At 54.7% G+C, this 68,701-nt stretch overlaps 3 protein-coding genes across 7 annotated transcripts in view; 2 read left to right on the forward strand and 1 right to left on the reverse strand.

The window, feature by feature from the left end:
* The window catches only part of TLE5 (TLE family member 5, transcriptional modulator), an 8,135-nt gene extending 529 nt beyond the window's left edge, over positions 1–7,606 (forward strand). Inside the window, exons 2-7 of the mRNA XM_029216498.1 lie at positions 748–845; positions 3,208–3,271; positions 4,689–4,733; positions 5,408–5,470; positions 6,848–6,922; positions 7,012–7,606. Of these exons, the coding sequence (XP_029072331.1) occupies positions 748–845; positions 3,208–3,271; positions 4,689–4,733; positions 5,408–5,470; positions 6,848–6,922; positions 7,012–7,233 (567 nt within the window). The 3' untranslated portion in view covers positions 7,234–7,606. The remainder of the gene's footprint in view (positions 1–747; positions 846–3,207; positions 3,272–4,688; positions 4,734–5,407; positions 5,471–6,847; positions 6,923–7,011) is intronic.
* A 15,401-nt stretch (positions 7,607–23,007) lies between these two features.
* TLE2 (TLE family member 2, transcriptional corepressor) lies at positions 23,008–42,975 on the forward strand. Of its 5 annotated transcripts, none has more exons than XM_029216493.1 (20): positions 23,008–23,313; positions 23,391–23,488; positions 23,872–23,935; positions 24,290–24,463; positions 26,906–26,968; positions 29,314–29,388; positions 29,606–29,789; positions 30,124–30,143; positions 31,720–31,827; positions 32,176–32,220; positions 32,799–32,948; positions 34,468–34,606; positions 35,441–35,601; positions 36,658–36,734; positions 37,468–37,717; positions 38,147–38,394; positions 38,524–38,671; positions 40,252–40,402; positions 41,201–41,277; positions 42,685–42,975. In XM_029216493.1, the coding sequence occupies exons 1-20, from the start codon at positions 23,290–23,292 to the stop codon at positions 42,790–42,792; spliced, it is 2,364 nt and encodes a 787-aa protein (XP_029072326.1). In that variant the 5' UTR covers positions 23,008–23,289; the 3' UTR covers positions 42,793–42,975. The 5 variants fall into 5 exon arrangements, with proteins under 5 accessions (XP_029072326.1, XP_029072327.1, XP_029072328.1 ...); XM_029216494.1 differs by having other exon boundaries at positions 29,609–29,789; XM_029216495.1 differs by having other exon boundaries at positions 24,419–24,463.
* A 1,795-nt stretch (positions 42,976–44,770) lies between these two features.
* TLE6 (TLE family member 6, subcortical maternal complex member) lies at positions 44,771–48,332 on the reverse strand. The gene is made up of 10 exons (XM_029216862.1): positions 48,158–48,332; positions 47,765–48,055; positions 47,495–47,598; positions 47,371–47,408; positions 46,768–47,026; positions 46,425–46,675; positions 45,991–46,132; positions 45,424–45,574; positions 45,085–45,161; positions 44,771–44,924 (listed from the first exon to the last, which is right to left on the reverse strand). Exons 1-10 carry the CDS (start codon positions 48,324–48,326, stop codon positions 44,820–44,822), a joined length of 1,587 nt encoding a protein of 528 aa, XP_029072695.1. The 5' UTR covers positions 48,327–48,332; the 3' UTR covers positions 44,771–44,819.
* Between the last annotated feature and the right edge of the window lie 20,369 nt (positions 48,333–68,701).

A 68,701-nucleotide genomic window follows, 5' to 3' on the forward strand; every position in this document is an offset into this window, starting at 1 on the left:
CCCACTAGCTCCCAAGCCAGGTCTCCTCCAGATCCCAGCTCAGATCCCCCCAGCCCCGGCCCCAGCTCCTGGGCCCTGTGCCCCCGCCCCCATCAAGCCAGCCAAGGCCTCGGCGGCCTTTGCCTCGGGCCTGGGGCGCACCGGGAGCCCCACCAGGCACCTCTAACGCCGGGGCTGCTTTCGGGGCTTGGGAGTGGGGGGAGACCGGAGGCGCACCCCTCCCGGAAGAGCGCGGCCCGGAGGAAGGGTGCTAGGAATCTGGGGTGCGCCCCCCGGAAGATTTCGGGTGCTTAGAGAGGCCCCTCCCCCAAGGGGAGTTTGCGAGGAAGCCTCATCCCCCCCCCCACACCGCCAGCTTGGGGAGGGGGACCCTCTAGGACGCGTTCTCCCCCCTCCCAGAGGCAGTTGGGGCGCTCAGATGTGCACCCCCTCTCGGCGCTTTGGAGGCGCGGTAGAGGGCGCACCCTGCCCCCCACCAAGGGCGGGCCTTCAAACGCACCTCCACAGCCTGGGGGGGGCGGGGGACGAGAGCCTCCGGGCGCGCCCACCCCCCTCGGCTTCGGGCGGAGAGGCGGGGGCAGGAAGTGCGGGCGGGGGCCGCTCCGGGGGCTGTAAACACGGGCCCGGGAAGTAGGGCGGGGGGGGGGGGGAACACTGCAGCTGCGCCGGCCGCTGCCTCGGGGCAGCGGGGGAGAGAGGTGGGTGGCGGCCCCACCCGATCCTGACCCGGGCCGCCCCTCCCCACAGGGCTCGTCGCACCTCCCCCAGCAACTGAAATTCACCACCTCGGACTCCTGCGACCGCATCAAAGATGAGTTTCAGCTGCTGCAGGCTCAGTACCACAGGTGAGCTGGGGCTGGTGGTACCCGCCCCGGGAGAAGCTGGAGCCCCCTGCTCAGATGGCAAGACTGAAGCCTGCAGCGGAGGTTGTGGCCCCTGCTATATATCTAGGCTCCGAAAAAGTAGAGGCGTTGAACGTCTTAGGCGGCAGGCACTGCCTTTAGCACTTTGCCGATATGAAATTCATTTAGTCTTTAAGACAGTCCCATTTTGTAGATGAGAAAACTGAGGCACAAAAAATTTCAATAATTTGCCCAAAGCCTCAGCTGTCTGGTGTCAGAGCCCCTCTCCCCACCCCCACCTCAATCTGCATTGGATAAAAGACCTCCCAACAGCTGGAGTTGGGGATGGGCCCTCCACCTCCCCACCCCCCCACCAAAATCTGTAGCATGTTATCTCTCTCTGCCTAGTTTTGGAGAAAGGGTTCCTGCCAGCCCGCAGAAAGGCGATTCTCTTTCCAGAACTGAATCTAACGTTTCTGAAGGGCTTGCCAATGTGCCAAATCTAAAGAGAAAGGAACTATTATTGTCTTCATTTTACACTTAGGGAAACTTAAGCCCAGAGAGGATAGGAATTTCCTGGGGTTGCACAGCAAAGAAGTGGCAGAACTGAGATTTGTACCCAGTCTCTGGGTTGAAGAATGCAGATTCTCAAGGTTTTGCTGCGGAGGGGGGCTTTGAACTAGGAATCAAAAGGGGGTCCATGGCCACGAATACCTGTGGGGTCTTAGGCCCTCTCTGGACCTTAGTTTACCCACACAAAAGTATTCTTTGAAGGATCCCGAGTTGTCTCCAAGAAGAAATTGGGAACAGTGATATATTTGTTCTTTGGAGGTACTTCCCGTTCTCCCCATTTGCTGAAGATGGAACATACATCCTTTTGTTTAATCTTTACTGCTGCCCTATCATTGTGCTCATTTCAAAGATGAGGAAACTGAGGCACAGATGGTTGAAGGGCAGGCCTAGGAACTTTGTTCTGGTCCTGTGATGTGGAGGGTTTAGGGGCTTTGCCTGGCAGGCCTGGCCTTTCTGAGCCTCCCCGGGGGATCCACCCCCACCCCCACCCCAGCCTGGCCCATGCCCATGTCACAGTGAGAGCACTGGGGCTGATCCAATTCCAGAGACCGAGCAATCTGACGATTGCTGCCACAGTGCTATGTGACCTCGGGTAGGCCACACCCCCTCTCTGAGCTTTAGAGTCTCCATCCGTTGGGCCTGGGCTTCCTGCTTTACACTGAGGGGTCCTACCATGTTGGGGGCTCACACAGGATCCACCAGTCCTTCAGGAAGGGCCAGAAATGCAGAGTTTGGAATGAAATTGCGTGATTTTGTTTTTAATGGTGGCAACAAATGCATATTTTTAAAGAAAGTTGGAGAAACCAACTGTGGCTGTCCTCCCAACTGGGGTATACAAGTCGTGGTCAGTCTGGCGAAGTGAAACTCCAGTCTCCTGGGGTGACTACAAGAGCAGCTAAGTTTTTATTGGGTACTTGCTGAATACCAGCATTAAGAGTGTTTCTGGTCTTAATTCATTTCATCCTCACCACCTCACCCTCGGAGGTTGGAACTCAACAGACTTGGAGACCAAGACCCAGAGAGGTAGAGGGGTTTGCCCAGAGTCACACAGCATCAAAACAGCAGGGTTGAACTTTGGACCCAGTCTATGTGGCTTGAGTTTGTGCTCTCAGCTCTTTACCTGTCATCCTGACACCCTCGTGAGGGGCCTTTGAGAAATACCCAAAGCTTATCCTTGCTGGGGGAGCTTGAGAGAGGCGGGGGCGGTCACCATCTCTATTACCCAATGCTGGAAATTTATGCCCCACTGCTAGGGAAATCAGGACCCACAAGAGGGGCTTGGGTGCCTTTGAAGATTCCTTGGTAAATCCAATCCAGAGCCCTACCAGCCAACTCGGCTCTCGCAGCCTCTCCACCGTGTCTGTTTGTTCCTCCTTTGCTGGAGAGTTTTCCTCAGTGCTTGAGAGTATGGCCTCTGAAGCCAGCTTCCTGGCTGTGTGACCTTGAGCCCGTTCACTCAACCTCTCTGGGCGTCCATTGCATCATCTGTAAAAACAGAGTGATGTTAACAGCCCTGACCTCTTTGGGTTTCAGGAGAGGTAAAAGTTTCTTTGAATCCCTGTCTCAGCTACAGTCAGGGCATTTGCTCTGACTTTTGTTATTTTTATTATTTTCATTGCTTTCTCTGCCCCCAGATCTGCAAGGTTGGTTTCATAATCCACATTTTCTAGCTAGGGCACCTGAAGCTCCCCCTGCCCCATTTTCTGCCTGTCCCCCACCAAAGTTAGGGGCTCCCCTGCACAATGGGGGGGACCTCAGCCCAGCCCCCGCCCCACCCCGTGTTCTTTTTCAGTCTGAAACTCGAATGTGACAAGCTGGCCAGCGAGAAGTCAGAGATGCAGCGTCATTACGTGATGGTAAGCCAGCCCTGGGGTCCAGTGGGCAGGGATGGGGGACCCCTGGATCCCCCTCCAGCACCAGCAGCTGTTGTCCGAACCCTGGCCGCCACCTCTGGGATGTATGAGGAGTCAGGGTCAGCTCTCCATTCAGCCTGCCCCTGGGCCGGGCTGAGTCCGTCTTGCTGGCCTGGCTGCCGGCCCAGGCAGTGGCCGAGGTGCCAAACCACCGGGTTGCAGCCTGGGCCTGCCAGGTCCCCCGGCTGTCCTTGGCAGGAAAGGAGCCAATGGCTGGGAAAGCCAGGATCTGACTGAGGGAGCAGCCAGATCCCTCCCCACCCCCATGGTCCAGGCATCCCAGGCTTAACCCCTCCTTGCCCAAGCCTGGGAGGAGGACTCTCTGACGTGGGTGGGAGGGAAGGGGTGTCACTGTGTTCTTGGGCCTGACATTTGAGACCCTGCCTGAGCGCACACTGCCAGAATCACTTGCTAGGTTTCCTACCCACCAGGTGGCGATTTCTGCATCAACCCCACCCCACCCCCGCGCCCCACTGCGCCACCTCCGTCCAGCCCAGAGCCCACTTCTCCCAGGCTGTGGGGGAAGCAGAGCCAGACACTGAACCTCTGGCCTCAGAGGGAGGGATGGGGCTGGGGCAGAGAGAGGGACCCGGGACTGGGGGACTCCAGAAGGGGGTGCTCCCGGTTTGAGAAAAACTGCATGGAGGATGGGGCATTGCAGCTGGGGTCTTGAAGAATGAGTAGGAGCTTGCTGGGCAGAGAATGGGAGACCACACAAAGACTTGGGAACAAACTTGGCTTCCCCCCCACCCTCCCTGGGGTGACAGAGGGGCGCCATGGGACTGTTTAGAGCAAGGGAAGGGGCAGGGTCAGATCTGGGGCGTGAGGGGGTTCGCTGCTGGCCCCAGAGCCAGACCCAGCAGGATTTGTTTATCCTCGATTATTTATACCCAGGAAGGCAAACTTCCCTGGAGTCCAGGGCCACCCGCAGACAAGACACATAAAGATAAAAGATTAGGAGCCTTGGAGAGAGAGAGAGAGAGAGAGAGTGTATGTGTGTGTCTATGTGTGTCTGTGTGTCTGTCTGTGTTTGTGTGTGTCTGTGTGTGTTAGAGGTTGGGGTGTGATCATTATTCCAGAAACCAGGGCACCCACACCGCTGCTGGGGCCCTGAAGCTCCCCCAGCTTCCGCAGCAGCCCCACCAGGCACCTGGGCCCCAGCGCCTGGTGTGGGTGTCTTCCCACTTCCATCTCCATCTCTTTCGCCTGCCCTCCCCTCCCCATCTCTCCGTTTCTCCCCTTCTCCCCCTCTCCCCCTCTTTGTCTCTCTCTCTGTCACTCCCCCCATCTCTTTGTCTCTGGAGCCCCCCATTCTTCACCCGCCCCCATTTCTCTCTGTCTCCTCTCCGCCCCCATGCAGTACTACGAGATGTCCTACGGCTTGAACATCGAGATGCACAAGCAGGTACGCCCTCTTCCCCCCTCCTCCGTCCCACGCTTACTTCAGCACTCCCCCAGGCAGGTAGGAGCTTGCCCACCCCTTGGCTGAGCACCAAGTCTGCCTTGGTATCCTGTTACCTCCCAACCCACCCCCCTTCTTTCTTAGGCCTCCCTGATGGGTTTCTCTCCCTGAGGGGGAGGGGCAGAGACTTTCCGGGGACGTGCCACCCCCCACCCCACTGTCTCCCCTTTGCAAACAGCAGGGGAGGGGTGATGTGCCAACCCGCCCTGGAACCCCCAGATTGCCCCTTGCCCTGCAGCCTTGCTCTTGCCACCTGTGCCCTGATGAGGCTACCCTCGGGTATGTTGTAGAACACTGATGCCAGCTGCCCCCACTCCTTTTCCCCTCTCTCCCACGGAGCACTCACTACCTATCAGGCACTGGGCATCATCTTCCCAGGGCCACCGGGACCCCAAGCGGCTGGGCGTGGGTTTGTCCTGTGCTCTTAGCCTACAGGGCAGAGAGCCAGCCTCAGATTCCACCTTTGCTGCTGGTTGGGTGCCCGTGGGCCCAATGAGTTGACCTGACCCTGGGCCGAGCTGGCCTCTTCTTAGATTAGACAGAACCCCCAGGCCTCCTGGGGCTGGTCTGCGCCTGCCCCAGCTGCTGCCCAGGGCTGAAGCATCTGTGTGTTTCAGGCTGAAATCGTCAAGAGGCTGAATGGGATCTGTGCCCAGGTCCTGCCCTACCTTTCCCAAGAGGTGAGTGGAGCCCCCAGGCCTCCCAGGGCTGCGGGGAGGAGGCGGTAGATGGACCGTGAACTTTCCCCAGGCCCTCCGTCCTGCAGCCATCTGGGGCAGCAGCGTGCTGGGTACCCCAGGGCACACGCCTTCCCTCTCTGGACCTCCCAGCCACCAGCCAGTCTGTGCAGAAGAATCCCCAGGTTGGAGAAACCCCAGGGGTGCAGGGCAGTGGAGGGAGGGGCCTCACCCTGCTGTGGAATTCCCAGCCTGAGTGAGTCATTGCACTGTAAAAATGTCAGCTACGCTGAAGACTGCACCAAGAATTCTGTTTCCCTGTTTTGCTTCCGTCTTTCACCCCCTGAGATTCATCTGCGGGGCCCTGCTGGCCGCTGTGTGGACAGTGGGGCTCTCAGCACACATAGGCAGACATACAAACAGCTACAGATAATGCACAGATGTGACACTTAAACACACGGCACACAGACACACAGAGGTGCACACGGACAAACGGAGGAACCAGGTACCCAACTCTTCCTCTTTTGTTTCCTGGGGTTCTAAGACTCTTGGTGTGAGGCCCACTCTGTACACACACAAACACACACACGTCTGGGTCATGTAAGGCTCATCTGCTCTCTGCCAGATTTACTCTTGATAATTAATCATTTTCTCTTTAGCCCCCATCCATATCTTGGGGTCCCTCAGGTGATGCCCGGGAACAATTCCAGGAGGACACCATGAAAGCCCCAAAGAAGGGGACTCTTAGGACCCTGAAGACCTAGCCTTGTGGTTTCCGTTCACAACAGGGGCTCCCTGGTAGCCAAGGCAAAGAAGGAGCTTGGCAGATTCTAGCATCTGATGGCCAGAGAGACACGTTCAGGGAGGGCTGGGGTACGGGGTGGGGGATTGCCCTGAACCGAGACTCGTGCCCCAGTCCTGCCAGAATTCACTGGGCCTTCCCAGGCTGTGGAGGAAGAGGAGCTTGGGTTAGCAGATCTCAGATCTCTTGGACCAGCAGTCCTGGTCTGAGCTCTTAGAACCAGGACTTCCCTGTACTGTTGACCAGGTTGTGCACTGCACTTCTGCTTCTTTGCACATGGCATTGGTCGTGGTTCAGGCTTTCTCAGACTCACCCAAAAGCTTTTTCCTAAGATTTTGGTACCAAGCCCTTTGGGTCTTCTCTGCATCTCCGTGTATCCCATTTTCCAGATGAGGAGACTGAGGCTGGATGAAAGGAATCAGCTGGAGAGAGAGGGGTTTCGGGAGGCGTGGGAAGCTGTGGAGAGGGAGGGCTCTAATAGCCCAGATGGGAGCGGGGCTTCTTCTGGGCTCTGAGCCACAAGCCCTAACAAGATCGGGGCTGATCAGTTGATGTCTCTCAACCCTTCCCCCATCCAGCACCAGCAGCAAGTCTTGGGAGCCATCGAGAGGGCTAAGCAGGTCACTGCTCCTGAGCTGAACTCCATCATCCGAGTATGTTTGGGGTCTTCGGGGGAAGCAGCGGGTGGGAGAAGGACAGGTGGGCCCAAGGGGACTAACGCTCCCCTTCCTCTGCCCTGCAGCAGCAGCTCCAGGCCCACCAGCTGTCCCAGCTGCAGGCTCTGGCCCTGCCTCTGACCCCACTGCCTGTGGGGCTGCAGCCCCCTTCGCTGCCGGCGGTCAGTGCAGGCACCGGCCTCCTCTCGCTGTCGGCGCTGGGCTCCCAGGCCCACCTCTCCAAGGAAGACAAGAATGGGCATGATGGTGACACCCACCAGGAGGATGATGGCGAGAAATCGGATTAGTGGGCGGCTGGGATGGGGGCTGGGGGACAAAGGGGAGACAGACACGGAGAGAGAGGAAGATTCAGCATAAGACACAGTATAGCTCGGGATTGGTTCAACTTTGGTAGTATTTATGGTAGCCGCCTGCTGGGGCCCTCGCCCTGCTTGTGTGCCACCCCCTGACTTGGCTCCTACCCCCGACTCCCAGCCTCCCTCCTCCTCCCCTGCAGCCTGAATGGGTCATTACCCGCTCATACCACAGATGAGGCAAGCTGAGGCCTGGAGGCAAAAGTGGGAGGCCAGGTCCAAAGGGAGCAAGACCTCAAGAGGTCCAATACCCCCTGCACTTCCCCAATTCGCACACCTGTAACTGACAGCCCGCTGACCCCCCCCCCCCCCCCCCCCCCGGGCCCCCCCCCCCGCACCCCCCCCCCCCCCCCCCCCCCCCCCGCCCCTCCTCGGGGCACACCCTGGCCTCACACCCTGGCACTGCATGCAAACACAATGCTAGCTGCCCCTCCCCGCCCTGGGCGCCCCGCGTCTCCCCTTCCCACTCACTCACCCTCTGCTAGTTCCCGCCGCCCACACCCACCTAGTCCTGTCCCCTCACCCATGAAAGAAAGAGGGGCCATGGACAGCAAGCTTCGCCCGGGGAACAGGGTGGGGTGGGCGACCCAGAATTCCCTTTCTCCCTTTTCCCAAATAAAGATGAGGGTACTCGAGTTGTCTTGGTTTTTATTTTTTATTTTTCCTTTTTCCAGTGTACTAGCTTGTCTTTTAAGAAAAAGGGATATTAAAAAAAAGAAAAAGACAGAAAAATGTTTAAAAAAAAAAAAGCAACACCCACACCTGTGTCTGTATATAGCCTTTTAGACTGTCAGCCTTTGTTGTGTTCAGTCGTTTGATCTCTACGGAGAGAAGTGAAAATGCTGTATCGAGGGTGGGCTTAGCTGTGCCTTTCAAATAAAGATGTGAGAAGGTTGGTTGCTGTGTTCCTGCCTCTGTGTTGTGAGTTGCCCGCGGTGCCCCCCTTCCCGGAGGAGGAGAGGGCTTCAAGTCTGAGACCCCCTCGTCTGTTACAGGACTGGATATTGAGAGTCCTAGCTGAGTCTGGCTTGTAAATGTAGTCTAGCTCCTGAACTTGGCGCCTAGCCCAGAGAGGGCCAGCTGGAGGCTCTAGGTCACACAGCACAGCCTAGGTGCTTGAGGTCTAGCCAGCCGTTTTGACAGGTAGGCAAAGGGACTCAGAAAAGCTAAGGGGTCCCTAGTTTCTGAGTCCCAGGCCAGAGGGTTCCTAAATGACAGTCTTTATCCTTAGAGACAGCTGCTGAGACTGGACAGTCACACTGCACACACAAAACGCTTTTTTCCAGATCAGAGAACACAGACCCCCAGCTGGACCTCAACTCTCCAAGGACCACTTGGAGCCCACCCTCGCCCCCCTGCATCCAAGCTGGACCAGCCCAGGAGGGGGAGCCAGCAGGAAAGGTGATTCCCAGCACACTTGGCATTTCAGTCAAGAGAACTTCAGGGACTTCCCTGGTGGTCCAGTTAAGACTCTGCGCTCCTGATGCAGGGGGTGTGGGTTCGATCCCTGGTCGGGGAACTAAGATCCCACATACCCCATGCTGTGGCCAAAAAATTTAATAAAAACTAAGAGAAGTTCAGGCTCCCCACCCAGGATATGGGCCTGGTGGCGGGGAGGTGGGTGGAGAGTGGGGACAGTCATCTGGACTTGGTAAGATCTTCGCAAGGGCTTCATGCCACAGAAATCCCACCCTCAAGGAGCTGGGAGCACGAGGGATGCAAGGAATTCTCACCTGTCTGCCCAATCCAGTGGGTTTGCATGGGGGCCAAGGGCACAGGAAGGGAAGGAGGGAGAGACAGAGGTGATGATGAACAGCCAACCTCAGGGTAAATGTCTCCTGTCCCTAAGGAGAGAAAGGAGGCAGAGGGGACAGGGGGACCCTCCTGCTGGGCCCCTCCCCTCCCCCACTGCAGCCAAATCACCTCCAAAAATGCCAGTGAGATGGGATCGCTCCCTGCTTAATGTATATCCTTGTGCTGAAAACCAGAACTCATCTCTGCCCCTCTCTTGGGGAGTGTAAATTGTTACATCTGCCTCAGAAGGCTGCTTAGCACCCCGTGATACCCCCGGATTTGAATGCTGGATCCACCCAACACACGTGCCACAAGAATGTTTACAGCAGCTGTAATTAGTCATTGCCCCAAACTGGAAACCACCAGCTGTCCATCAAAGGGCAGAAGGGTAAGTTGTGACATTAGCTGCCCATGGAATACTACGCAGCCAGAAAAAAGAACCAGACCTCAGCGCACTTGACACCATACATCTTGCACACAGAACACTGAAGAAGCCAGGTATGGAAAAGTCAATGCTGTGTGACTCCACTTATATAAAGAACAAAGACAGGCCCAAGGGACCCATAGCACCAGATGTCATGGAGTTACCAAAGGAGACTTCTAAGGGTGATGGTAATTTGGGAGTTGATTACACAAGTGTATTCACTTCATGATAATTCATCGAATTGTTTGCTTACAATCAGGGCACTCTTCTGTGTGTTCTATTTCACAGTTTTTTAAAAAGGATTTAAAGAATAGATAATCTTTGGCCTCCATGGTCCTTGGAATAAATTCTAGGCCCAGGAGACCGCAAGGGCCTGCTACCCAGCCCTGTAATCATTCCTTCCCAGCAGGCTGCAGCCAGGTTGAAACAACTGGTTGTTCCTTGCCTAGCGGCCTTTGCACATGCTGTTCCTTCTGCTTGGAACAGTGTTCTTTTTTTCCCCCTCCCCCCCATTCTAATCCCCCAGGACTCCCAGAAGTCACTTTTCTGAAGGCCACCCCTGACCCTCCCCCCAAAGCAAGGCTCTGGGACACCCCCACCCCTGGAGGGGAACAGTGGTTGTTATTAATTTGTCACATACTGATTCTGGGCATGGGGTCTCCAGCGTGGGTTTAAATCCTGGCTCTTCCTCTCACAGCAGGGTGATCCAAGCAAGTGGCTTCACCACTCTGGTTTTTGGTTTTCCCTCCCTATCTGTAAAATGGGTATAATCACAGAACCCACGGTTGTCATGAAGATCCTATTACTGACTCCGTGGAAAGTGCTTTAGCAGACCCTCACCCATTCATTCATTCATCTTTTTCATTCATTCATTTATTGCACCCCTACTCTGAGCCCTGGGGACACAGCAGGAAACAGGACACTTAAGCCCCCGCCCTGTGGCCGGCGGTAGGAAAATACAAAATGTGTCAGCAGGTGTCAGCAAGCAGAGGAGCTATGGCGAGTGAGGCGAGTGAAATCACTTGTCTGATCTGTTTCTGGGAAGAGGGTTCCGAGGATTAGCAGAAAGCCTGCAAGGGCTCACCAGCCCTCAGCTGATATTATTATTACTGATGTTGCTGGCAGATGAAGGGCGTTGGGGAGGGGGGCAAACCCGACAGTCCCCCTCAGGGGTCTTCGAAGCAGAAGGGGGTCCTGCCTAGCCACGGACACATCTGTGACCTGGGGTCTCTCTGAGGGCTTCGAAGCCCCTCATCCCGCCCGTGGGGCTGGGGAGGGTATAGGGCGGGCCCAGGAGTCCGCAGTGGGGAGCGAGACCAGAGGGTCCTGGAGGTACGCCATCGCGGCCGGGAAGCCGGGGCGGGCGGAGGTGCGGCCTCCCGCGCTTAACGACCGGACTGCCGGCGACCTCGGCTAATTGATCCGCTAATGGGCCCCGCGCCGCGGGCACGCCTAATGAGGCGGGAGGAAGGGGAGGAGGGGGAAGGTGGGCGGGAGGAGGAGGGGAAGAGGGAGGATGGAGATAAGGGAGGGGGAGGGGGAGAGGAGGGGGAGAGGAGGGAGAGAGGGAGGGAGGGAGAGAGGGAGGGAGGGAGGGCCGGAGGGAGGAGGGGGGTTAGGGAAAGGAGGGAGGAGGGAGAGAAGCAAAGAGAGGGGGACGGAGGGCGATGGGGAGGAGGGATGAGAGAGAATGAAGGAGCAATGGGGAGGAGGGAGGCGAGGGGGAGGGGCAGAAAGGAGGAGGAGGAGCCAGAGCTACGCTCCCAGCTCCTGGGACTGGGTGAACCCATCCCTTCTAACTCCCCGCCCCCCACCTAGACCCCAGGCCCTTCTGGGAGTCCCCTCTTCCGGCCCCTTCCCCCTTTATAGGGGTTTTTCCAGGGAGGGATCTGTGTACACCGGGGTGTGAGGCTCCCTGACTCTCTCTGAGCCTTGACTTCCCCGTGCACACAATGATGTCCACAGCGCTGGAGAGTCCCACAGGCCCCAGAGTGGCATGAGACTGACCCAGCCCCGTCCCCACACACCCCTCCTGCACCCCAGCACCCCCCCCCCCAGAGCCAGGCCCACCTCCTCCTGGTTTGGCCTCCAGGGCTCAGGAGGGGTCAAGGACTAACAGATTCCCCAGCCGGGGAGAAGAACATCCTGTGAAGGCCAGCAAAAACTAGGATGTGACGCGTTAAACATTCACAGTCCAGGCGGGCCAGGTACGTCTACTGCCTGAAATATTTACGTGGCCTTCCTCCTTCCAAAGTCTGTGTGTTTGCGCCTTGGACTTGGACTTGGAGGAGAAACAAAAAGAAGCTGCAGTGACATGGAATCAGAGATCTTGGAATGACCACATGCTCTCCCCGTTGTGCAGACAGGAAAACTGAGGCCGGAGGAAGGGTAGGAAGTTGTCAAACTCGCAAAACAAGGCAGGGCAACAGCCAGTCTCCTGCCCTCTGCTGGCTGGCGGAGCTCTCAGCCACGCTAGGCACAAATAGAAATAATCAGGGGACTTCCCTGGTGGTCCAGTGGTTAAGACTCCGCGCTCCCAACGCAGGGGGCTCAGGTTTCATCCCTGGTCAGGGGACTAGATCCCCCATGCATGCCACAACTAAGAGTTCGCATATCACAACTAAGGAGCCCACCTGCTGCAACTAAGACCCGGTACAACCAAATAAATAAATAAATACATATTTAAAAAATAATCAGGAAAGCAACGCAAATCCTAAGGATAACAGAAATCATAGATGGCTGCAATCTGAACATCTACCATGCTCTGGTTTCAGCTCAGGGCTTCAGCTACAGCTCTCAATCAGTTCTTGAAAATGCCTGGTGAAGGAAGGACCATTTTACAGATAAAGAAACTGAGGCTTGAGATATAGTGACTCGCCCCGGGCACACAGCCACGGAACCAGGATTCTGATGTGGGAATATGCAAGCTGCCAGGTCCAGATCTTAGCCTGGATCCAGTGCAGGTGGGCAGAGCTATGGCCGTTCCCCTTGCTCAGGGCCTTCATTCTAATTGGCCTCTTTTCCGTGTCTGAGGGTGACCAAGCACGGTGCCACCTCTGGGCCTGACCCTCTGCGTGGAACACACTGTCCCCACAGTCAGCGCACTCCCGGCCATCACCACCCCCTCTCTCCTGCTTGCTTTATCTTCACAGCATTGATCGCTGTGAACAACTTAGGTCAACAAATATTCCCTGTCCTCTGCTTTTCCCCACTCTGAGATGAGTTTCAGGACAATAGGAATTGGGTCTGTTTTGGTCACTGCTGAATCCCCAGGGCTTAGACTCCTGCCTGGTACACAATAGGTGTTCATGGAAGATCTAGGGAGAAAGTGAGAAAATGGCAAAGGAGCCAGCGAGATGGGTGGGCCTGGGCCAGCCCTGCAGGAAGATGCCTGCTCAGTGGGAGAGACAGCTGCAGGGAGCATGGAAGGTGTTTGAGCGGAGGAGGGGCGCAGCCAGGTGCACGATGAGCAAGATCTTCTGGGGTCGCAAAGGGGCCCAGCTGGAGGGGAGACAGAGGCAGGGCCGCAAGAGGAAGCCCGCGCAGTATTTAGATGTTTTCTGACTTTAGGAGCTGCAAGAGGGAGCTGCATGCACCCCAAGCCCCCGTCCCACAGCCAAGCATCCTGCTCTGAGGGTCTCTCCCGGGATCTGCCCCTCTCTATCTCTTCACCCCCACTGCTTCCGGGAACCTCTGGGTCTCTGTCTCTCCAGCTTTGTTTCTGTCCTTCAAGGTCCTTCTCTATCTCTCTCTCCTCCCCCTTGATCTCTCCCTCCTACTATGCTCCCTCCCCGCCATCCTCGCCTCTCAGCCGACCTCGCCAGTACTCTCCCCACACCCTCCCCCGCAAACCTCTCCCACCCACCCAGGCCCCCCGGGCCGGGTTGCTGCGCGCCGGCCAGGCCAGGAAGCCCGCTTCTCCCCGCCCTTGACCCTCCGCCCCCTGGCGTCCTCCTCCCCTCCCCGCCCCTCAACCCCTTCCTCCTCCGCCCCCTTCGCCCTCTGCCCCTCCCCCCGCCACTCCGCCTCCACCCCCTTTGTCCCCTCCGTTTGCTCCTCCCCCTCCTCGGCCTCCCGGATCCCGGGCGGGGAAGGGGCGGTGCCCGCGCTCCCCGTGCCCCGCTGGGCCTGTCCCGGCCAGTTGGGGTGACGCGCTGGCCCGGCTCACGTGGTTACAGGTGTGTTCCCCAGACGCGGCGGCGCGGGGAACGAGGGGACGACCACCTGGCACGCGGCCCCCTCGGCCTGAACTGCGTTGGGGGGTGGCCCCGGGACCCCAGGACGCCAGCCACCGAGCGCCCACCCGGAGCGCGGCTCTCTGTGACCCTGGATAGATCCCTAGGCGTCTCTGGCCCTGGCCGCCTCCCCTCCCCCCACTCCGAAGCCAGACTGACCGGCAGCCGGAATTTATTGGGCGCCTGATGTGTGCCAGGCTCTGTGGTGCCTGCCCTGGACCCAGGACAGGGCCCATCTTGCCCCTAGTGGAACCCACAGCGTGTAGGGAAGACAGACAACAAATAAACCAGCGAATAAGATAATTTCCAAGAACAGTCAAGTGCTAGGAAGAAAAATCCACCAGGGGCAGGAGACAGAGAATGACAGGGGGCTACTTGAGCCAGGAGATGGGAGGAGGCCTCTCTGAGGAGGTGACATTCGAGCCGAGACCTGGATCACAGAAGGAGCCTGCCTCAGGGAGATGGCTAGGGGTGGGGAGGTGTTCCAGGCAGAGGGAGCCCAGGGCAGAAGCCTGGAGGCAGTTCTGCCTGGTCCACTGCAGGTTCTCATCCCCTACTTTGCAGTGCAGTTGTGAGCGTCAGACACAAGGTCAACTGAATAAAGCAGCTAGCCCAGAGTAATAACCGCCATGGGTACCATTATCAAGGGCAGCCCCCTTTTCCAGATGAGTAAACTGAGGCCCAGAGAGGATAAAATGTCTCTGCAAACCAGAAGCTGGGGAGTAAGATTCATATGAGGCCACAGGGTTCCACCCACACCTGTGCAGTGCCTGGGGGCTGGGTGAGTCTGCGGTCCAGCAGGGAGCACCCCCCCACCCCCACCCCCCGGCCCCAGGGGAGAGATGGAGGCACAGCTCACAGAGATGCCAGACGGAAGGGTCCAGAGGGTGAGGGTCTGGGATGGCTACATGGACTAGGAGACCCCAGGAGTTTAAAAATAGGAGATGCCTCGGACTTCCCTGGCAATCCAGTGGTTAAGACTCCGTGCTTCCACTGCAGGGACGGGGGTTTGATCCCTGGTCTGAGAAGTTCTGCATGCTGTGCCCGGAGTCCTATGACACGGGATGAAGAAATTTCTGTCATTACCCCCACTTGACAGAATCACAGCAACACAACAGCTAAGGTAGGATTTGAACCCAGGCCTTCAGGTTGCAGCGGACCCCCGCAGGTTGGGTTAGCACTGGGCAGGTTGTCAGGGGCTCTGGGGCCCTGCCCCACATGTTGGGTGACCTGGGAGAGGCTCTGACCCTCTCTAAGCTCATCCCTTTATCTTCCCCACAAATACGTGGAGCAGGCATTGTGTTGGGCCTGGACAGACCATAAACACATAAGCAAATAAACTGTAAGTGTTCAGAGAGTGATGAGGCTTCTGAAGGACGTGAAATGATGGAGGCTGACCAGGTAGGGAGGTTGGGGGCTATTGCAGCCAGGCTGGCCAGGCCAGGCCTCCCCAGGTGCTGATGTTTTGAGCCAGCTGTGGTCTAGGCAAAGGAAACAGCTTGTGCAAAGGCCCTGAGGCAGGACCATGTCTGGTGTGTTGGAGGAACATCAAGGAGGCCGGTGTGGCTGGAAGGGAGTGAGTGACAAGGAGAGAGGGAGGGGTGAGAGTAGGAAATTGATGGGGATCAGATCATGTAGACAGAGGTGGGGAGTTTGGATTTTACTCTGAGGGTGATGGGGAGCTATGGAAGATTCTTGAGCAGAGGGAAGAATAAGATCTGATTCACATTTGGGTGATCAAAAATATGGGAGGAGTGGAGAGTGAGTGCATAGCCCAGCTGTGGGGTGTGAAGTGAGGCTGGGAGAGAAGGGCCCTTTGGAGCATAAAGGGAGTGCAAATGGCTACCCCGTTCTGAGCATTTACTATGAATTATTTTAAGTACTTTATAGACATGAACTTATTTGAAGATTCTATTATCAACCTCGTATTCCAGATAAGGTTACCCACTGAGCCCAGGTCCACCCTGGACTTCCAAAAGCCCTTTCTTTTTTCCCCCTGAGCTGTCCAGTTCTTGCCCAGGGGAAGGCTGGAGTTTGGAGCCCGCAGCCAATGCTAGTGCCTCTAGCCATTGGCTGCAGTTTCTCATCTCCCACTGGTCAGAGCCTACTGGGACTTTATGGACCCTTGTGAAAGTAGGCAGAGGGGTATTACACCCATGGGTGTGTCCACTCCCCACTTCACAGCCAGGGAATGTTCAGAGGTCCACTCAGCAAGGCAAAGGGTCAGAGCTCAAGGCTCCTCAATTCCAGGGCAGGGTTTAAAGTTGCCCCATCTTTCCTCTTCCATGTTGGTCTAGGGTTATATAAAGGCACAGCTCAAATGAGGCAACTCCTATGCATTCTGCAGAACCCCAGCTTAAACACCCCCACCTGACATCTAGGAAGCCTCTCCATCTTCCCAAGCAGACACCTCACTCCTGGCTCTGCCCCCACCCCCACCTCCACCCCAGTGCCTCCCTTTTCCCCAGCCCTGACCACTGTCAGGGGTCTGAGAGCTATGTGCTTGTTTTCCCCCTACTTCCCCAAACTCAGGAACCCCTCCTGCATGGCCTAGCCCTGGCTGCTAGCTTGGGGCCAGCAGAAAGCATTGGTTTCATGAATAAGTCTTGTGCAACCATCTCACTGTACAGGTGGGAAAACTGTGGCCCAGGGAGAGGCCCTCAAGAGTCTCTAGGTCACATGAGGAGGTCGGGGGCGCTAGAACAGGCAGAAGGGCGTCCCAAGTTCTTGGGTGGAAGGAAACCTGTGTGTAATTTTTCTGAGGGGGGCTCACCGCCAAGGTAACCGAGGCTCAGAGGTCACCTACGAGCCCTGGCCAGCAGGAGGGGACAGGCCTGGCTGGTGGCCCAGCAGCTCGGCTAGGGGGGCGGTAGGCAGAGGTTGGCGAAGTCGGAAGCCAAAGCCTTGGCCTCCCCGAGGGAGCCGCTTTCCCGGCCCGGGTCGGATCAATGGGCTGTAATTATACCGCGCCGGGCCCGGAGCCGACGGGGAGGGAGCGGGCGCTGGCAGGAGAGAGGCGGCGGGCGGGGGAGCGCGGGTCGGAGAGGGACCCACGTTACTTTGATTGACAACCCGGGCGAGCGCCGCGCAGGAGCTTCTGGGGCTCGTAGTCTTTCGTAGAACCCCTGTTCCAGTCTACTGTCCCGCTCGCGCCCGGGGAAACTGAGGCGCGGGGACCAGCAACCCCCTCTCCTCGCCTACCCCTGGGCCCATTCCTCCCCATCCGACCTGAAGACAGAAACTAAACCATGCTGGGAGCCTCCGGGCTCGAGTGAGAGTCTCAGTTCTTCCCCGAGCGTCCGCAGTGACTTAACGTCTCTACCTCAGTTTACCTATCTGCGAAATAGGGCGAAAGACGCTAGTCGGTCCAGCCTGCTGGCCTGGCTTTTGCAAGGTAGTATGTTGGACGAGGGACTCTTGTTTTTAAGGGAAGACCCGCCAGGCTTACGTGGTGGATCGCTTCTCCCTGTTTTTTGGACACTAACCGAGCCGGAGATCCCCCCCCCCACACACACACCCCGCCCCAAACCCGCCAGGATCAGGCGTCCACGAGGGTCTCAGTTCTCTTAGGGAGGGGGAGCCACACTCTCCATACCCCGCTGGGAGTGCCTCGCCGCCTTCCGATTGGCCCAGCCGATCCTAGCGCCTTCTGCCATTGGTTGCCGGCTCCTTGATCCCCATTGGCCAGCGCTCATTGTGACGTCACGGACCCATGTGGGAGCTCCGCGGGCTGATTGGCTGGTGAGCCCAGCCAACCACCGCGGAGAAAGGAATTTCCACAGTAGCTGGGGCGGTGAGGCTGATTTAAGGTGGTCTGAGCAATCCCGTGTCCCAGGGCTGCTTCTCAGCTTTTTACTTTAAAAAAAAAAAAAAAAAGCAAAAACATCCACATCATAAAAACCCAGCCAGGAACCGGGGCTGCGTCTTTCTGTACCGTGGGAGGGGAGAGAGCAAAAGCTAAACCCCTTTCCCCAGTTTTGCACCTTCCCCCTGGGTTTTGCAGATGGGGAAACTGAGACCCCAGAGGAGTGCGGCTTGAAGCCCTGTATGGCAAATGAGTTAGCTGCGGAAAGCCTTCCCGGAGAAATGAGAAGGTTGTGCTAGACTGCCCAGGCTGTAACTCATGCCTGGCAGTCCTTTCCCTGCCTCCTGCTCTGGCCGGATGTGGCATTTCAGTAAGTTATCAAGTAAGTGCTGCCTAGGGGTCCCCCTGAAACTGTGCACCTCAGATTGGGACTTGAACCCACGTGGCTGGGACTCAAACCCGGCCAAAACCCACACTCTTCCAAATGAGATCACATACCTGGTTTCAGGACTTAATGAAGCTCAGGTTCTTTTTTTTTTTAAGTTTTATTTTTTATTTATTTATTTATTTATTTTATTTGTTTATTATTTTTGGCTGCATTGGGTCTTCGTTGCTGCCCGCGGGCTTTCTCCAGTTGCAGCGAGAGGGGGCTACTCTTCATTGTGGTGTGCGGGCTTCTCACTGCAGTGGCTTCTCTGGTTGTGGAACACGGGCTCTAGGCACGCGGGCTTCAGTAGCTGTGGCTCACGGTCTCAGTAGTTGCAGCTCGCGGGCTCTAGAGTGCAGGCTCAGTAGCTGTGGCGCACGGGCTTAGTTGCTCCCGGCATGTGGGATCTTCCCGGACCAGGGCTCGAACCCGTGTCCCCTGCACTGGCAGGCAGATTCCTAACCACTGTGCAACCAGGGAAGCCCCGAAGCTCAGGTTCTTGAGGTCTCAACGCAGAAAGAATTCAGTGAGAGACAAGTGATAGGTAAGAAGTGGATTTATTTAGAGAGAAACACACTCCACAGAGTGTGGGCCATCTCATAAGGTGAGAAATGCACCAGGCTATGGGGCTGTCAGTTTTTATAGGAGTGGGTAATTTCATAGGCTAATGAGGGGGAGGAGTATTCCAGCTATTTCGTGAAGGGGTGGGGATTTCCAGGAATTGGGCCACTGCCCACTTTTTGATCCTTATGGTTGGTCTTGGAATTGTCATGGCGCCTGTGGGTGTGTCATTCAGCTTGTTGATGTGTTACAGTGAGCATACACTGAGGCTTAGGGTCTACTGGAAGTTGACTTGTCCGACTTATCTGCCATCTTGGACCCATTTGGTTGTAATCAGTTTATGTCATGTCCTCAGGCTATGTCATTCAAGGTTGTGCCTTGCCCCCTCCCCTCCTGTTTCATCCCCATCTCACAGACTGCTGAGCCTCCCCAAATTCTCAAAGCTGCTCCCCAAACGGGTTGCTGCTGCTCAGAGCAAATCATCTCCTCCTTCCTGGTAGATTACACACACTAAGAGGTGGGTGTGTGTGTGTGTGTGTGTGTGTGTGTGTGGTTTTGTGGCTTCTCAGGCAATCCACAAATCTGTATTTACCCTCCCCTGTGGAGTGTGCCTGGCTGAGGGATCTAAAAACTGATGGGTAAAAGTCCCTTCTTCCAGGAAGCCTTCTCTGAACTCACCAGGCAGAGCTCCTGTTCGTCCTCTGGGTCCTTTAGGCCCTGGGCACTCCGTTTTCCTGGCACTGATTAGGTGGGCCTGCGGTGTGTCCTCAGCTCTGTCCCACCCACCTTGGGAACCTCCCAGGCTAGGCCTGGGGCTGGTCCTCGCCAGGGCCCCATCATCTTCCCCATGAAGAGGTGTTTATAGAATAAATACCCATGTACCTGCCAACTTTAAACAGTCTGTGTGTGGAGGGGGAGATGCCTTTCGGAGAAGCTGCCTGGAGGAGGTGCCTTTTGGGTTGGGCTTTGACAGAATGGATTTTCTCCAGGCAGAAAAGGAGAGGGAGGGAATTCTAGAAAAAGATAACAACATAAACAAAGACCCAGAGGTGGGGAGGAGCACAGATTAGGTAATCTGGCTGATGTGGCCAGAGCAGAGAGTGTTTGAACCGGTGGAGGGAAGTGAAGCTGGGCTGGGCCAGGTGGTGCAGGGCATCTGATGCTTGCTTGCCTAAAGATCTGGAACTTTGTCCCAAGGACCATAGGAAGCCATGGGAGGGTTTTAAGTGAGGGAGGGCCAGACTCAAACAGAAGGTGACAATAGTGAAAGCTGCTCAGAGTGAGAAGGTGGCTTGAGGTCCAGATGGGAGAGGATGAAGGGCTGGTGCAGGTAGGGGGCTGTGTGAATGGGGAGCAGGGTTGCATGGCAGGAGAAGGGGAGAAAAGAGGCTAGGCTGATGCTCTGTCCTGGGGGATCAGGGTGGACTGGGGCCCGACAGGGTGAGGGACAGGTCTGGGTGAAGGTGCTGCATCTAGTGGCCTGGGTAACATCCAAGGGGACATCCATTATTTGGTGGCTCTACTCACAGGGCTAGGTCTCAGGGTAGGACCAGGAGTGGAGCCAGAGCTTGGAACCATCTCCATGAAGGTGATGCCTGAAGCCTCCAAGAGAACATGGTGACTCAGAGCCTGGGCAACCAGAGGTGTGGGCAAAGGTGACATTCAGGTGACTGGGCTAGGAGGACCAGCCCTCAGAGAGGAAGGAGGGCCAACAGATCAGGAGGGCATGGGGGCAGGGAGAGGAAAGGCTGCTCTGGGCAGAGCTGCGAGATGAGGGTCAAGAAGGAGCTGTTGAACTTGAAGAGGTGGAAGGCTTTTTTTTTTTTTTTTTTTGGCTGCTTTGGGTCTTTTTTTTTTTTTTTGCGGTACGCGGGCCTCTCACTGTTGTGGCCTCTCCCGTTGCGGAGCACAGGCTCCAGACGCGCAGGCTCAGCAGCCATGGCTCACGGGCCCAGCCGCTCCGCGGCATGTGGGATCTTCCCAAACCAGGGCAAGAACGCGCGTCCCCTGCATCGGCAGGCAGACTCTCAACCACTGCGCCACCAGGGAAGCCCTGCATTGGGTCTTTGTTGCTGCACGCGGGCTTTCTCTAGTTGTGGTGATCAGGGGCTACTCTCGTTACAGTGCGTGGGCTTCTCATTGTGGTGGCTTCTCTTTTTGCAGAGCATGGGCTGTAGGCGCGCAGGCTTCAGTAGTTGTGGCATGTGGGCTCAGTAGTTGTGGCGCACGGGCTTGTGGGATGATCCCAGCGTGTGGGATCTTCCCAGACCAGGGCTTGAACCCGTGTCCCCTGCATTGGCAGGAGGATTCTTAACCGCCGTGCCACCAGGGAAGCCCCAGGAGGAGGGCTTCTGTCAAGAGAAGGCCCAGGAGAAGACAGAGGCTCTGAAGGAGAAGAGGATGAGGAAGGGGTACCACTGCTTGGACTAGTGGCCCAGAGAGGGGACCTGTTGTCTTCCCAGGGGAGGTAAGGCACCTCCTGGAAAGGTTTTGGAATTAGGACTTCACAGATGCCCCCAAACTTGGAATGATGAACTTTCGGCATCATGGAATTGTGGAACCCCGTTTCTTAGAATTCCCCAGCAGGAGTGTGGCCAGTGATTTCTGGTTTTAGCTGAATCTGCTGTTTCTTCTTCTCACGCCAGTGCCTGTTCATTTACTGAGCACTTACTGTATGCCAGTCTCTGCAGGCACCAAGACGGGCTCTGTCCCTACACGACCTAGCGAGGGAACCAAATAATGAGTACAACAACCCAAGAAGAAACACAATCATGTCAAAACAAAACACAAACGAAACAAACTCTGATAGGACCTAGAAAGAGAGAGAATAGGAGGCAGTGTTTGAGAATTACAGGGTGGAGTGGGTGAGCACTGCTTAGATGGGTGGCCGGGAAGGGCCTTTCTGAGGAGATGACATCTGAGCTGAGACCTGAATGATGAGAAGCAAGGGAACAGCATTCCAGGTAAAGGGAGCAGGAAGTGCAAAGGCCCTGGGGCAGGACTGTACCAGGTGAGCAGGAGAAGCCTATGTAGCTGGAGCAGAGTGAATGAGAGTGAAAGTGAAGGAAGTTGGGATCACGGAAGGGAGGGTGGGGAGGGGGTTTGTGCAGGGCCTTGTGGGAAGAGGGAGGAGTTTGGATTTTATCTTGATGGCAATAGGGAGCCATCAAATACTCACTCCCTCTAACACACATACACACTCATATCTTTATCCTCAGGATCTCTCTTCCCCTCCCTTCCCATGGCTGCCCATCTTTATCCTCCAGGTCTCATCTCCAACATTACCTCCTCCAAGAGGTCTCTCCCAGACACCCCAGATAAGTAGATTCCCTCCGCTACCTCTATAACTGCCCCCTAAACTCCTCTTTGTATGCACACAGAATTTCATAATTTCCAAGCTGTGATCTTGCCTTATCCCCTGAACTCAGAGAAGGCAGGAATCTGTTCTCCATCCACCCTGGTGCCTGGAAGGATGCCTGGCATGCCATAGATGCCCAATGAATTTGTTAGGGCTTTTGTATGCTTCTGCTTACTCACTTAATGACACAGGGGCAGCTATTAACAGGAGGCCAGGGATCTTCTCTGTCTGCTTCCCTGCTGAGCTCCAGTGCCTAGAACAGTGTCTGGTCCACAGTAGGCTGTAAACACGTGTTTGTTGATTGACTTTACAAACAACCCTGAAGTTTCTCAGAAGCATGATGGGAATAAGAATGTCCCACCTCCTACCTCACTGGATATCTGTGGTCTGCGATGGGAGATGGAGCCCGTGCCCTCAGCGAGACCTCAGTCTGATGGCAGAGATTCGTTTTCATCCTCCTTGGGACCTCTGCTTTCTAGGAGCCCATCATCTGAAAGGGGAGACAGCCCAGTCTGCTGGTGGTGGCCACCAGAACCCAACTCCCAGCTCTGGGAGTCTACTCTGTGCCAGGCCAGGCTGAGGGCTGTTCATGTACCGTGTCCTTTAAAAATAGCCCCTGCCTCTGCCATTTTACAGACGCGAATACTGAGGCCAGGAAAAGGCGAGGGCCTAGCTCTGCCCCCCAGCCCCATCCCTCACCTGGTCCCTTTCTGTGCAGGCAGGTTTCCCAGCCAGCACTCGGCAGGCTGCTTCCTCCCGACACTTGTCTTAGCCCACTTCCTCAGAAAGGCCATTTCTGGCCCCCAACTGCCCCCCTCCCCACCAAGCTACTCCCACAGTGGGCCACTAGGTATTTATTGCGCTTTTCTCTCTTGGGCCCTCAGGGAGGGCGAGGGGGCGACGTTTGCGGGGTTGGACGCGAGCCTCAGTTTCCCGGCTCGTCCCTGGTGCAAGGGAGGGGTTGGTCCCAAGGCCGCGGCCGCGGTCGCGGGGGTGCACGGGGCGGGTGAGCCGGGGGGCGGCGGCGCCACCTTAAGGCGGCTCTGCCCGCGGCTCCCGGCCGAGCCCCGCCGGAGGGAGGCGGCTCTGCGCGGGGCCCGTCGCCCGCGCCTCTGAAACCGGCCGCTGCTCGCCCGACCTTCTGCGCCGGCCTCGCGCCCCCAGCCCGGCAGGGGCCTCGGCGCCCCTCGGTCCCCGCGACCCCGCGCGCTCGCTCGGGGGGCGGGGGACTCCGGGGTCCCCTGCCCCACGCCGCTGCCCCCTTCTTTCTCGGGCAGCCCCCCCACCCCAGTCTCTCCCCCATCCCGCCGCCGCCGCCTCTCCGCCCCCGTCCCCATATCGTCAAGCTCAGGCGGCGTGGGAGGGGGGGCCTCGCGAATCGACAGGATGTACCCCCAGGGAAGGCACCCGGTGAGTGCGGGGCCGGGCTGCGGGGGGTAGGGAGGGTCGCGCGTCCGGGAACTCAGACCCCGGCTTCCCACCCCCAGACCCCGCTTCAGTCCGGCCAGCCCTTCAAGTTCTCAATCTTGGAGATCTGCGACCGCATCAAAGAAGAATTCCAGTTTCTTCAGGCTCAGTACCACAGGTGAGGGGGGGCGGGGGCGTCCCGCCCCAGGGGCCCCGGGATCTCACCCGGGGGCTCACCTGGGGGCGAAGGGCGGGGCCCGCTGGGGCGAAGGGGCGGGGCCTCCAGTGTGCAGGGAGGAGGGAGGGGCCCCAGGGGCGTGGGGAGGGAGGGCTTCCAGGTAGAATCGCAGGTGAGGAGGACGGATGGTCCAGTGCTGGGACATTTTGAGCCTGGGAAGGGATGGGGTGGGCCTGGGGGCGGAAGGTGGGGTGTGTGTGTGAGGAAGAGGGGCGGGGGAGAGCCAATCCCATCGCTTTGGAAACTGGCCCAGAAGGGGTCCGTGGGTGTCCCTGCTGCGGGGGCAGGGAGAGTGGGATGCCGATGCCCCGTCTCCTTCCCAGCCTCAAGCTGGAGTGTGAGAAGTTGGCCAGTGAGAAGACAGAAATGCAGCGACATTATGTCATGGTAAGGCGGGTTGTCAAAACGGGGGGGGGGGGGGGGGGAGAGTGGGGGAGAGAGCTTGGCTGTGAGTGTAAACACGTGGGGTGTGAACCCCGACTCCAGTACCACTCTGGGGCAAGTCCCCGGCCTGCTCTGGGCCTCATTTTCCCTCATCTGTAAAGTGGGCAGCTTGGGATTTCAGGCTGTCTCCCAGGGCCCTCCCAGCTCTTAAGAACAATAAGGCAAGGATGCCCACTTTCCTCATGAGCATCTCTGAGGGGCTAGGGTATCTGGGTACTGCCCCCCTCCCCCACTCCCTTGGGGAGAATGAAGGGGGTTCCTGCTTTCTTCTCTGGGCTCCCCCTCTGGGCCCCCAAGGAGCTGGGAGGCTCTGGGTCCTGCTGTGATCCCCCCCAGTCTGGAGGCTGTTGGAAGACCCAGCGTCACCCAGAGCAGCTGGACATCCATGGGCACGGTGGACATTGCCAGACAGCTTTTTCTTTGCAGTACTATGAAATGTCCTACGGGCTCAACATTGAAATGCATAAGCAGGTAACTGTGTGTTGGGGGTAAGGATGTCCAGTGGCGGGGGGTGGGGATGGAAGTTGTGAGAGGGACCCATCGCTCCCTCTGCTCCAGGGAACAGAGGTCTTATCCTGAAATCTCTGGGATCAGGGGGCCAGATTTCAGCCTCATGAAAGGAAAATGAACTTCTGGAGATCTTGTCTACGAGAGAGTCGGGCAGTGGACAGGGGCCAGGCGTCCCTGTCAAGGAAGGCTCATAGCAGAAGCCAGCAGCCAGGTCAGCCAGGCTGGGGAGGGACTTCTGTCCCAGGAGGGGGACAGACGGACAGTCTTAGAGGTCCCTTTCAGATCAGCATGTCTGACATTTGGAGATGGATCCTGAGAGTCTGAGATGGACCCCAAGGTTCTGTCGCTGTTTTGAATGTTCTGAGATTAACCCTAATGATCTGAGGTTCTGAGATTGTCCTCAGCTTCTGAGTGTGATCTCAAGGTTCTGAGTTAGACCTGAAGGTTCTGCAATTGACTTCAGTTGCTCAAGATTAACCCCCAGATCCTGAGACTGAGCTCAAGATTTTCTGATGGTTTCTAAGGGCAGGCGAGGATTCTACCACCCATGCACCCTGATGTTTTCTAAGGGGATGAAAGGGACCCCAAGATTCTGAGGTTGAAGGAATCTTGGATTTTGTCCATCCAAATATTAGAATAAACGGGCAGAACCTAGGGTCTTTCTGGTGGGTGGGAAGAAGTAGGGGTACACTGGGAGTGCCTGGGGGCACCTGCCTTGGCGTGCTTTTCTGGGTCTCTGGGGGCTCTGTTGCGTCTGGTGTAGGTGGTGGGGGGCTTGTATGCCTGGAGCGTGGTGTGGTCCCATGGGTGCATGAGATAGATCCCCTTATAGGAGGGAGGGTAAGGGATAGGGTACCGGCCCTAGGAGCCTTCGTTCCACCCTCCTGGTAGCAGATGGAGGACACAAACCTCACCCAGATACACACAGCACCCAGCACTCCTGTAACTGAGGCAGAGGCAAAGCACAGGCTGACAAAACACCCCCTTACCCACCCACATGCTTCCCCTCTGTTCAGCCTCTATGGGCGTCCCCGGCCCAGCCCCGGTCCCAGGTGAAACCTACAAGTAAAACCACACTCTTTGTATCCTATCTCTATCCTCTGACACCAAATATTTTGCTTTTGCCACACCAACAAGTTCTCCAGCTCTGACACCAGCTGGGCGTCCTACACTTCAGCTCAATCCTAACACACTACCCAGAGTCAGTGTAGACCCCACAGGTTCAGGGATCAGCCCCCCAGGACTGCCCCCACTTCAGATGCCTATCGCAAGTCCAGACCTCCTGGGCTTCTGACCCACCAGCTATACATCAAGGTTCCCGCGACCCACTCCTTGGTCTGATAATTTGCTATAATGGCTCACAGAACTTGGGAAAGCTCTTACTATCACCCTTTCATGATAAAGGATATAACTTAGGAACAGCCAGATGGAAGAGATACACAAGGCAAGGTATGGAGAAGGGCATGGAGCTTCCGTGCCCGCTCCGGGCGCCCCCTCCCTGCACCTCCATGTGTCCACCCACCAGAAGCTCTGGAAACCACTTCAGTTAGGGGTTTTTAGGGAGGCTTCATTACCTAGGCACGATTGATTTCACCACTGGCCACTGGTGATTGACTCAATCTCCAGCTCCTCTTGACTCCCCGGAGGTCGGAGTTGGGGGTGGGATTGAAAGTTCCATCCCTCTTAATAAACTCACGTGCCGGTGAAACGGGCTTATTGTGAATAACAGAAGATGCTCCTCTTGCCTCTAATACTCAGAAATCTCTAGGGGTTTAGGAGCTCTGTGCCGGGAACTGAGGCAAAGACCAAATGTATATTTCTTTCTTTTTCTTTAACTTTTAATTTTATATTGGACTATAGTTGATTAACAATGTTGTGTTCATTTCAGGTGTACAACAAAGTGATTCAGTTATACAATATGCATGTATCTATTCTTTTTTAAATTCTTTTCCCCCAAATGTATATTTCTTATATCACAGCATCACACCCCTGAGTGTGGTGCTCTGGGATCACCCCTGACTACAGCCCCTGGGCGCAGGCACGACCCAGAGAGGGGCCATGCCCGAGAGAGACCTGGGCCCAGCCAGGGCTCAAACTCAAAGCTTCTCAGGGTCCCAGTCTGCGCTGGGTGGCTGCGCAGCTGCTTTCTGGAAATCTCTGTTGAGTGGGTCTGGCGGATGGTGGATCTGTCTGTCCTGTCTTCCGGCTCAAGGCTGCCCTGGACATCAGGTGGATGGTGTCCTCGCCAGGCTCTCAGTCTATCCCGGAGCCCGTGCCCCACACTCGCACCTGCGGGTGACAGGCCCCTCACCCCAAGCTTTGCAAAGGCTTGTTATGCCCTGGAGTGGAGGTTCTGGATTGACAGCCTCCCCTCCAAGCCTCCTCCCCATTGCTTCCTGCCAGGCTGAGATTGTGAAGCGCCTCAGTGGTATCTGTGCTCAGATTATCCCCTTCCTGACGCAGGAGGTGAGTGGGCTTGGTGGGGGGATGGGGAGCGGAGCTGGAAGAAGGGTGGGGGAGGGGGTCTGGCTGGATGCCACAGGCACTGGTTCTGCTGGGTGGCCTGGGGGCCTGGGCACTGGCTGGGCTGGGGCCTTAGGGATGGAGAGGGGGTGTTGGCTGAGGGGGAGGAGGGGGGCTCAAGCCTACAGCCAGGCTGCCTCGGTCCAAGTCCTGGCTGTGTGGCCTTGGGCTAGTGGCTTGCCCTCTCTGTGCCTCTGTCATGAAATTTAGAACAGTTGATACATACAAGGTGGTGAAGATGATGCTGGGTGCTTAGTAAACATCCAATAAAAATTAGTCCTTAGCACTTTGTCCCTACATTATGTTGAGTGAAATCAGCCAGTCACAAAAGGACAAATACTGTCTGATTCCACTCATAGGAGGTGCCTAGAGTCATCACATCCATAGAGACAGGAAGTAGATGGTGGGGGCCAGGGGCTGGGGGAGGGGGGTTGGGAGTCAGTGTTTCCTGGGGACAGAGTTTCCTTTTGGAAAGATGAGAAAGTTCTGGAGATGGATGGTGGGGCTGGTCGCAGGACAGTGTGAATGTACTTAATGCCACTGAGCTGTGCACTTAAAGATGGTTAAAAGGGTAACTCTTACGTATTTGTAACCACAATAGTACAAAAAGGTGGAACAGGGCAGATAAAACTATAGAGTATGAGCACTTCATTGAAACTTAAAAAAATAAAGTTAGCCCTTGTGCGAATGCCCCAAGTTATTCAGGACCTTTGCATCCCCTGTTCCTGCTTCCATCTGGAGCATCCTGTCTCCAGAGAGACAAGAGGATGGATTCTGACACAGGGTGGATACAGGGGGGCCCTCACTGTGTTGGGGACCAAAAAAGGGAAAGGTTCTCCTCTTGGTTTGGACCTCATTGAATCTGAGGTTTCTGGGCTCTTGGGATGGAGTGAGATTCTGTCTGGTCTCAGACTTAGAGATGGTGTCTGAAAGCCCAGGATGGGGACAAGGTGGCCCGGAGTGAGAAAGGCCAAAACCACAGGAAACAGGGTAAAAAGACTTTAGGAAGGAGTGAATTAAGACACATGGGTGCCCCAGCAAATTCCATGCTTCTAGACTAGGAGTCAGCAAAGTACAGCCCGCGGGCCAAGTTACCGGCCCTTCACTTGTTTTGTAAATAAAGTTTTATTGGCACACAGCCATGCCCACTCATGGCCTTATTGTCTATGGCAGCTTTCCCCATAAAATGGCAGAGTTGTGGAGTTTCCATAGAGACCCTCTGGCCTGCAAAACTGAAAATATTGACTCTCTGGCCCTTTACAGTCAAAATGTACTAATCCATGGCCTGGACACGCTCTCACAGGCATGACCTGTACAGGAGCGCCTGGTTAGCATCCTGACACCTCCTTAGCGGTGTCACACAGCCCAAATCCCCATCCTGGGTAGTTGCAGGTGCACAAGTGGCCTTAGAGCACACACAGGAGCAACCAGCCGTGTGTGGCCATTTACATTTGTATTAATTTATATTTCTTTTAAAATGTATTACATTAAATTTACATGTAAATTTCTATTAAATTAAATTAAAGGAGGCATTCCGTTCCCAGTTGCACCAGCCACATATCAAGTGCCCATGGCCACATGTGGCTTCCGTATCCAACAGTGCAGACTGAGGACATTTTGTCACTGCAGGAAGGTGGGGAGAGGGAGGAAGGAGGGTGGGATGAGGGTGGGGCGTACGGGGCCTCTAGAGGCTGCCGGTTTGTATTTTGTGACCTGGGTGGTTGGTACTCGGGTACTGATTTGTACAGTGGTTCTTTACTGGAGGTGACTCTGCCCCCAGGGGACACTGGGTGATGTTGGGGACATTTGTGGTCATCACCCCTGGGGGTGCTCCTGGCATCGAGTGAGTGGGGGGCCAAGGATGCTCCTCCACACCCCACAGTGCCTGGGACGAACGCCCACAGAGGGTGACCCGGCCCCCACGTAAGCAGTGCCCAGGGAGGGACCCTGGTGTATAAACCCCGATTTCTAATTATTAGTTTGAACTGCACTTAAATGCTTTGTTTCTTTGTCTGTTTCATGATTTTGAAAGGAAAGGGAGAGAGGGAGAGAAAGAAACTACAAAGAGCAAGCGAGAAAAGGGACTTCCCTGGCGGTCCAGTGGTTAGGACTCCACGCTCCCATGGCAGGGGGCATGGGTTCGATCCCTGGTCAGGGAACTAAGATCCCGACGCCAAAAAAAAAAAAAGTGAGAGAAGAAGAGGGGCCCCGGAGGGCGTGGCCTGGGAGGTGGGGTTGCCGAGCAGATGGGGGGCTCTCCTGAGTGCCCTCCCCCCACCCACCCCCAGCACCAACAGCAGGTCCTGCAGGCCGTGGAGCGGGCCAAGCAGGTGACCGTGGGGGAGCTGAACAGCCTCATCGGCGTGAGTCTTCCGGCCCCCGCCCCGCCGTGGGTGGTGAAGCTGGGGGTGCCGGGTGGGCAGCTGGCCTGGGTTCTGGCCGCCCTGGAGACCTCAAGGGTGCCCCTTCTGCCTGGACCTCTGCCTGTCCCGGCTCTCTCCATAGCCTCTTGGTGGGGGTGGTAGGGCACGGCCGGGGCCCCGCCCCCACCCGCCCCTGGCCCACCCCCCTCCTCTCCAGCAGCAGCAGCTCCAGCCACTGTCCCACCACGCCCCCCCTGTGCCCCTCACCCCTCGCCCGGCTGGGCTGGTGGGCGGCAGTGCCACGGGGCTGCTGGCCCTGTCGGGAGCCCTGGCCGCCCAGGCTCAGCTGGCCGCGGTCGCCAAGGAGGACCGGACAGGAGTGGAGGCCGAGGGGTCCAGAGGTGAGTGGGCATCACCAGATGCCGCGGGCTGGGGGCACGCAGGGGCCCAAGGAGAGGATAGCAGGACCATCAAACTCACCAAAGGGGCTGCAGGGTCGCGGGTTCAACTCTGTTCCCAGTGGGCTGTGTGTCCTTGGGCAAGTTCTATCCCTCTCTGAGCATCTATCTGAATGGTGCAGGGAAGGGATTGTCCACCCTTTGCAAGGGTGTTGGAAGGAGAAGGGGGGTTCTGAAGGGGGCTTTATATACTGTGGAGGGCTCTGCGCTCTGGCACGGTGGCACAGACACCTCATTCTTTTTCCTTCTCTCTCTTCACCACGCCCCCGCCTGTCAGTGGAGAGAGCCCCGAGCAGGGTAAGTTGAGGGGCATGGGGGATTTGCCCTCTTATCTAACATTTGCTTTGTCTTCACATGTGGCTTAAGCTGCTTGTTCTGAGCTGATAGGGGCCTCAGAAGGAGACCACATCCTGCTTTCACACTGTGTAGCCATTTTTTTTTGGTGGGGGGGATGCCCATAAGACTAGAGTTTTATTTATTTTAAATTTTCCATCTCTAGCGAGTTTTTGCAATTGAATAAATGAATGCATGCTCAGGTAGCATTCCATCCATCCCTCCATCATTAATTTATCCCTCATCCACTCCATTTTATCATATACAAGAGTGCTGACCAATAGAAGTATCATGTGAGCCCTGTAGGTAATTTTTTAAAACTTGTTTAATTTTTTTTTTTTTTTTTTGCGGTACGTGGGCCTCTCACTGCTGTGGCCTCTCCCGTTGCAGAGCACAGGCTCCGGACGCGCAGGCCCAGCAGCCATGGCTCACGGCCTAGCCGCTCCGCGGCATGTGGGATCTTCCCGGACCGGGTCATGAACCTGTGTCCCCTGCATCGGCGGCGGACTCTCAACCACTGCGCCACTAGGGAAGCCCTAAACTTGTTTAATTTTGAAATCATTACAGATGCCCAGGAGGTTGCAAAGAAATGTACAAGGAGGTCCCGTGCACCCCTCACCCAATGATAACATCTTGCAAAACTAAAATACCATATCAAAGCCAGGAAACAGACATGGGTGCAACCCACAGGGCTTATTCCCACTTCACGGTTTTACATGCACTCGTGTGTGTGTGTGTGTGTGTGTGTGTGTGTGTGTGTTTATGCAGTTTCAGTCACACGTTTAGCTTTGTGTAAACATCACTGTAAATTTTCTAGTAGGCACATTAGAAAAGTTTGGGCTTCCCTGGTGGCGCAGTGGTTGAGAGTCCGCCTGCCGATGCAGGGGACATGGGTTCGTGCCCCAGTCCGCGAAGATCCTGCATGCCGCGGAGCGGCTGGGCCCGTGAGCCATGGCCGCTGGGCCTGCGCGTCCGGAGCCTGTGCTCCACAACGGGAGAGGCCACAACAGTGAGAGGCCCGCGTACCGCGCAAAAAAAAAAAAAAAAAAGTTAATCAGGTGAAATGAATTTCAATAGTAAATTTTATTTAACACAATGCATCTAAAATATTTCAACCTGTAATCAACATAAAACAGTCTTGTTTTTTTGTTTTTTGGGGTTTTTTTTTTGGAGCAGAGAAAGGTTTATTGCAGGGTCATGCAAGGAGACCTGCAAGGTTGGCTCATGCCCCCCACAAAACCCAAACTCCCAACATAGAACAGTTTTAATGGGATCTTTTCCGTTCTTTTTATTGTACTACGCCTCCAAGATCCGAATGCATTTTGCACTTAGAGCTCATCTCAGTTCACACTAGTGCCCCCCCCAGGGGACCCTGGGCAATGTCTGGGGACATTTGTGGTTGTCATGACCCCACTGAGTCTGCCCTCGGAAGGTCCCTTTTCCCAGATGGGAAGCTTGAGGCACAGATGCTAGTAACAGTGATGGGGATCCTTGGTTTTGGCTGGACCAGGACGCAGTCTGGGGCCCTGTGTCTCTGCAGAGTGCATCCCCCTCACCCCCAGAGAGTGTGGCAGAAGAGGAGCGACCCAGCGGCCCGGGTGGCAATGGGAAGCAGAGAGCGGAGGAGAAGGATCTGTCGGGACCTTATGTGAGTGGGGGGCACACATGGACTGGGGTGGGCAGACAGTGTGGGAGGCGGACCAGCCTGAGAGATTGATTGCCCCTGTGGGTCGAGAGCTGGGAAGGAGGTAAGGATGCCTCCTGGTCTCTGGCTCTTCCCCCACTGCACAGAGGAGTAAAGTGAGGCCACACAGCACCTCCTGGGCACTCAGCTCCATCTCCTCCATTGAAGGATTCCCCCCTCCCCCCGGCCTCCCTTGTACTTGAGCAAATGAACCAAACCACAGAATCCCAGTCAAACCCTCCTGAAGAGATGTGAGGGGGCGTGGAGGCAGGAGCATGGCCAGGGTGAGCTCTCTCCCCACTGTCCCCCCAGGAGAGTGATGAGGACAAGAGCGATTACAACCTGGTGGTGGACGAGGTGAGTCGGGGTCCAACCTCCTCCCGCTCTGACCTCAGGACTAGGAGGTCTGGGCACAGAGCAGGCAGTGGGCTATCTGGGGAGTTGGGGGGCCCAGAGGGAGTGGGTGTCCTGTTCTCCTCTCTATGGGATGGCTGGGATGGGGATGGCATGGGGCCAGGGGAAGTAGGAGAAACTGGGGCACCCCAGGCTGACCTCCTCTCCATAGCACAGGTGGGGAAACTGAGACCCAGAGAACCCTGGATGTGGGCAACGGAAGCGGCTTCAAGCCCTGGCTCACCGTGTCACTTTGGGAGAGTGACACCCCCTTCCCCGGCCTCACTTTTCCCCATCTGTTCAATGGGGGAAAACAAAACCAAGCCCATATATAGTCCTTGCTATGTGTGCTTATGTCATTTAACCCATTTTACGGCTGAGTCCACTGAGGCTCAGGGAGGTTTCATAATCCTCCCAAGGTGGGTCCTAGGTGCCCAGTCTAGAGGTTGGGGTAGAACACGAGCAGGGTATAGAGAGGGCCTCTCTATACCTGCCACTTTACCCCGCCCCCCCCCCACTCATCATCACCTCCTCCAACCCAGGACCAACCCTCCGAGCCCCCCAGCCCAGCAACCACCCCATGTGGAAAGGCACCCATCTGCATCCCTGCCCGTCGGGACCTGGTGGACAGTCCAGCCTCCTTGGCCTCCAGCCTTGGCTCACCGCTCCCCAGAACCAAGGAGCTCGTCTTGGTAAGGAGTAGGGGAAGCCTTGAAACTCATTTTATTCATCCTGGGGACCTGGAAACAGACTCTACCACATTAGACGTGGAGTGATGAGAAATGAAACAGGCTGTTGCGGTCCAGGATTCCCTTAGTGATTATTTTGCCGCCTTCCTAAAAGACGCCTCTGCGTTAGTCCAGTAATTTTTCCTAAGTGGGCGCACTCTGTGGAGCCGCAGTAAATCTGAAAAGGCAACTTTGTAAATAATATTAAAAGGCAGCTCACCATCTTATGTGGAAACCAAGTCTCTCTTGCAATAAATAGGAAATCTGGTGAAAATAAACACAGTGAAACTATAGAATTGCTGGCTTGGCCAGGCTGATTCCAGCCCTGGGAGTGTTAAGGCCTTGGGGACACACCAGCCCCAACCTGAGATGTGGTCCCTGCAAGAAAAGATGATCCGTATCAGAACAACTCTCTCCTTGGGCCTCCTGATGTTTAATGCCAGCTGTATGGACCACCTAAAAGCACTCCCCCAGGCATTCTCAATTCAGCTCCTTTTGTCCCTGCCCCCAAATCTTCCCCAGACCCCTGCCCTGCCCTTACCAGGGAGACTGTGTCGGTTTCTAGGCCTCCCCTCCCAGCAGGTTGCTATGGCAACCGCCAAGGTTGGGGCTCCCATCGCATCTCTTGTGCCCTCCTCCCACTCCAAGGAGACAAAGAGGGGGAGGGGCAGCGCTGTTCTAATGGAGAAGACCCCCCCCCCCGGTCCCCACGTTGGCACCATCCACTCCCTGTCGTGGGTGTGTGAGTGTGGCTGTCACAAAATGTGTGACCTTGTAAAGGAAGGATAGGGTGCAGCCCACACAAGACGAGGATGTGAAGTTTCTTGAAAGGCAAAGGAAGCGACGGCGGGAAGCCGAGACAGAGCTTGTTCCTCCGTGAAGGAGGTCCGGCTTCCCCTCTCCTCCAGGGTCCCCACGGGGACGGACAGCAGTGGGGGAGCTCCTCGTGGGGAGCAAGGGGGTGCCCAGCAGTACCAGGTGAGGGTCTTGCATCTGGGAGCATACTGTGGTCTCCTACTTCGAGAGCCCATCCTAGAGTTTGTTCCTTGGCCCTGAAGGATGCGCCAGCCTCTAACTTTGTGCATCGCCTTCTCTCGTGATCCCTGTGCACCCACCATGCCCCAGATGTAGGAATGTTCACCGCATCCCTTACCCTGTGGTTGCCCTGTGTACCTTATCACCCGCATGCGCAGTTCTCCCAAGATTGCCTGGGTTCCTGTGGGCACGCACATGTGTGCACCCCGTGGGGTGGACGCTCAGGCGCCCGCCTGGTGTTCCGATGCGTGCAGGGACACACACCAGGGGAGCGGGCCCCATGCTCAGGAGGTCGGCTGTGGGGCCCGCTCCCCTGGTGTGTGTGTCCCTGCATTAGCCCTGGCCTGCTCCAGGTGTACTCCCTCCTCCAACTCACCTTCTGCCCAGATCCTTGGGCTGCAAGGCACCAGGTGCCTGGGGGTGTTCAGTGCTGCCCTCTCTCCCCCAGAACGATCTTCCTGCCGGCACCCCTGCCTCCAAGTCCTCAGACTCCTCCCCGCCCCAGGACGCGTCCACCCCTGGGCCCAGCTCTGCCAGTCACCTCCGCCAGCTCGCGGCCAAGCCAGCACCTTCCACGGACAGTATTGGTGAGCACCTGCTGGTGCCTGCCAGGACAGGCCTCCTTTCCGGGGAGTTCTAAACAATGGTGGGGGGTGGGGGAGGCAGGACGTGTGGATTCCAGCTGGGGCATTGCCTTGCCCTTTCCATGACTCAGAATAGACACTGCCTCACTCTGGGCCTCCGTTTCTTCATTGTCTTGGCCCAGACAAGGGAAACTGAGGCCCAGAGAGGGGAAGTGACTTGCTCTGGGGCTTCAGCCCAGTGCTGGAGAGACAAGCTTTGGAGTTAGACAGGCTTGGGTTTCAGGCCAGCTTTGGACACTCACCAGCTGTGTGACCTCGGGCAAGTGATCAACCTCTCTGAGCCTCACTTTCCCCATCATTAATATGGGGATGACAGTGCTCCTCTTTTCTGTCTTATGGCCGGGCTTTGGCTGGTTCTGGAGTCCCAGAAAGAAACTAGCCCTGGAACTTGCCTTCAGGGAGCTCCCAGGTGGTGGGGGAGGAGACCCAGACCCCAAAATTCCCAGCTCTGTGTGATCAGGTCTGGGGTGGAGGAAGGGACCCAAGATGGGCCAGGTTGGAGGCAAGGGGTGGAGTGGGGAGGCTCAAGGATGTTCCTGAGATGTTGCTGGACATTGAGTCTGGGTTTTGAAGGATGAGTAAGAATTCAATAACTGAAAAAGGAAAAGGAAAGGCTTGTTGGCCAGAGGGAACAGCAGCTGTAAATGTCTGGAGATAGGACAGGGTATGGTGGATGCTGGGCCAGAGCATGAGAGCCCTGGAGCTCCCCCAAGGCAGTGGAAGGCAGGATCTGGATCCAACGTGTCTGAAGATCTGTCTTTGTCTCTTCTCTCTCAGCCCTGAGGAGTCCCCTGACCCTGTCCAGTCCCTTCACCACATCCTTCAGCCTGGGCTCCCACAGCGCCCTTAATGGGGACCTCTCTGTGCCCAGCTCCTACGTCAGCCTCCACCTGTCCCCCCAGGTCAGCGGCTCTGTGATGTATGGACGCTCCCCCATGGTGAGTCGTCAGGGTGGGAGATGCCAGGAGGTGTGAGCAGGGCCCAGGGGCTGGGGGCTGGGAGGAGAAACCAGGTACACACCCAAAGACCAGGGAATTGGGAAAGGGAGGAAAGTCCTGGCCTGGCAAGTGCATGTGGGAAGATGATCTGAGGGTCTCAGTAGCCCCACAAGCTTAATACAAATAAGCACCTGTGACTGTGGAAGAAACAACTGTGATTATGTTGCGTTAAGAGAACCAGAGAACCTCAGCCATGGGATGTGAGGGTGTGCTTCAGCCTGGTGTGCAGTTGTTTGCCCTGATTTTTAAGGGACGTTGGTGATTCTGGTAGATTGTAGAGGAAGGACTACCCCAGGGAGAGGACTGGAAGTGATGTACCATGGGAAAGAGTTGAAGGAGAGGCATGAGACTCCTGAGCTGGTGCGTGGGCCCCAGAGGGCAGTACTGGGACAGATGCTTGCTAGAGTGAGCCATCCTGCAGTGGGTGTAGATGCCTCCAGAGGGAATAAAATGCCTGTCATTGGAGTTATTCAAGGCCTGAGGCTGGGTGGGCACTTGCAAGGGGTGTTGTAGAACAGAGGTCAGCAGTGTTTTCTGTAAAGGGCCAGATGGTAAGTATTTTTGGCCTTGCAGACCAGTTGATCCCTATCACAACTACTCAACTCTGCCTTCATAGCTCAAAAGCCACCATAGACAACATATACAGGAATGGCTATGTGCCAATAAAACTTTGTTTATGAAAACAAGCAGGGGGCTGGAGTTTGCTGACCCCTGTTCTGTGCATTGGACAGAAGATTCATCAGGATCCTTCCACCTCTGGGGCCGTAGGATTCCCCAGCCAGAGATCTTGGGGTTCCCTCATGTGAAAGCCTCCACTTTCCCATCTGTAGGATGGGTAAAGGAAAGGGCATCTCCCCTTTCTTGGGGAGGGGCTGATAAACAAATTGGGGGGTGTGTTCTCTGATAAACAGAGAGGAATATGGCAAGTGAGCATGGGAGAGGGCAGTTGTGGGTTTGAGTCATCCGCCCATGACACCCCCGTTGGCATGTTGGCAGATGGCATTTGAGTCTCATCCACATCTCCGAGGGTCGTCCATCTCTTCCTCCCTGCCCACCATCCCTGGGGGAAAGCCGTGAGTACCAGGGTGGGGCTCCCTGCCTCCTCTCAGGTGCTTACATTGTGGGGTGGGTGTTGGGTTTCCCTGCTGCCTTTCCAGAAAGTCTCTTCTGTAAGATAATCGGGGCTCCCGGAGTTGCTCTCTGTAGAGAGGGTTATGTAGGGGGTAGATTTTGTGCTTCCTTACTGCCCCCCCCAACTTCAGGACATTTAGTGATGTCTGGTGATATTTTTGGTTGTCACACCCAAGTGCTTCTAGCCTCTAGTGGGTGGGGGGCCAGGGATAATACTCAACACACTACAATGCACAGGACTGCCCCACCCCAGAGAATGACCCGGCCCCAAGATCAGTAAAACTTTCTGCCGTGACGGGAATGTTCTACACTTACAGCTGTCCAATCTGATTGCCATCAGCTATCTGTGGCTTTTGAGCACTTGAAATGTGGTCACTGCGACTGAGGAACTGAAATTTTAAATTTCTTTCAATTTAACTGGCCCTGTGGCTGGTGGCTGCTATTGGACTGCGTTCTCTGGAGCTCACAGGGCATCTTCCTGGATCCTCTGTTCCACGGAGATTCACTAAGTGCTTGCTTACCATGCACCAGGCCACGGCCGGACCCCTTCCTCTTCAGTATCACGCTGACCTTTGATCCTGGGGCCCCGTCCCTAAACGCATGGGGGCACAGGCAGGGGGGTGAGGGTGGGGAGGGTCCCGGCTCCCCGTGCGTCATGCCCCACCTCCCGTCCAGGGCGTACTCCTTCCATGTGTCTGCGGACGGGCAGATGCAGCCGGTGCCCTTCCCTTCTGACGCGCTGGTGGGCGCCGGCATCCCGCGGCACGCGCGGCAGCTGCACACGCTGGCGCACGGCGAGGTGGTCTGCGCGGTCACCATCAGCGGCACCACGCAGCATGTGTACACGGGCGGCAAGGGCTGTGTGAAGGTGTGGGACGTGGGCCAGCCGGGCGCCAAGACGCCAGTGGCTCAGCTGGACTGCCTGGTGAGGGCGGGGCGGAGCTTGCAGGCCAGCGGGGCGGGGCTTATAGGCCGACCCGGGTGGACCTTACAGGCCACCTAGGGGTGGGGCTATAGGCCAATGGGTGGAGTTTATAGGCCAACCAGGGTGGGGCTTGTTGGCCAATTTGGGGCAGAGCTCTTAGGGCACCCACAGGTGGAGATTATAGCCCAACAGGGTTGGGGCTTATGGGCCAGTGGGGTGGAGCTTATGGGCCAACCAGGGGCAGGATTTATAGGCCAATGAGGGTGGAACTTACAGTCCAACAGGATTGGAGATTAAGGCCAGTAGGGTGGCGCTTATAGGCCAACCAGGGGCAGAGTTTACAGACCTACTGGGGTGGTTTTTTCAGCTGGGCTCTGGCAGGCATGGCTGAGGGTGCTACCCCACGCCCTTGCTTCTCTCCCCTCCCAGAACCGGGACAACTACATTCGTTCCTGCAAGCTGCTGCCGGACGGCCGGAGTCTGATAGTGGGTGGTGAGGCCAGCACCTTGTCCATCTGGGACCTGGCGGCCCCTACCCCTCGCATCAAGGCGGAGCTGACCTCCTCGGCGCCCGCCTGCTACGCCCTGGCCGTCAGCCCCGACGCCAAGGTCTGCTTTTCCTGCTGCAGCGACGGCAACATCGTGGTCTGGGACCTGCAGAACCAGACCATGGTCAGGTGGGTGGCCGGTGCCCTGTGACCTCGGGCAAGCCCCTGCCGTCTCCCCTTTGTGCTGTGGGAGCGGCCTGGGAGGATGCTGGAACAGCACCTCCTCCAGGATGGACACCTGGGCCCTCCTTCCTCCAGGCAATTCCAGGGCCACACGGATGGGGCCAGCTGCATCGACATTTCTGATTACGGCACTCGGCTCTGGACAGGGGGCCTGGACAACACCGTGCGCTGCTGGGACCTGCGGGAGGGCCGCCAGCTGCAGCAGCATGACTTCAGCTCCCAGGTGCCGCACGGGATCTGGCAGAAGGGGGACACAAGCTCCAGGAATCCGGCCTCCCTTCCTCTCCCCCTGAGGCACCCACTTCCAGATGCCGGGCAGGACCAACTACCTGCTCTCTGTGCCCATCTTTCTTGTCCTTGAGACAAATTCACAGACCTTCCTCTTTAATTCTTCAAAGACAGCACAGGGAAGCACAAAGGAGCTGATTTGTATCAAGCTGTGGGGCTACTAAGACCCTCAGATCGTCTTCCCAGATGCTCTTGCCAAGCCATTCCTCTGTTCCTTTGTCTCTTGTGTAGCTGGTTTCTCCTGCCAGCCTTCAACCCCTTGACCCTACTGAGAGCTCTTGACCACCTCCCCCCACCAGGACTCATCGTGGGGGAGCTGCTGACCCCAGGGGACAGATAGGAGCCGGACACAGAGAGGTCTCTGTTGGGGGTGCTGTGGAAGGCCAGATTGAAGGATGTGGTGAAGGGGTTGGACAGAATCATGGGGCTCCCCAGGGCTGAGCAAAGAGTCAAGGACAGGTCTCCAGATACCCTGGACCCAGATCCTGTCTCCCATTGCCTTAGGGGCAGGTTGTGAGCTCCTTGGCCTGTTCTTTAAGACCTCTGTGCTCTAGTCTCACACACACCATGCCATGTGATACCTCTGGACCTCCCCACTTACAGTTCTCTCTGGCTGACATGCCTTTCCTTTCCTTTCTCCCATTGGTAAACTCCTACACATCCTTCAAAACCCATCTCCAGTTTGCCCCCTCCTTGAAATCTGGTGGGCACTAGCCCCCGAACTCTTTCTTTTTTTACCTTTTCTTTAGCTTGAAGCTTCCTTTGATAGGGAAATCAGGGGTGCAGGTGGGTATAGTTGTCCATCCCGTGTCCCCAAAATTTAGATGGGTGGCATATGTATCTGGTGATCCCATGGTGAATATCTCCCATCCCACCGGGCCCTTCTTTATACAGGAACACTTCTATATGTCCAGGAACACGTGAAACCTTCCAGGCTTTGCTGTGAATTTATGGTTCTTTCCACACATGTCTCATTTGTCAGTAAGACTTTGAGAGGCTTAGGATGGGTCAGGGTCTTATGCCTCTCTGTGCAGCGCTGGGCATGGGGCACAGACTTATGTAGCCACCACGTACTTTCAAATCAAAGTAAAAATTGGTGTTGCCAAGTGGGGAAATTTCCAAGTTGGGAGTCAGAAGGCCTGGTCTTTGATGGACTTGCTATATGACCTTGAGCTGGATGTGGCCTCAGCTTCCCTTCCACCATCTGCTAAAGGGGAGCTACCGTCCTTGCTGGCTTCGCCCGCTCCCTCCCTCCCTCCCTCCCAGAGCTGTTGTGTGTTCAGAGCAGATAATGGATATGAGGCCCCAGGGTTCCGTGTAATTCTGATTAATATTAATGATTCAACACGCAGTTGCCTGCTGTGCTCCAGGCCCAGGGCCAGCTGCTTCTCCACGCGGGAGCTGCAGCGGGAGAGTGTTGGACATCTCCCCTCCCCGCCCTGGCCCCCCAGCTCTGGGCATCCCCCCCACATCCCAAGGGGTTTTTCATCTCCTGTCTTCCCTCTTCACCCCCAGATTTTTTCTCTGGGCCACTGCCCCAACCAGGACTGGCTGGCGGTTGGCATGGAGAGCAGCAACGTGGAGATCCTGCACGTCCGAAAGCCCGAGAAATACCAGCTGCATCTTCACGAGAGCTGTGTGCTCTCCCTCAAATTCGCCTCCTGTGGTGTGTGTCTGCCGGTCTGGGGTGGGGACTCCGGGCTGCTGGGGCAGGGTTGCCAAAACACAACCACAACAAAAAAAACCCACGACAGAAAAAGAGGATCCCTGGTTTAATTTGAATCTTAGGTAAACAGCAGTCATTCCTTACTTGTCCCATTCTAAGTATTGCATGGGACATACTCTAAAGGACAAAGAATTAGTTAGCATAAGTAAGTAGATCCCAAGTATTTTGTGGGACATACTTACACTAAACAACACATAATTTATTAGCATAAGTATGTCCCTCAAATACGTGGGACATACTTATACTAAAAAGCAACTAATGTGTTAGTGCAGATATATCTCAAATATTGCATGGGATATACTTACACTAAAATTTTTATTTTTTTTTTAGTATAGATATGTCCCAAGTATTTCATGGAACTTACATATACTTAAAAAAAACCCCGAACAAACAGATAATGTACTATATGGGACCCACCGGTACTAAAAATGATGTGTGGTTGATCTCGGATTCAGATGTAACTGGGCACCCTGTTTTTATCTGGCAACGTTCTCCTGGGGCTCCCCCTTCTTGAAGGCCAGTTGGAGCCCTTTGAGGCCTTGGCTTCAGTATCTGGAATGTGGCGGGGAAGCTCGAGCATCAGCTAAGGGGCCTCCTGTCCCCCAGAGACGGGCAGAGGTGTGAGAAAGGGAGCGAGAAGAGAGGCCAGACCAGGCTGCCCCGACTCTGCCCGCAGCCCCCAGCCCTGGCTTCCTCCAGTCTGCCCCCCTCCTGAACTCCCTGCCCTCCTTCCCCCAGGGCGGTGGTTCGTGAGCACCGGCAAAGACAACCTGCTCAATGCCTGGAGGACGCCGTATGGAGCCAGCATCTTCCAGGTACTTCGTGTCTGAGGTCCCCAGCCCCGCAGGACACCAGGTGCCTGGGGACCCAGTGGGGATTGAACAGGGAAGTGTCCCCACCAGCCACGAGCTACTAAAGCAGAGCGGTCAGTCCGAGGGCCACATCTGTGCACAGCCTGTTTTTGTTTTTAATTGTGATAAAATATATATAAAAGTTGCCATTTTAACCATTTGTAAGCGCACAGCTCAGCAGCACTAAGCACATTCACACTGTCGCGCAACCATCCCCACCATCCATCCCCAGAACTTTCTCATCTTCCCAGACTGAAACTCTGTCCCCATCAAATACTGACTCTCCATCCCCTCCCCCAGCCCCTGGCCCCCACCGTCTACTTCCTGTCTCTATGGATTTGATGACTCATATGAGTGGGATCACACAAGATTTATCCTTTTGTGTCTGGCTTCTCTCACTGAGCGTCATGTTCCCAAGGTCCATGAACGTTGTAGCAGGTGTCAGAATCTCCTTCCCTTTTAAGGCTAATATTCCACTGTATGGATGGACCACATTGTGTTTATCCATCACCCGTCGATGGACACTAGGGTTGTTTCCACATTTTGGCTGCTGTGAACATTCATGTACGAGTTCTCGTGTGCATGCATGTTTTCATTTCTCCTGGGCAGATATCTTGGAGTGGAATTGCTGATAATTGTTTAATCTTTGGAGACACTGCCAGACCGTTTTCCAAATTTTCTGTTCCCACTAGCAGAGTGTGAGAGTTCTGATTTCTCCCCATCCTCAACAACGCTTGTTCTGTTGTCTTTCTTATAGCCATCCTGCTGGATGTGGAGTGGTTTTTACATTTTTTAAAGGGTTGTAAAAGAAAAAGGAGATGATGTAACACAGACTGATTTGGTCTCTGGACCTATGGCCAGAGCGCATTTGGACTTAAATGAGCTTTCAGGTCAAAACCTAAAAATTTACTATTGGCCCCTTTACAGAAAAAGTTTGCAGAGCGCTGGTGTAGGTCATCCTGCTGTGAGCTCAGCCCTCTGCTGTGCTGTGTGGCCTCATGCTTGGTGCACACCCTCTCTGAGCTTCCCAGGAAAGGGCAGTTCTCCTGTTCCAGAGAACCGAGGTCTCACTCTTCCCAGGAGCATTGTCACCTGTCCAGAGGCTCAGCTCCAAAGGACCTTTCGCTGGAAAATGTGTCACCCTCCTTCCCTCCCCCCTGCTAGGCTCCCCACACTGATAGGACTCCCCTGAGTCCTATCTTGGGCCCAGCCTGGACCACAGATTCACCCTTGTGGGCAGTCTCCTTGCCTCTTTGCTCTGAACTTGCAGGTGGTCGGGAGCACGAACCAGACCGTGCTGGCCTTGGCCGTGCTGGCCTTGGCCGTGCCTCACTCTCCCTTCTCTCTCCCCCTTCCCCTCCCTGTCAACAGTCCAAGGAGTCATCCTCCGTGCTGAGCTGTGACATCTCCGGGAATAACAAGTACATCGTGACAGGCTCTGGGGACAAGAAGGCCACCGTGTATGAGGTTGTCTACTGAGACACCACTCTTCCTGCACCCCTGGCCTAACTCCTGAGGGAGAGGCAGCCAGGACCGCCTCTCCAGTCCTACTCTGAGCACCAAATCTCATCTGCTCTCTGGCTGACCCCCTTACGTCCTCCCCTGCTGGATGTGGGACCAGATGTGCAGGGGGACTTTGGGGAAATAAATGTATTTATCACAGCCGCCTTTCTGTCTTGGGCTGAGGAGCCAGGAACCTTTGCTCTTTCTGGGCACTGTTCCGGAGGGAAGGCCACTTGCTGGCTGTGTCAGCCTCTTTTTCCTCACCTGGACACTGAAGGAATTCATTCTGCATGAAATGCTGAGGGGTCGACCACAGGAAGTGGGTGTTGTCTTGGGCCGTGTGGCTTCCATTGTGCCATGTAACAAACAGCCCCCAGATCTCAGTTGGTTGAAACAATAGATGTTTATTTCTCACCCACGGCCCTGTGGCAGGTGGGGCTCGACTCCAAGCAGACACTCAGGGCTCCAGGTGGAGGTTTTACCACCTCAGTGTGTAGCTTTTGAGGCCAACGTAGCAGGGGGGATGCTTTTACATCCTTGGCCCCAAAGCTTCACCTATCTGCTCTACTGCCAGCCTGTGGGACAGACTCACCCCAAGACCCTGCCCACGTACAGAGCGTTAGGGAATATGGTAGACCACGAAGGTATTTGGGGTGCAGTCATGTTTCCTTTGAGACTCAGTGATAATTCCTAAGAGCCTGGCACACGGTGCCCAGCCCACGGTCAGGTGCTGAGCGGAGGTCACAGTCCCAGAGGAGGTGACAGCAAAGAGAAGAGCTAAAGGAGGAGAAACAGCCATTTGGAAGAGTGATGGAAGGATGTGCTGGGAACAGAGGGAACAGCATGTGCGAAGGCTCAGAGGTAAAGAGCTTGGCCGTTGTGGAAGTCAGGAGAGCAGGGACGTGGGGTTTCCTCCTCAGCTTCAGATCAGGCTTAAGCAGAGAAAGCCCGTGGAAGTGTGAGCCAGATTTTGGGAGAGGCCGGTGGGGGTGGTGAAGCCATCAGAGCTGGGTTCTGGAAGTTCACAGGGGCTGCCACGAGGACCATGGGTTAGAGGGGGCTGGGGGGCAAAGTAGGGCTGCTGCTGGGAAACTTGTGGAGGGAGGTGGCAGGGTCGCTGCCGGAAACAGTCATGCCCAGGGGGTTTCTGAAGGCATGGGATGGAGATAGGATAATTCTCCAGTTAGGGAGACCAGACCCGTTGATGCCACCTGGGACGCTGCTCATCCCAGAGGGGCGGGGTGAGCAAATGGTGATTTCAGAGCCCTAATGAGAGGGTGGAAAAGTGCTGGCCAGCGAGAGCCACCCCTGTAAACTAGTCTTCCCCTCGGCACAGCGGACACTGGCTGCATAATTCTTGGTTGTGGGGCCGCCCCAGGCATTGTGGGGTGTTAAGCAGCATCCCTGGCCCCCAACCGCTCAAGGCCAGGAGCCCTCCCAGTCGTGACAAACCACGTTTGTCCCCAGTGTCCCCTGGGGGTCAGACTCACCCCCAGGTGAGAAGCACTGATCTAATGGGACACAGGTAACTTGGGAAGGACTGAAGACCCCATCCCTGGGACTGTGCAGGCAGGGCTGGGAAACATCTCTCCATGACATCAGATGAGCTCAGTGGAGCAGAAAGAAGGGCTCCAGGCAATTCCCTGGCGGTCCAGTGGTTAGGACTTCATGCTTTCACTGCCGTGGCCCAGGTTCCATCCCAGGTTGGGGAACTAAGATCCCACATGCTGCGTGGCGTGGCCAAAAACAAAAAATAAAAAATAAAAAAGAAGGGCTCTACGTCCAGTTCCCCCAACAGCAAGGGTCAGTGGCTCTGATCCGATTCTCAGGGAATGTGGACTCAAAAGGCTCAGAGACCCAGGCTGGAAAAGTCCTTCCAAATCTCCACAAGACGACCAGGGGACAGGATGCAGCACTGCATCCGTGCTTTTTCCAAATGCTTTATTACACGTGACAAAGATCATAGGTCCAGTTGTGCTCACCCCACCCGCCCTGGCGAGCCCTCAGTATGTGATCTGGTACACTGAGGCGTGGTCCCTGGACCCCGTGACGATCAGGTGGTTGCTGGGGGACACGTCACAGCACATGATGGAGGACGTCTCAGGTACCTGGAAGAGTTGGGGAGCAGAGCGACGGGGTTCACCCATCCTTGCCCTTAACATTTGCCCATAGATTCAAACGTGGTCCCTGGGTGGTGGGGGGGGGTCTCTGCATTTGGACCCCCGGGCTCAGCCCAATGAATGCCGCCCACCTGCCCCACCCCCATACCTGGACCACTGTGGTCCCCATGGGCATGCTGAAGACGCTGACCAGGTTGTCCGTCCCCACGCTCACCCACCACTGGCCTGGGAGAAGGCAGAGGGGGGCCCGGTCATAGGGAAAGCTGGCAGCTGAGGGCTGGACCCCTGGGGATCTGGGAAACAGGGAGCCCCCCACCTCCCTCACACCCCTGCGGAGAGCATCACTCAGGGCGGTTCCTGCTGATGAAGGCCTTGGGGGGGTCAGGAAGGGTCAGAAAGGGCTGGGTGGAGTCAGTCTTAGTGAGGCAGGGCCCCGTGGGAGGCTGGGGACCACGGCAGACTCCCCGCCGCGATCCTGGCCACTCACCCAGCGGGGAGAACTTGAGACCGAGGATGGTGCCGTCCTTACACCCCACCATGTGCTTCTGGCCCCCAAGGCTGGGCTGCAGCCACTGCTGGCCATTGGCTGTGCCCACCAGCACCCAGTCCTCCCAGGGGCTGGGGGACAGGCTCATTATCTGGGGAGAAGGCAGCAGGGAAACATTGTCCAGGTCCCAGCAGGGCCCGAGAGGTGGCAGGAGCACAGGGACCCATCCCCGGGGCTGACTGCCTGCCCGCTTCCTGATTGTGAGACCCCCAGAAAGCAACTTCACATATCCGGCCTTGGCTGGCTCATCTGCAAAATGGGTGTGGTCCTCTCTACTTTGTGGGATTATCACAGAGACTCAATGAGAATAGGAACCCCTGATACAGAGTACGAAAGCATCCAATGTTATCTGGGCAACTGGGGAAGATGTAGCTAAGGACCCCTCTCTTCAGAGCATCACTGAGACCTGAGGTACCACTAACCCCTGCCCTTCCCACCAGCTTCCACCTCCTTCAGTCCACAGCCCAGCTGCTATGTGGCCAAGCAGGCCCCATCCCAGCTGCACACCTGAGACTCAAACTGGTATTCCTGGGGCTCCCCAGTGGTCCTCAGGTCCCAGCACCGCAGGCAGGCGTCCAGACCCCCTGTCCAGATGTGCTGGTCTTTGACAGCGATGCTCTTGGCACCGTTCAGGTGACCCAGCAGGTCCCTGGCCAGGAGAGGCATTGGAAGGGGGGTCAGGGCTGAAACTCTAAGCTTTGGGCCCCCGAGGACACCCCCCTCCAATCACACCCGGGTGACAGATGGGGAAACTGAGGCAGGCAAGAAGTACCACAACTGGGCTTCAAGGACCCAGCCACAGTTTGAACCTGGGTCTTCAACTCTCAAATGCAAGAGTTCTTTAGGGAAAGGGGCTTTGGCCTTGAGACTGCTGGGTCCCTACTCAGGGATCCAGGTGGGAAGCGGCCCTCAGGGTGGCCCCGCCCACCCCTGGGCCACACCTGACCACGCTCTGGTTCCGCAGGTCCCAGATCCTGACACTGCCATCGGTGAAACCGGCAAAGGCCAGGTTGTCCTCAGGGCTGGCGGCCAGGGCCTGGCAGGTGAGGCCCGCACAGGGCAGCTCCGCTCTCACGTACAGGGAAGGTGCTGTCAGGTCCCACAGGCTCACGCTGGTCAGGTTGTGGCCACCCGTCAGCAGGGCCGTGCTGTTTGAGAACAGCAAGCAAGTGCGCAGGTAGGCCCCCTGGGTCTGGGGTGGGCAGAGCCTGGGGTGAGCTTCCTCCCCTGCAGGGTGGGGGGCTCTCCCTGCTTCCACAAGCTCCGCCCCAGAGCCAGCCCTACCCTCATCTGTACACGCAGGTAGCTCTCTGGAAACCTGGCCTCCACCACCTGGCTGACCAGGCTCCACACCTTGACGCCACCCCTACCACAGGTGAAGGCGTGCCGCGTGAAGCTGCTGACGGCCGTGGCCAGCACGGGCTCCCCATGTTCTAGCCTCCGTATCTTCTCCACTCTGTGTGGCACGGCCAGCTTCTTGGACTGCCAGGGCAAGGCATCAGGCCTATTCCACGTGTTTTCAAAGTCCTCAGGGTCCCAGCATCTTGGGAGAGGAGGCCTCAGGGTCACCAGCCCGCCTGTGAGCCTCTCTGCCCGGAGCAGGGCACCTATCAAGCCCCAGAGGGGCTTCGTTCTTTGTCAGATTTGGAGTTCTCTCAGGCCTCATTTCTCCACGGCACTCTATATCCTCCCAGGTTCTACCCACACCCCTCCAAGTATTCTCCTTCTCCCATGACCAAACACTGCTCCCTTCTGCCTGACATGTTTTGCCCTATCCCAGCAAACTCCTACTCATCCTTCAAGGTCCTAACCATTATGTCCCTTCCTCCAGGAACCCTTCTCACCCCCACATCTGGGCTCCCAACCACAAGGTTGGGACATACTTACATGGGCTTCAGAAATTGATAGGTTTTTACAGGAAGCTCCTGCGGGTGGATGAGGTCACAGCTGAGCCACATTCTCCTCCCGCCCCAGCCCCCCACAGCCTTTGTGTGGGGTGCGGGGGTCTCACCTGGGCCATGTGGGAGAACACCCCCTCTCCTACAGTGCCCAGTCCTGTGCTTCCCTTTCGGGAGCCCTCAGAGGAGTTGGGGGAGGGCGTAGCTGGGCTGAGAACTGGGCAGAGAAAAGAGTGGATCAGTGGCAGGTGTGGCTCCCCTCCCCCAGGGCGGGCTGCCCTCCTCCCACCAGGGTTACCCAAAGTGTCCTTGGGGAGCAGTTTCACTCCCAAGTATCGTGGTGCTGGCTCCTGGCTTTCCTGCCCGCGGGAATTGGGGAGATCAGTTCCGACCAAAGGACCTGACCAGGGTTGGTCTGAGAACTGGAACACGGCAGGCGGGCCCAGGCAGTGTGGACAGGATGCTCCAACTGCCTGAAGTCCCATCCTCCCGTCCAGGCGGAGCTGCAGACAGGCTCAGGTCCTCTGAGGGTATCCAAGGGCTGAGGGTGGGGGAGGCATGCCAATCCCACAGGCATCTAGAGGTCAAAGCCAGGGGGCCCAGCCAGGGCAAAGCCCACCCTTCCAGGTACCGAGGATTCCAGTTACTTACCTGGCCTGGCGCCTGCTCTGTCGCTATGACAACAGAAGGGGATGAGGGGGAGAAGCCAGTTCAACCGGTGCTGTCCCTCCACGCAGCCTGATTCCCCACTTCCCCTCACCCTCAGGGAGACTCACTCCTGCGTCTTGGGCGCTCCTGGGTCCCAGTAAAAATCTGCCAGAGCTGCTCTGTCAGAACATCCTGCCAAAACCGGGGCTCCGAGTCCCAGGATGGCCGCATGTCTAGCTGGTGGACCGTGTCCACTCCGGGGGTCTGCTGGAGCCAGTCGGATGACCTCGTGGCCATGATGTCTTCGAAGTCTGGCCCTTGGAGACTGGAGGGCTGTGGGGTCTTGGCCTCTGGGTGCTGGGGGTCCCGGTTGGGCTGCTCACTGGGGAACTCCTGGTTTCCCTGGTGCTGTAAGCACAGGGTCGCGAGGGACACGAGGATGTACCCTTTGCCCCAAGCCTATCCCCACCCTACTCAAGGACCCAGGAACCTACCTCCCCCAGCTGGAAGCCCAGGGATTGGTTGCAGGTCTCCACTATCTGTAGGAAGTTTTCTGCCTGGAAGGGGAACGTCATCCCAGCTAAAGCTTCATTAAAGGACAGCCCTGGGTGTGAATACCTTCCTACAAGCCAGTTTTCCTGTTCACAAAGTGAGGCTACACCCTTGAACGTTTTTGGGTGGATTCATGATCACCTAGCAAAAAGCAAGCTCTCGGTACCCAGAGGCCACCCTTGGCTGCGGGTGACAAAATTGGGCCCTAATGACCAGTCACCAGTATAATATGGTCGCAAGTCAAGTCAGATCTGGGTTCGCATCCCAGCTGCTTTTCTTGGGATGTTTGGAAACAAAAGCCTGAATGCCACCCCCTTGCTTAAAATGGTTTCAAGAAGCAAAGCCGTGTGTACACATGTCCCCCTTATGGGGATGACATTTGAAGCTGCTGAAACATTGCAAAGATCCTAAGAAACCAATGGTTACCTCTTGGGGAGCAGGGCTGGCGACGGGGAAGTTAGGGGCCCTGGTGGGAGGGTCACTTATTTTATATTTAAAATCAAGCCACGTGGCTGCTACCGATTCCAGATTTAAGTGAACAGTTTCTGTGGTCATGGAAGGCACCCTAAATTTTCTTTTTCTCCCTCCCAGCAGGCTGCCCATCTGTTCCTTTAGGACAGGCTCCCTCCTATGGCACGTCCTACTGCTTTTCTCAAGAGCATTTATCTGGCCCAGGTACCAGATTTGTGTTTAACCTCTCCTTCCTCAAGACTGTACCTCCCTGCACAGCGGCTACTGGCTGCAGGTCACTATTTAAATATAAAGTTAAGTTTAATTAAAAATGCGATCCCTCCTATCCCACGGGCCACATTTCAAGGGCTCAGCAGCCACGTGGGGCTGGGGGCTGCCAGAGTGGACGGTGAGGCACGAACCTAGAATGTGCCTGGCAGCCAGCTGAGGACACAGACCACGCAAGACACGACCTGCCAGTACTGCCAGGAATTCGCTGTGAGGAGACCCACCTTCTCGGCCCGATAAGGGGCTCTACGGGAATGTGCAGCTATATTTAGTCCAGATGGACTAAATACAGTGATATGAGGAATGTTCTAGACCCGCCAGCTAAGGTTGAATACTTGAAACGTGGACGGTGCCACTTGATTGCCAATTAAAGTGTAAATAGCCACGTGTGTCCCGTGGCTACTGCAGAGGGTGACACGGATTTAGTCTTGGGCCTTTGGCTTTGGAGGCAGTGCCGTGGGCCTTCCGAATGCACATGCACCTCCATGGTGGATGCCAAGAAGCTGTCTGGCCCAGAGTGAATTCCAAAATCCTGGGGAAATATTGTGATTCACAGAAAGAAACAATTGCTAAGGAATGTGGCATAAGGCCTGTGGCTGTCAGTTCTGTTGAACGGGCACCACTGGCGTTCCCATTCTGCAGATGAGAAAACTGAGGCTCAGAGCATCAAAGTCAATTTCCTAGTCAGGACACCTGTGGCCCAGCAGTGTTTCCCTGCCTCCACTGGCAGCCTGGTCCCACCCCCTGCCCCTCGCTGGTTGGGGTGGGGGCGGGGCGAGTAGGATGGTGGAGGGAGAGGCTGGAATGGAGGACCCCCTCCCTGAGCTCTGGGCGCTCCAGGTGGCTGCCTCCTAGGGTAGCGGGCGATGGATTCCCCAGCTGGGCCTCCCAGCAGCACGAGGCCCAGGGGAGCCTTCCCCAATCCTCCCTGGCTCGTTAATGCGCAATTTACTGGCACTTTAATGCACTCAGCATGAAAAGTGCTGCTGCCCCCTGCCTGCATGCGGGTCCTCCCTGGGGAGAGCTGTGTGCAGGCGGGCTGCGGAGCCGGGGGGCGTTGCCACTGCTGCTGCTCAGGATTTTAAATACACAGCAAGGAGGCTGGGAGACAAGGAACAGGAAACAGGGGAGGGGGAGGTGGTCCCTGTGAAACCACAAGTCAGCTAGGGATCACCACCTGGGGCCTTCTGTTGGGGGAGGAGGGTGCTCAGGGGCGACCCTCCTGGGTCCTCCTCATCCCCTTACATCTTATTTATTTTTTTTGGCAGCACCCCATGGCATGCAGAACTCCCCCGACCAGGGATCATCGATCCTGTGTCCCCTGCAGTGGAAGTACGGAGTCCTAACCACTGCACCACCAAGGAATTCCTCCCCTTATGTCTTGATACTCAGCACATGCTGTCAGTTTCCTGACACATCCACACTCTGACTGCTTCTCACCACCGAACTGGCTCGGTGACCAGCCTCCCGCACCTGGATGGTCCAACTGGACCCCAACTCCTATCCTGGCCCCCAAATATCCATCCTCCTCAAAGCAGCCACCAGAGGGCGCAAGTGAGCATCTGAGTCAGGCCCCACCCCTCCTCTGCCCACAGCCCTCCAGGGTCCCACCTCCCTGGGGGTAAAAGCCAGAGTCCTCCCTGCGGCCCACAAGGCCCTGCACGACCTGCCGCGACCCCTCCCTGCCCTCCCCTCCTCCCTCTCTCCCCCTCGCTCACTCTGCTCCAGACACACGGGCCTCCTTGCTGTTCCTCCAATGACCCAGGCCTGGTCCTGCCCCAGGGCCTTTGCACAGGCTGTGCCCTCTGCCTGGTCTACTCCTTCCAGACATCTACACTCCCTCTCTGATCTCCTTCAAGAGTCTGCCCAAATGTCACCTTCTCAGCGAGCCTTCCCTGACCACCCTGAATTGTAACCCATTCCCACCTTGGTTCCCCCCACGTCGCCTTGGGGCTGCTCAATTCCACCCCCGCCTTGCCCAGCCCTCACCATCTGACACTTCTGTTTACCAAGCTCCTCTCACCCCAAGGGCAGCGGTTTGTCTGTGTTCTCCTTTGCTATTTCCCTGGCGCCTACAACTGCACTTGGCAAGGAGGTGATGGATAAATATCTGTTGAATGAATAACCGTGTTCTGGTTGCTTCCTGCCCCACCCCACCCCCGCCTCTGGATCTGTCTTTCCCTGTTCCCTGAGCTACCCACCCCAGGCCCCACTAAGTCGCAGACACAGCCCTGGCCCTCTGCCAGTCACATCTGGCACAGGCAGAAAGTCCTGCCAGCACCCAGGAGAAAGGGGCCAGGTGGCGGGAGGACAGGCGGGGTGGAAGCCATGCTCAGCCTGGGCAAGGCTCCCCGTGCTGGGAGCAGGGCCCCCAGTGCAGGCCTGTCCCTCCCCCCACCCCCGAGTGTGAGCCAGGCCCTTGGGAACCTCAGACACATGGAGACCGCATCCGGCCATGCCTGGCACATAAAAGCCCCTTCCTAGCACAGGCAACTAACCTGCGATGTGCTGACAGGCCCCTGGCCTCCTCCAGGCACGCGGGGACCCGCGAGCAGGACAGGAGGGAAGAGGCTCAGGACCAGAGATGCACTCCTGAGATGTGGGGGATCCACTGATACCCTGGGGATTCCACTTTGGGCCCCGCCCCCTCTGCCCCCAGCCCTCCAGGGCTCCCACCTCCCTCCGGGGGAAAAGCTCAAGTCCACCTCCGCGGCCCACAAGGCCCATTCACCTGCTTGTGATGTTCCTGGAGCCCCTGCCGGATCTCCTGGAACTGCAAAGGAACAACAGCGGTCACACTGGGAGGTGGTCAATGGAAGTGGGCAAGAGCGCAGAACTGAAATGCTGTGCATGTTTCTCCCCAGCTGTATGACCCTGGGCAAGTCATGCTACCTCTCTGGTCCCTGCTCTCATCAAATGGGATACTGCCTACCATACTCAGAGTAGGAAGTAATTAGGGAGACCCCTGGTTTTCATTCTAGGTATGAAGTGGAGGTCAAAGAGGGGCACAACCTGCCCTTGCTCCCTCCCTGTCCTCCCCTCCTCCCTCTCTCCCCCTCGCTCACTCTGCTCCAGACACACAGGCCTCCTGGCTGTTCCTCCAACACACCAGGCCCAATCCTGCCCCAGGACCTTTGCACAGGCTGTGCCCTCTGCCTGAAACAGCCTTCCCTGTTCTCTCTAGGGTGGCAGGAACTCCTTATCTTCCATGTCTCACTGTGAACGTGAGACACAGTGAGACATGGTGTCACTGTGTCTCACGTTCAAGAAGCCCTTCCTGACTACCTTAGCTCAAAATCTTGACTCACTTTCACCGCTTCACCTTCTATTTTCTTTTAAGCACTTACATTTTGTGAATCTTGTTTCTCTATTTACTTATTTGTCTCTCTCCTTCCCTTAGAGCTGCCGGGTCCTATGGGGTAGCCACTAGTCAAACGTGGCTCTTTAACTTTCAGTCAATTAAAATTCAGCTCCTTACAGGAGCTCAGTAGCCACATGTGGCTGGTGGGTGCCATACTGGACCCTATTGATAGAGAACATTCTTATCTTTGTGGAAAGTTCCAGAAGACAGCACACAGTAGAATATACATTCCTGAAGGGCAGGGACTCCCATCACGTGCTGTACCCCTAACTCATCAACTGTGGGCTGAAGAAACTTCTCCTTAATTTAAATACAGAATTACTTGTTTTCACAGCAAGGTTATTAATTAAGAAAAACTCACATGAAGTTGTTGCTCACTGGGTTAACTCACTTGCCTAAAATAAGCAAAGTAAATAGAGGAGAGGGTGCCCCCAAACCCGGATCCTGAGGCCAAACTCAACAGCCTTTCCAGGAGGCTCCTGAGGGGCTACCTGGTGGTGGTGGTGGTGGTGGTGGGGGGGTGATGGGGAGAGTAGGGGCGGGGCTTCCCGGAGAGGGCGGGGCTTCCCGGGCCGGGGCTCACCAAGTAGTAAGCGCTGTCCATCTGTGTCGTCAAGTGAGTGGGGAACCTGCCAGGAAAGACAAACCCGCTGCAAGAGGAGGCCTCAAGACCCTTCCCCAGAATGAGCCCTGCCCCCAGCCCCCCAGCAGGGCAGTTCTGGCAAGTGAGCTAGTCCCTTCCAGGTGCCACATTGAAGAAGGCGCCAAGACGAATATGATTTTAATGCGGTATTTTAAAAAAAACGTAATTGAATGCAAGCAAATTCACACTGAACAACAACAAAATCAAAAATTTAAATGAAAGCCAGGATCGGTATTACTGGCTTTCCTTTCCTTTTGCTTCAGCCTTCAATATGGCTCCTCCCCCCCTCCCCGCCCCCCCACCAGCACTGGTCCTGTCTTTTGGGCCATGGAGACAAGGATGGGGTTCTTTCCCTCGGTGGGACTTAGGGCCCCAGCGGGGCCTCCAGCCCCCGAGAATCGCCCTCACCTGGGGAAGTGCTGCTTGAGCTGATCCAGGGCGTTCTGATAGTAGCCGGCCTCAGGATGAGCCTGGAGAGGTCGAAGGAGGGATGAAGAAAACCCACAGCCTCCCCGTATCCTTGCCGTCAGGTCATCAGCCCCAAAGAGGGTGAGGTGGGGCCTCCTGAGGCCTGAGGGTAGTTTGCTTTCTCTCTTATTACTTAAGTACCCACAGGGTATCTTCCATCTTGATTTTTGGCCTAAAGATGAAAATATTTACTCTCTGGCCCTTTACAGAAGCTTGCCCGCCCCTGGCCTAAACTGTTAGAAATGGTTTTCCCTGGGAAGTAATGGCGGGTGGGGAGGCGCAGAGAGGGACTTTTGCTTATAAAATAGTAACTGAGTAGGTGATGTAGCCCTATGTTTTATCACCTGGGTAATAATAAGTTTAAAAAGAAAGTGCCTTAAAGTATGATGGGTTACTGTCCCCAGCTGAAGGCCTGGCCAGCCGGCCCAAGTCCGTCCCTCAGGAGCAGGAGAACAAGATTTGAGCCTCTTGCCCCCTCCCCCAGGGGCTAATGCCTCACCATCCTTTGAGGGTGCCCGTGGGGGCTGAGATGGCCCCAAGAAGTCAGTCTTCAGGCTGGAGTCACAAGGACTTTAGCCAGGGACTCTAAAAGTAAAGAGGGGATGTCAGATCATGAGCGCAGAAGGCTGGGCAGTAGCAGAGGACAGAACTAGCCCCACCCCACCCTCGGCCTCCAGCACCACCCACCTTGGTCTTCTCTCCTCCAGGACTCAGTCCCGGGCCCCCAAACCCCTCCCTGACTGCCAGCACCCCACTGCATTCCCTACATCCTCTGTTCTTTCATTCATCACTCTGGTGCTTCCAGCTGTGCTGATTAGTGGTGGGGACCCCCTGAGGCCTCACCCTATGAGGTGGGGGGCACCGTATGGTGCCAAACATACTCCCTGACAGGAGCAGTCAGGGCTGGAGGTACCCCAGAGAAAGATATCAATGCTCAACCTTAGTTTTGAGACAATTTCCTAAAGCACGGGAGAACATCATTTGGAAAGGGGTTTTGAAGGATGAGTAAGAGTTGGCCAGGTGAATTCGGAGAAATTTCTCAGACAGGGGGAAAGAGACGTCTCTCTTCCCCCAATCATTCCTGCGGCACCAAGCCCCTTCTTTACTTCGCTTCTGCCCCTCAGCCCCCCTCTAGGCTCCTCCCCAGCCCAGGGACCATGGGGCCCTCCAGGAGACTGGCAGGCCTACCCGCCTCCCTTAGGATGGCGGCCCAAGAGGAACGAGGAGGAAGCCGCGGGATCAGCCAAGTTCAGGCTGACAGGAAGCACGTCCCCCCATCCCCGGGGGCCAATTGACCCATTGGGCCCCGCCCCGCCCCGGCCCCGCCCCACCGCCACCTGCAACGCGAAGCTGGTCAGTGAACTAGCAGCAGCTGCACGTGGGCTCGGGCTCCGCGGGCGGCCGCTGGCAGTACCGACCAATCGTGAGGCCGCTTGCCCACGTGGGCCACGGTCGCCGTCGCTGATTGGTCGGCTCTCCCCAGCCTCTGGCCGGGCTGTCAATCAGCGCGCGGGGCGCCGCTGCTTAACCCTTGCGGTCCCGCTGCGGGGAAGGGCAGCGTGCAGAGTCGCAGGCAGGTTGGGATCCAGGCGGGGATGAGGATATTTAGAAGGGCAAGGGGCTTGGAGTCAGAGAGTGCAACTTGAGGAGGGACTGGGCGGTGTGTATTTGCCTTGTTTGGTGAGAAGCCCTGTCAATTTTTCGTCTTGCCCAGGAGTGGCTCATGGCTGGGGGTGGGGATGGGGGGAGTCTTCTGCACTCTCACTCCAATCCTTAGATCTGGACTAAGAACCTTTTCCTCAATATTAAATAACGTGCAATGCAAACGAAGCTTCAGTCCCCTTTCTTGGGGAAAACTCAACGGCTCCCTTTTATCCAGGCTTCCTAGGAGCCAAGCCCGGGGCTGTGCATCTTATCAGCGAATTTTCCCAGCTGCCTTTCAAGCCCGGGGACCGAGGCTCTGAGAAATCTGAGAATAAAAAGCCGGAACTGCAAAGGCCTTGAGGCTGGTACAGTTTTTCCAGGTTCAAGGCCAAGGAGGGAAGCGTAGTGCCTACTCTAGGCTTAGGGTAGCCTCAGAGATAAGTGGTGGGGTGTATGTGGAGGGATTCAGGAGTCCTGTTTTGGTGTGAAATGCCTGCTTGAGATGGGAAGTGGTCAGTCCAGAGTCTGGGGGTGAGAGGTCAACCCCAGAACATTGGCACTGGCTGTTCCTTCCTGGGCCAGGGAGAGTCTGTCCCCTGACTGCCACTGGCTGGATCCCTCACCTTCGGCTCTGGTACAGAGGTTACCACCTCAGGGAGGCCTCCATCCCCCCTTTCTTATTTTTCTCCAAATCTGGTTTCTGTTGGAGCTAATCTTGTAATCTCCATGGCCCTATACCCTAATGTGTTCAGAATTCACCGAGTGCTGACGGGATTCTCCCACTTGCTCTCACCTGGTCACAGGCACCTGGGTGGGTATGCTGGCTCGGGATCCACACAACCAGAGCAATTCTCGCTTTCCCCCCACCCAAGTCTGTGCTTTGCCATGGGGGGAGGATGGAAGGAAACGGGTGACTGAGGGTTCAGATCTTTGGATGCGTAGCCCCCAGAGGTTATGATGTAAACACACAAATTGGGTTTTGTGGCTTGTCTATGGAGGACAAAGTGAGGGCTGCCATGTACGAGCCACAAATAAAGGTTTTCACCCACAATCCCTCCACTGGCCCTTAATGGAAGTGTATTTTATTTATGGTCCAGACTGCTAATTGCCCCTCTCCCTGTTTGTAGACAGTCAGCTGGACATACCAGTTTATCCGAGGCTATCTTGTCTTCTACTGTATCCACTGGGTACCTGTGGTTATTTAAATTAAAATGAATTACAATTAAATAAAATTTAAAACTCAGTTCCTGGGGGCCACTGACCAAATGAATTTCAATTGCTTAGTATCCACACCTGACTGTCCACACTGCAGATCTAGAACATTCCCATCATCTTAGAAAGTTCTGCTGGTCAGTACAGATCTGAGAGTCTTTTTTTCTTTTAATTTTTATTTTATATTGGAGTATAATTGATATACAATGTTGTATTAGTTTCATAGATCTGAGGTTCTTAAAAAAGAGAAATTCCTAGGTCCTTGTAGAAATCGGAGCTGTTTTATAGCAGCCATTTCATCCTCACTCGTGGAAAGCCCCCGCACCTGGGGCTGGGGTGATAGTTGGCCCTTTGGCTGGTGTGGGCTCACCCCTGCTTCTTCCTTTAACTGTCCCCCGCTTGCTCCAGCCTGGCGGGCAGAGAAGCAGTCTCCCTGAGTCCTCAGGAAGGGGATGGATGACACAGCAGCTAGGAGAGAAGGAAGCAAAGATTTCCTTCTTGGCTCTCAAGTGCTGTGGTTTACTTTGGAAATCCAAGGTCTGGATGAAAGTTTGAGAGGAAAACAGCTTGCATTTCCAAAGCTTTGGAATTCCCTGGGCTCACCCCCAGGGACCTCAGACCTGGATGCCCAGAGGCCACAGGGTCACCTGGGTTGGGTGTAGACCAGGCAGAGGGCTCAACAGAGAGCCCAGGGTGGAGAGGGGCCTGTGGAGTGACCTCAGGGAGGTGACATCTGGGAGGTAGTGACAGGTTTCAACCCCCCAAATTCTCTCCCCCATCCCCAGAACCTCCCAGTGGGCCTTGTGGGCCACAGACCATAGCCAAGTGACAGGAGTGAGGGGGAAGCTGCAGAAGCCTGTAGGTAAACGGCCCTCGTGTCCAGGCAACAGATGAATGACCAAGAAGCAGCAGGACAGGGACCCTCCAGAGACACTGGTCGGGCTGGGAGATGCTCAAGGGCCCAACGCCCCCAGCTGTCCCCACTCAGCCACCACGTGAATCCCCTTGAACTTAGCCTGGCCCCAGGAAAAGTGAATTTATCAAATTACTCAGAATTGATTGAGGTTTGCTTTCTGCCACCTGGTGGAAAGAGGTTGGTATTCCTTCCCTGGCACCGCTGTCACAAATAACCACAAACTGGGTGGCTTAAAACAACAGAAATTTCTTCTCTCACATTCTGGAGACGGAGACGGGAAGTCCAAAATCAAGGCTTTGGCAGGCAGGGCCCTGCTCCCTCTGAAGGCTCCAGGGGAGGATCCTTCCCGCCTCTTCCAGCTTCTGGAGTTGCTGACCATCCTCAGCATCCTTGGTTGGTAGAAGCGTCACCCTAAGCTCTGCCTGTGTCTTCACGTGGTGTCTGTGTGCGTGTGTATGCCTGTATCCAAATGTCCCTTTTCTTACAAGGACACCAGTCGCTGGATTTGGGGCCACCCCACTCCAGTATGACCTCATCTTAACTAATTACATCTGCAAAGACCCTCTTTCCAAACAAGGTCTCATTCCCAGCTAACGCGGGTTAGGATTTAAATGTATGTTTTTAGGGGATACAATTCTACGCTCTACAAGGCTCAAAAGAAAAATTAAGTAACTATAGCAACCCACTCTATCCTCCATGAATCCTGACATCCCCCTTTTACAGAGGAAGAAAATGAAGCTCAGAGAGGTTAACTGACCTGCCCCGGGTCATGCCGTTTCTAAGTGGCTAAGCTGGGATTTGAACCCATGATGTACATGCATAACCCTTATGCCCTAATGCCCAGATCTAAATTAAGCTCCCACGTTTGTTTGTTTTTTTTTGCGAAATGAAATTAATTTTCCTTTATTTCAGGACTTGCTGAAATGGTTCATTTTTTTAAAAAAATTTATTGGAGTATAGTTGGGACTGCCCTGGAAGTCCAGTGGTTAGGGGTCCACGCTCTCACTGCTGAGGGCTTGGGTTTGATCCCTGGTTGGGGAACTAAGATTCCACAAGCCACGTGGTGCAGCCAAAAACAAAAAATTTTTTTTTATTGGAGTAGAGTTGATTTACAATGCTGTGTGAGTTTCAGGTGTACAGCAAAGTGATTCAGTTATACATATACATATATTCATTTTTTCAGATTCTTATATAGGTTATCTCAGAATATTGAGTAGAGTTCCCAGTGCTATACAGTGTGTCCTTGTTGGTTATCTATCTTATATATAGTACTGTGTATATGTTATTCCCAAGCTCCTGATTTATCCCTCACCCTCACCACGTTTCCCCTTTGGTAGCCATTAAGTTTTTTTCTGATATCCGTAAGTCTGTTTCTGTTTTGTAAATAAGTTAATTTGTATCATTTTTTTAAATTAGATTCCAAATATGAGTGATATCATATGATATTTGTCTTTCTCTGACTTACTTCACTCAGTATGACAATCTCTTGGTCCACCCACGTTGCTGCAAATGGCACTATTTCATTCTTTTTTATGGCTGAGTAATATTCCACTGAATGTATGTACCACAACTTCTTTATCCATTCCTCTGTTGACGGACTTTTAGGTTGCTTCCATGTTTTGGCTATTGTAAATAGTGCTGCAATGAACATTGGGGTGCATGTATCTTTTCTAATTATGGTTTTCTCAGGATATATGCCCAGGAGTGGGATTGCTGGAAGCCCCACATTTTTTTTTTTTTTTGGTGGTACACGGGCCTCTCACTGTTGTGGCCTCTCCCGTTGCGGAGCACAGGCTCCGGACGCGCAGGCTCAGCGGCCATGGCTCACAGGCCCAGCTGCTCCGCAGCATGTGGGATCTTCCCGGACTGGGGCACGAACCCATGTCCCCCGCATCGGCAGGCGGACTCTCAACCACTGCGCCACCAGGGAAGCCCATGGAAGCCCCACATTTGAACTGTCCATGTAGCGATAGGTTGGGCCATCCCATGGACCTAAGCTTAGAGGAAGGTGTGTCCATCCCAGAAGTGGAGTTTTGGTCTCTGGGACCTGGAACTTCTGAAGAAATCCAGATGTATTAGTTAGCTACTGCTGCATAACAAAGTGCCCCCTAGCTTAGTGCCTTGAAATAAGAAACATCACCTCACATGGGTTCTAGTGGTCAGGAATCTGGAGGTGGCTTCACTGGTTCAATGCTGGGTCACTGGTGAACATTTATCCATGTTTCAGCCTTTCTTGTTTCCTTTTTTACAGGGATCATCTTCTGCCATCCAGAACTAAATTAAAAATCTCTTCTCAGTAAGGCTCCATCACTTTCTCTCTCTTGCTCCCCTAATCCTACTCACCACCACGTGATTTTTTGGTTTTATTTAATTCTTATTTTTCAATTTATTTTATTTTTGGCTGTGTCGGGTCTTAGTTGTGGCACTTGGGATCTTTTGTTGCGGTTCGCAGGCTCTTGGTCGTGGCACACAGGCTTCTCTTTAGTTGTGGTGCGTAGGCTCAGTAGTCGCAGCGTGTGGGCTTAGTTGCCTCACGGCATGTGGGATCTTAGTTCCCTGACCAGGGATCGAACCCGCGACCCTGCATTGGAAGGCGGATTCTTAACCACTGGACCACCAGGGAAGTCCCTATTTAATTCTTTCTTGTCCGCCCTGTCCATGCGTGGCTGAAAGGGTGGCTGGGTGGATGACTCTTGTGTTCACCCAAGTGCATTTTTTGGGGGCTTATTTCTCCCAGACGGCTGGGTCACAGGTGGGGGTCCAAGATGGCCCCCCGCAGGAAGCTCTGCGTCCTCTGACTCTTCCCCACCGGGGCTGGGCAGGGTGGTGGTACTGAGGTTGTCTTTTTTGTCTTTCTTTCTTTTTTATTTGGCTGCGCTGGGTCTTACTTGCGGCATGAGGGATCTAGTTCCCTGACCAGGGATCGAACCCAGGCCCCCTGCACTGGGAGCGCAGAGTCTTAACCACTGGACCACCAGGGAAGTCCCCTGAGGTTGTCTTTTGATGGCCAAGCCCATGCCCCCTTGTTACATCCGATATTGTCAGTTCATCCCAATTCATATTTTGCCCTGTAAAGACCCCTCCACTGTGATTTAGTGAAGGGATGTGATCCAGGTGATGTCCCAACATCACCCCTCCGTGTCACGTGCTTAACTGACATGTCCATCCAGCCCCCTGGTGTACATTTAGGGCTCAGCGGGACTAAGGTTGGTTAAACCAGGCACTTTAGGCTGCTGAGGGCTTACAGGCAAACTCCCAGTTGGCCAGTTGTTCACTCCAATGGCATCATCTAAAGGGAGGTGGTGGCTTTAGCCCAGCGAGACCCCCACGGTGTGGAGAGGCTGCAGAACACCTTCCTGGGGGTCCAGCTCACTCCCTTTATGAGGTGGAAAGAGAGGAAGGTGGCCGTAGATCTCATACCCAAGGCGTGGTCTGAGTTGAATTTGTGGTCTCTGGCGCCCTCTTCTGGGGAAACTTTTATTACAGCTTCATTGACGTGTACAAAATGTGAGTTGACCTGTGTTTAAGCACAGGGTTCCTTGATTTTTAGTAAATTTGTCCAATTGTACAACCATCACGACAATCCAATTTGAGCAACTTTCCATCACCTCAGAAATGTCCCTTTTGTCCGTTTTGAGTGGATCCCTCCTTCCCAGCAGTGCCTGAGGGCCCAGTTGCTTCACATCCTCCCAGTGGGAAAACTTTCACATTAGGGGATTCACGGTGGTAGGAACTTCTTCCTTCTCAGAAGGGATCTCCTGGTAGCCAGATGCCAGCTTTCCCTCATCAGCCTCTAGGCTGTCCACCTCCAGTCCTGATTTAGAGGCTCATTTCTGCCCATCCTCTGAGATGGGACGCCAGAATCACAGAGTCAGATGGATCTGGGTCGTTGTGGTGGGTGGAGCCCTGGCCCTTCAGTTCCTCTGTTTATCCATCTTTCTATTATCTAGCATCTAGGATACTTTAAAATAACGTTCCACCAAAGAAGTACACTGACACGTTGCTTCTAAAAATGAAATAAATCCATTCTTTGGTAATAACTTTTAAGAGTGTAATCTGTAATAATACTGAATCACAATGCTGTACACCTGACGCTAATATATTGTAAAGCAACTAGATTTCAATTTTAAAAATATAAACACAAAATCAAGTGAAGCAAATGGAACCCAAAGATCTCAAATGACAAATGAGCATCCCCTGCTGTGTCCTCGGTGGGGTTCCTTGGAGTCTGCTGTTTGTTACTTTTCTTAGGTTATTTACCTTCATACTTTTGAGTCAATGGTTCTTAAACTTGTGTGTGAATAAGAACCCCCACTGGTGGGCGGGGCGAGCTTGAGAATTTGCATTTCTAGCCAGGCCGGCGGTGGGGGGAGTGGGTAGCTGATGCAGTTGGTCTGGCCATCCCAGTGTGAGAACCTGTGCTCTCCCTGGATTTGCAGTGCTGGACATGATGATTCCACGTGATGATGGAGAATTTCTCCTGTTACTGTCCCAATCTGTGTGTCTAGTTTATTATTTAAGGAAATACATATGAGAATAAAATTCGGCATGAAAAACCAAAAAGAAAAAGCTTCCACGTGACTGAGGGAAGTAGCTTCATTTGGGACCCACTGTTTTCAACCACAAATAAGCTATTATAAAATTCCTTAAAGGGATGATCTTACCAGTTATATTCTTGGAAAACACAGCAATAAAACCAGGAAAAAGAATGAAAGCAAATGGTCGCGGACAATTAAAATAGATTACTCATGTTCTTTTATCACTGGTTGGCTATCTATATGCTTTCTAGTACAAACTAGGACATTACTTGGGGATAACTTTTTATTTTGATATAATTTCAAGCTTACAGAAAAGTTGCAATATCAGACTAAGAACTCCTGAATATACCATTCATCCACTTTCCCCAATGTTAATATCTTGTCCCTTTTTCTTTTTCATCTTCTCTCTGCAGCCAACTAGGAGGTTTTGCTAGTGAAAGGGCGCCCTCTTGTGGTCACTATTTTTCTCCACCGAACGTTTTCCTTGTATATTGTGGATACAATTACTTTGTCAGTGTCTATTTCACAAATATCTTCTCCTTGTTGTGGCTTGCCTGCTTGCTTTCTTCATAGTGACTTTCAATGAGCAAATGTTTAAAAGTTTAATGACCAACTTGATCTTTTATTTATTTATTTGGTTGCGCTGGGTCTTCGTTGCCGATGGGCTCCTTAGTTGCGGCAGGTGGGCTCCTTAGTTGTGGCATGTGAACTCTTAGTTGTGGCATGCATGTGGGATCTAGTTCCCTGGCCAGGGACGGAACCTGGGCCCCTGCATTGGGAGCGTGGAGTCCCAACCACTGCGCCACCACGGAAGTCCCAAGATTTTTCTCCTGTGTTTCTTCCAGATGTTTTAGAGTTTTATCTCTTACATTCAGTTCCATGATTCACTCTGAACTGACTTGTGTACACTATATTATGATGAAGTTATCGTTTCTGAATCGACAGACATGCCCTTAAAAAAGGATACCTATACGAATTTTCAATTCTCCCCAAATTGAGCCTGTTAATTTAATGCAAATAAACCAGCTGCAGCCCATCCTGGACACCATCCACTGCACATCTGAACTTCTCCAAACGCCTGAGATGACAGTTCACAGCCAGGAACTGCTCGCAGAGTCCCCAGGCCTGTCCCAGCCTCACCTCAGTCACCCTGGCAGCCCTCCCTGTACCAGAAGCATCCTGCCTAGAACTTGGAAAAAGGCTGGGGATGGGTCCCTAAAATGGGAGAGGGGGCGGTTAGGGCAGAGTAGAGGCTTCTCTGTGTGCGATTGGAACAAACATCTGTGCAGGGCCCTGGGGAGGCAGCAGAAGCAGCAGGTGCTCAGGGCCACTCTCCTGTCCACATTGGGATACATTATATTATATATGCTCTTTATATGGTTAATTTTTGTCCCTCCCCACTGGAATCTAAGAAGGATGAGGGCAACGATTTTTGTGTTCGTTTACTGCTGTCTTTCCCCGTGCAGACAATAGTCTGGAATACAGAGATGCTTAAAGAGCATTTTTTTTTTAGGAGTCCCCATGCATTTTTCCATCACCCAATACAAATACATATATAGGTACAAAAGTGAAAACATGAGCTAGGTCGCCATCCAGTGGCCACTATAGGATATCACAAGGCATATATTAGTAACAAAAGCAACACGTAGAGAAATGAATAAAATATGACCCCATTTCCCCAAGAAATAAAAGACTTTCAGGGGAGAAACATTCCAACAATGGGAATGTCTTTTTATACGGGTGTGTTAGCCTGAGGAACATGTTCGGAGAAATAAGCATTTATTGCTTATGCGAGCTGCCATTGCTTATCAGAGTAACCTGGGCGCTCAGGGATTAGTGGGAGGCCACGCCCCCAGCAGTTTCCCTGGGCCTCGTTAGGCGATAACCACGCCCACTAGGCGGATCCCTCCTTAACCGCGCCCACAACTTAATTTTGGTTTCAGGAATGACCTAGAGGGGAGAGGCCGGACATTGGGCCCAATCGCGTCCCGCGGGAGGGGGGGGCGGGGGAAAATCGCCTTTCTCTGCTCGGTGATTGGAGGATGCCGTTGGCCCTCCCATCCTCGAGGCTCCACCAGTCCCAAGCCGAAGGCTTGCCCCCTTTTCCGCTCCCAGCAGCCCTGGAGCCGGAAGCGGAAGCGGCGGTCGGGGAGTGGGCTACAGGCGGTGCGGTTCTGTTCAGGTGCCAGACTGTTTCTCCAGAGGGAGGTTTTTCCTGTGTCCACCGCAGGTCCTGGCCCCGCGTCTGCTCGTCGGCCGGGGCTGGAGGAGTGGCGGGCGGCGGTGGGAATGAGTCAGAGGGCGGGGCGCAGTTCAAAGAGAAGGGGGCGGGGTCTTTAAAAGCTCGAATTCCCGGGTCCCGCCAGGGTGAAGGTCAGTGGGACTGGACTGAGCCCCGGAGGTTTTGGTTAGCGTGGGACCTTCTGACCCCCTAGGCCTTAGGACCTGGGTCGGACTCACTGTAGGATTTTGGGGAAGGATGGGTGTAGGTGAGATGTAAATGCAGCCTGGTTTCCATTGGCTCAGAGCAAAACTGAGCTCCGTGCAGAGGGGTCAGCGTTGGGTTTGGACGGCGAGTGGACCCAGGCCCTGTTTCCTTGGGAACCGCGAAGATAAGATGCCTGTGGATTGTATGTCCGGAAACCTCTTATCTGAGCCCTGCACCTGGGTGGAGATGGAGACGGATTCTTGGTATCTAAGAGAATCAGGCCTCACAGGCAGGAGAGGGACGTTGTCTTCCTTCTGATAGGACTTCGGTCAGAAGCTGTGCTTTTAATGGACAGAGTATTCAGCGAGGTAGACGGGAATGGCTCAAAAGGGAGTTGTTTTGACACTTTACAGCTGTAGCGTGTTCTTGGAGGATACGTTTCCCGATAATTTTGCATCTGGCTTTATCCGTCCTCCCAGCATGATGAATGACAGGGCAGGTACTTTCTCAGTTGATTTTTACTATCTCACTCGTGTCCCGTCAGACCTTCTGGTCAGCTGGGCGCCAGTCGTAGCCCCAAGCCTTAATCAGCTCTCCGGTGGTAGTAGGCAAGTTGCTAAGCCTCAGAGCCTATTTCCAGCCTGTAAATCGAACGTACATAACGGTACGTGCATTTAGCAAGTAATGTGTGGGATGTAAAGTGTGGACTATTATTTGAATTCCCTGGCAGTCCAGTGGTTAGGACTCTGAGCTTTCACCGACGAGGGCCCGGGTTCAGTACCTGGTCGGGGAACTAAGATCCCGCATGCTAAGCGGTTTGGCCTAAAAAAAAAAAAAAAGGTGTTGATTATTTTTAGTGTCAGCTCATCATTGTGGTCGTCCTCCTCATATTAAAGTCTTAGACCCCTGAAATGCAGGCGGCAGAATGACAGCACTTACGACCTTGGACTTGGGAGAAAAGACTCTAGTATCAAATGAATGGTCTAGAGCAGTGATTTTTCAACCCTGGGATAATTTTACCCCCAGGGACACTTGACAATATCTGGAGACATTTTTGTACCACCTGGCGGGTGGAGGTGGGGTACTACTGGCATCTAGTGGGTGGAAGCCAGGGATACTTCTCAACACCCTGCCCTGAATGGGGCCGCACTTAACTAAGAATTATCCCCAATGCTTAATAATGCAGATACGGAGATACCCTGTCTAGAGTGAGTGATGCATGATGTGGAGTAGACATTCATTAACTACCGTGATATCGTTATTCTATTATTGGTGAGTTTTCACAGAGAAATGATTTTCTTCCAGATCCAAAGTAATTCCTTAATCTCAACGAAACACCATTTCCATATTTGCTTTTTAATGAAGTAATTCAAAGAAATGTACAGAAGTAATATACCAGTTTTAACATTTAGCCATATTTGCTGCACACACTGGTAAAACAGTACAGATATTTGTCCCCCTCCCTCCCCAGAGGTAGCCATCTGTAATTTGACATATCACTTTCTAGTCTGTGTATGTAGGCTTTTTGTTTGTTTTTTAGAAGACGTTGGGGGTAGCAGTTTGTTTATTTATTTTTCCTGTGTTGGTTCTTCGTTTCTGTGCGAGGGCTTTCTCTAGTTGTGGCAAGCGGGGTCCACTCTTCACCGCGGTGCGCGGGCCTCTCACTATCACAGCCTCTCTTGTTGCGGAGCACAGGCTCCAGACGCACAGGCTCAGTAGTTTTGTGGCTCACGGGCTTAGTTGCTCCGCGGCATGTGGTATCCTCCCAGACCAGGGCTCGAACCCGTGTCCCCTGCATTAGCAGGCAGATTCTCAACCACTGCGCCACCAGGGAAGCCGTATTTGTTTGTTTGATTGGTTGGTTTGTGTGTGTGTGTGTGTGTGTTTAAAAACTGCCATAACGGAATACTACTGTGTGAAGTCATCGCCTGCGTTTTTTGTTGTTTTTTTGCCCCCCTCCAGCATTATTTTTGGGATTTAGTTTTTATACCTCAGGGTTTCTCAAATTTAGCACTGTTGACATTCAGTACCAGATAGTTCTTTTTGGGGGGGCCGTCCTGTGCACTGTAGGGTGTTGAGCAGCATCCCTGGCCTCCACTCACCAGATGCCAGTGACAGCCCCTCCCCAATCAGTCGTGACGTTCAAAACGGTCTCCAGACACTGCCAAGGTCCCACCAGGGGGCAAAATTGCCCCTGGTAGAGAACCAGTATATATGTTAAGATGTAATTAGTTCCAGACATCTCCTTTGTGGTATTTTTTTTCTCAGTGTTTTACTTTTGTTACCCACTTGGCTCCTTGGACTCTTTAATCAATAGAAATTGATAGGAAGCCAGATGAGGAATTGAGGCAGGGCTTTACTGGGACTCGTGCTGTGAGGGAGAGAAAACAAGTATCGGGGGCCCTTGCTCCCTCCCTGAGGCAGGGGAGCTGGTCCTTTAAATGGGATAGGGGGGGCAGGTCCATGGGTCCCCCCAGAGGGGTGGCGTAGGTGGCCTCACGCCCTTGGTGGTGCTGTGTGCAGGTATCATGCACAGTACCCTGCTTTTCCCCCAGCACCTCAGAAATAGCAACTGGGTTTTTGATCATTTTGTATCTTGTTCAGAATTCGCCACAACTGTGCTTGGATGCAGTTATTTTTAGTCCCTTATAGTTTCTTTGTATTCTGTTGCGGAGATTCTCGTGCTCCAGGAGATGTTTGTCCAGGTGCAAGCACTGCAGCAAAGGGTCCCAGGTCCCAGCCTATCTCAATTTGTGTAGTTAAGTGAACAAATTCTTCTTGTTAAAAACTGGGCAACGTATGGCACCAAATGGTATACTGTGAAAAAGAGGTCTCCCATGCCAGTCCTCATGTCACTTGGTTGAGCCCCTTGAAAGCCATCAAAATTTCCAGTTGCTTTTGTGAGTTTTTAGATCTGTGCATGTATCAACGTGTGTTCTTTAAGCCCAAGAAGACAACTGATGGATACATTTTCGATTGTAATAGAAAATGCCACATTGTCCTCAAAGTGGCTCCCCGGGGTGTGAAACGAGCTTCCCCCCCGAATTCTGGCCAGTACTTGAAAGCACACAGCTCTCAAGTTCATGGTGAGGTGGAAGGGTTGAGTCAGCTCTCACTTGTGTGGCTGGGTACACCTTACTCACCTAAGCTAGCTTTGCATCTTTTTGAAGTTTCCTTCTATGGCAAGATTCCTTGGCCACGTTTTGCAGAGCTCACTTTTGCTAAGAAGATTTGATTCTTCTGTCAATTTTAGTCCACAGTTTTTTTTTTTTTCTAGCATGTCTGATTTCTCAGAGTGAATACTTGCAGTTTTTGGTGTCCTGCAAGCTCTGATTTTTCTGGTGTTTTTCTTTCACGGAGGCACCTGCTGACCAGTATGATAGCCAGTAGCCACAAATCTTGTTTTTATTTAAACAGCTTAATGTGTATTTTTTTTTCAAAAAGCTTCATTGAAATATAACTCACGTACCATACCATTCACCATTTGAAGTGTACACTTTAATGGCTTTTCGTATTCACAGAGTTGTACAACCATCATCACAGTCATTTTTAAAAATAAATTTATGTATTTATATTTATTTTTAGCTGCATTGGGTCTTCGTTGCTGGGTGTGGGCCTTCTCTAGTTGTGGCGAGCTCGGGCTTCTCATTATGGTGGCTTCTCGTTGCAGAACACGAGCTCTAGGTGCACGGGCTCAGTAGTTGTGGCACGTGGACTCAGTAATTGTGGCTCGCGGGCTCTAGAGCGCAGGCTCAGTAGTTGTGGTGCACTGGCTTAGTTGCTCCGTGGCATGTGGGATCTTCCCGGACCAGGGATCGAACCCGTGTCCCCTGCATTGGTAGGCGGATTCTTAACCACTGCACCACCAGGGAACTCCCGTAGCAGTCATTTTAAGAATATCTTCACTAGGGCCTCCCTGGTGGCACAGTGGTTGGGAGTCCGCCTGCTGATGCAGGGGACACGGGTTCGTGCCCCGGTCCGGGAAGATCCCACATGCCGCGGGGCGGCTGGGCCCGTGAGCCATGGCCGCTGAGCCTGCACGTCCGGAGCCTGTGCTCCGCAAAGGGAGAGGCCACAACAGTGAGAGGCCTGCGTACCGCAAAAAAAAAAAAAAGAATATCTTCACTACCTCAAAAAGAAACCCTGTACCCTTTACCTGTCACCCCCTATCT

Source organism: Monodon monoceros, unplaced genomic scaffold, assembly GCF_005190385.1.
Source record: "Monodon monoceros isolate NGI ecotype Baffin Bay Population unplaced genomic scaffold, NGI_Narwhal_1 Super_Scaffold_12, whole genome shotgun sequence".
NCBI classification, from domain to species: Eukaryota; Metazoa; Chordata; class Mammalia; order Artiodactyla; family Monodontidae; genus Monodon; species Monodon monoceros.

What these genes read in the sequence shown, in the direction of transcription:
- TLE2 (XM_029216493.1), top strand. Translation starts at nt 23,290, where the DNA reads ATGTACCCCCAGGGAAGGCACCCG. An exon ending in TGCAGCGACATTATGTCATG is followed by an intron (nt 23,936 to 24,289) that starts GTAAGGCGGGTT and finishes TGGGCCCCCAAG; the next exon opens with GAGCTGGGAGGCTCTGGGTC. An exon ending in AGCTGAACAGCCTCATCGGC is followed by an intron (nt 29,389 to 29,605) that starts GTGAGTCTTCCG and finishes CCTCCTCTCCAG; the next exon opens with CAGCAGCAGCTCCAGCCACT.
- TLE6 (XM_029216862.1), bottom strand. Translation starts at nt 48,326, where the DNA reads ATGGCCACGAGGTCATCCGACTGGCTCCAGCAGACCCCCGGAGTGGAC. An exon ending in AATACCAGTTTGAGTCTCAG is followed by an intron (nt 45,575 to 45,990) that starts GTGTGCAGCTGG and finishes CCTTCTCCCCAG; the next exon opens with ATAATGAGCCTGTCCCCCAG. An exon ending in TGGGGACCACAGTGGTCCAG is followed by an intron (nt 44,925 to 45,084) that starts GTATGGGGGTGG and finishes CAACTCTTCCAG; the next exon opens with GTACCTGAGACGTCCTCCAT.